Source organism: Xiphophorus hellerii, chromosome 23, assembly GCF_003331165.1.
Source record: "Xiphophorus hellerii strain 12219 chromosome 23, Xiphophorus_hellerii-4.1, whole genome shotgun sequence".
NCBI classification, from domain to species: domain Eukaryota; kingdom Metazoa; phylum Chordata; class Actinopteri; order Cyprinodontiformes; family Poeciliidae; genus Xiphophorus; species Xiphophorus hellerii.
In genome coordinates, this window is record NC_045694.1 from 1,892,420 (window position 1) to 1,964,508 (window position 72,089).

General features: G+C 37.9%; 4 protein-coding genes across 4 annotated transcripts; 1 reads left to right on the top strand and 3 right to left on the bottom strand.

Annotated features, from left to right (window-relative positions):
* Positions 1-5,059: 5,059 nt before the first annotated feature.
* Positions 5,060-10,485, bottom strand: eif4ea (eukaryotic translation initiation factor 4ea). Its single transcript, XM_032554814.1, has 7 exons — positions 10,403-10,485; positions 9,641-9,741; positions 9,263-9,358; positions 7,445-7,508; positions 7,166-7,279; positions 6,803-6,942; positions 5,060-6,085 (listed from the first exon to the last, which is right to left on the bottom strand). Exons 1-7 carry the CDS (start codon positions 10,418-10,420, stop codon positions 5,971-5,973), a joined length of 648 nt encoding a protein of 215 aa, XP_032410705.1. The 5' UTR covers positions 10,421-10,485; the 3' UTR covers positions 5,060-5,970.
* Positions 10,486-11,704: 1,219 nt separating this feature from the next.
* On the bottom strand, positions 11,705-16,244 carry LOC116714319 (alcohol dehydrogenase class-3). The gene is made up of 9 exons (XM_032554811.1): positions 16,118-16,244; positions 15,504-15,605; positions 14,415-14,556; positions 14,259-14,346; positions 13,951-14,170; positions 12,458-12,718; positions 12,254-12,389; positions 12,037-12,175; positions 11,705-11,911 (listed from the first exon to the last, which is right to left on the bottom strand). The coding sequence occupies exons 1-9, from the start codon at positions 16,133-16,135 to the stop codon at positions 11,887-11,889; spliced, it is 1,131 nt and encodes a 376-aa protein (XP_032410702.1). The 5' UTR covers positions 16,136-16,244; the 3' UTR covers positions 11,705-11,886.
* A 734-nt stretch (positions 16,245-16,978) lies between these two features.
* Positions 16,979-20,315, bottom strand: gar1 (GAR1 homolog, ribonucleoprotein). Its single transcript, XM_032554813.1, has 7 exons — positions 20,191-20,315; positions 19,805-19,981; positions 18,063-18,217; positions 17,905-17,964; positions 17,703-17,832; positions 17,468-17,590; positions 16,979-17,383 (listed from the first exon to the last, which is right to left on the bottom strand). The coding sequence occupies exons 1-7, from the start codon at positions 20,309-20,311 to the stop codon at positions 17,373-17,375; spliced, it is 777 nt and encodes a 258-aa protein (XP_032410704.1). The 5' UTR covers positions 20,312-20,315; the 3' UTR covers positions 16,979-17,372.
* Positions 20,316-20,323: 8 nt separating this feature from the next.
* LOC116714318 (alcohol dehydrogenase class-3-like) lies at positions 20,324-27,819 on the top strand. Its single transcript, XM_032554810.1, has 9 exons — positions 20,324-20,451; positions 22,084-22,185; positions 22,408-22,558; positions 22,666-22,753; positions 22,840-23,059; positions 26,517-26,780; positions 26,885-27,017; positions 27,120-27,258; positions 27,556-27,819. The coding sequence occupies exons 1-9, from the start codon at positions 20,434-20,436 to the stop codon at positions 27,587-27,589; spliced, it is 1,149 nt and encodes a 382-aa protein (XP_032410701.1). The 5' UTR covers positions 20,324-20,433; the 3' UTR covers positions 27,590-27,819.
* Positions 27,820-72,089: the final 44,270 nt, after the last annotated feature.

Genomic DNA, 72,089 nt, shown 5'->3' on the forward strand with positions numbered 1-72,089 from the left:
GTGCCTTCTCAGCCAGGCCACGAAAGCATTCTTTAAAAAAATAACCTAACAGCTGCTTGGTCAAGTTGTAAAAACATGTTTTTCATGCTGATTATGTACAGTTTCAGATATAAAGTATGTCTGGCCTCTCTGTATAAATACAAACTCAGAAACTGTTTTGAATTAAATTTTGCTGTTATTTTTGAAAACTTCAACATGAAGTTTCTGTTGTAAATAATGGCGTACCACAAGGTTCTGTCCTTGGCCATTTACTATTTTATTTCACAATTATTTGTATTTTTAACTGTATTTGTGAATCTTGCATTTTGACATCAAAAGGCTCATTTTCATCCTTAATATTTATTTTTGTCTACGAAGCTTAGTTGTAATTTTTCTACATCTATTTGCAAATTAAAATGAGTAATAAATGGCTACAACATTACAGAGTATTCTCAGGGCACAGTAACTATCCCTAAACTTTGAAGCTTTTCCCAGAAATTTAGGAAAAATAATTTTCATTAAAAATTGATTTTATTTTATTTTTTTAAGATTTTCTATATAATATTTGAATAAATAGGAATGTGGGAATTGAATTGAAACATTGAATATTTTGAATTGAAACATTGAATATTTTGAATTGAAACATTGAATATTTTGAATTGAAACATTGAATATTTGAGACTTGAATTATAATTTAAAATAATGTGATATGTTTGAAATGCTGCCCTGGTTATTTTTCTTCCTTTGTTGCATTAATGGCAGCATCAGATCTCAGTCCAATCACATCATGACTTTTCTTAAGTTAACAGAAGACTCTGACCTTTGACCCTTGTACATGAGAGAGGCTGTGTGTCTCTGTCTTGGCCCTGTGATCAAGTGGTGACCTGTTGTGACCTTCTTGTAAGTTTTAATGCCTTTCAGAAACCTGAACAGAATGAAGCAGGTATATGCCTGAAAAAATGTATTAATTAAAAACATAATTGTTTCCTTTACATAAAAAAAATAAAATGAAATGAAACCTTACAGTGAGCAGACATTAATATCAGCATGCAGATTTCATCACTTTGTTCAAGGGCAACCATTAAGGAGAAACTCTCACTTCTATTCAGTGAACTGCTAAATAAACTGGCTTACTGCGTTTTCACTTTATTGAACAACGTCAATGTGGAAGTTCAGACCCACAGAGTCCATTTTTCTGTGGAAGGACAGGAGGAGAGACAGTCTGCTATTCATAGAAAACGCTCAATATCTGGGAAATATGTTTTTGTTCAAAACATGTTTTTCTCTGGAATGCAATTCCTTAAATCAAATTTTCTCTTGAATAATGTAATGTTACCTGGAATTATTGTTGTTTGAACTATGCCAGGTGAGTATGCTGCTTTCTTTGAACCATATTTTCTAGAACCAGTTATGTTTTCCATTAAAATATGCACTGCTGTATGAATTTATTCAAAGCAGGAGTGCTAAACTCCAATCAATGAGTGCCTGCAACTTTCAAAGACACACCTGAATCCAACAGCTAAATTACCATTTTTCTTAGGTTTTTCTGATTATCTAAATATTGAATTCAGATGTGCTGGAGCACAGAAACTTCTAAAAGCAGGAGGACACTGACCATCTTTTCATTTGATTCAAAGTGATCAAAACTTAAGTTCTGATTAAGTTGATTAATTACTTATTGTGACAGGCTTGAGAATGGCCCAGTCAAAGTCCAGACCTAAATCTAAAGAGAAACAGTGTTAAGATGTTCATTCATATATAAGCTCTGACTGAGCTTGAGCTGTTTTGTAAAGATGAATGGCCAAACATATGTGCAGGCATGTCCTGAACAACAAAGTAGAGCCACTTTGAGTAGCAATATTTTTTTTTGTTTACTCATTTTTCCATAGCAAGACAAGAACAAGGAGGTGGATGTTCATGACCTGCTGGGTATACAAACCAACTACAGTATATTCTATCTGACAAATATTTATTTATACTCAGAATAACATGACAGCATGAATATTATGAATATTGAATGCAGGACTCTGCTAGCAGCTCCATAGATAATAATCTCCCTATTGAGCTTAGCTTAGAATCCTAAGCAGCAGCTGCTGGAGAGTTACAGTGAGCTAAGCGTTCAGTGACATGTCTGCCATAAAAAACACAGAGGGTATCAACACCTCCTGCAGATGCGAGGGACTTTGGAAAACCTTTCATGCTGCAGTCTCATCCGGAGTGGTGTCATGTCACCGAGTCTAGACCTCCAGCACCTGGCACTTGTGCATAAGAGGTGGGCTGGAGAGCAGGAGGTTGTCAGTTGCCTGGGGCAATGATGTGTGGGGGTTATGCAATGCAAATGTTTCCATTTTTTATTTCTTCAGGATGGGGTTGGCATTTAAAGAGGGGAAAAAAGATGCTCAGTTGCTATTTACAGTCATTGTCTTCGCAAACTGTGTGCAACAGACACACACTCACAGGAAACCCAGTTTTCTCTAAAAAAAAAAAAAAAAAGAACAATTATGAAGAAGTCAAATGTTTGATGTTGAAGTCACATGTGTGGCCACATTGCCTCCTGGTGGACGGGTTGGGAAAGGGTGAGTAGTGAAATACATCAGCCAGTCTGACTCAAGAGTGTACTCTGTTTCATCATTAAACATTTCCCATAGCAACAAAGGTGAGACAGAGTGTTATATTTTGACTGCGGCTGTAATTGGCTTGTACACATCTCTGTCCTGAATCCAAAATGCAGACAAGCCAGCTCATTCTTCACTCAACCCTTCCTGTTATTTCTTTATTTTGGAAATCGTAAAGACTGAATAGAAGCAAATCCCTGCAACCAATCAGATGATATAAATATCCTGCATATCAGAAAGCATGCAGCATGGTGGTTTGGTTTCATATAGGGGCTGTTTTCACATGAAATCATTTAAATACTATCAGTGGTTTAACATGCAGAGTCTGGAGGTGTGAGTCGGTTGGTCTCTATACATTCAGCAGCCATAGAAGCTTAAACAGAACAATGAGCAGACATGTTATCAGATGAGCAGTGAACCCAGACCTGCTCACTGAAGCACCTCTCAACAGAACAAGATCAAATCATGAAAATGAACCAAAGCCTAATGCTAAGGTATGTCAGAGTGGCTGTCATTTTTAAGGACATTTTATCAATGCATCATCCCAAAAAAAGCTTATACACAAGAACTTGTAATTACGGCAAGCTGTTTGTGCTTTTGTTTGAATCAGTCACTGATTGGATTAATATCATGAGCTTGAAGTGAGTCCCTGGTTCGGAACGACTAAAGGAAAACCCTCTAAGAGAATTGTCATTATTGTTGCTGATTATCTTTTAGATGGAGCACATGCCTCTGTCAATTACAGGTGTCGGCTCAGATCATCAATCCCATCAATCAGAACATCAGGAGCTTCAAATCCAGACACCTCAGATGTGTCAGCTGTTAGCACTGCAGGAGCACAAGATGTGCTAATCAGCTCCAGGGGGGATATCAAGGAGTTGCAAAATCTCATTCTGAAACTCTCTGCTGATGCTGGTGTGATCACAGCGTCATCACAAGTATCATTTAAGAAAAAGCTTTAAACAAGAGTTACAATTCAGCCAAATAAGTTGTAGATGTTTAATTATGGATTTCTGTATTTTGCTTAGCCATAAATAGAATCCAACCCTGACCTTGCCTTCAGAGGTCACCTGATTGGAAGTCACAGCCGCACTATGTGTCATTTAAAGATGGCTTACTATGCTTCATGAACAGGTGAAGTATAATAAGCCACATTCATTACATTTTTTGCACAAAGTCATTCTTAGATAATGAGATTTCAGTTTGCTCAGTTCTGCATTTTCAGCTCCTGTCAGAATGAGCTGCTTTAGGGCTCTGTCACTTTAAATCCATGAGCTGCTGTTGGCCACGCCCACTCACCCCTCTAACTCAACTTTACACTTGCCTGTGAAAATGGCTGCAAACAGATGTGCAATTATGCAACTGTACATCTTTGAAAAGCAGAAGTGGAGCCTCCTGCACAACTAACAAGAATGCAGGAAATGGTTTATGAATGGCAAGTCAACAACAACAAAACTCTTGTCTTTTCCAGAGCCATTGTTCTTTCTGGGGCTATTGTTTTTGTCTAAGAAAAACTTGGGCCACTATATTTAAAATTGGAAGGGTAACGAGGTCTGATTTTGAATAAATGTTGATTTTTGAACTTCTTTTTATTATAAAATTAGAATAAATGCAGAATTGTTTTAGTAGTATTTTGTGGTTTTTAGCCTTACTTTTTATTGCTTTAACAACCTGCCAATGGGAATAGAGATAGAAATTAGCCATGTGGCTATAATCTCATGTAAATGTTCATTTCTGCATCTTGTCCTATTTTTAAAAATGAACTTAAACCTGAATCCTGGTTAAAGATGAGGAAACATCTGTGGAGTAGAAAACGCCTTTTCATTTAAAGAACCTTTTATTTTGGAAAACTTTCTAAAACACCTTCAAACATAAGAAAAGCATCAACATTTCCTAATTGCAGGCCAGATTTGCTCCATTCTATAAATGTGGTCTGAACCTGAAAAACAAAATTTAGAGGGTCACAAATGGCCCCCAGACCACACTTTGGGCAACCTTACATGGCAGTCTACAGTACTGTCTTGGTCTTCCCTCAAGCAGGTCAACAGCGACACATAGTGGTCTAAACATGCAATAACAAAAAAGCTTTTATCTGATGACTTGTTTTATCCTCCAAGTTCTCAGGAATTCTCGCAGTAGATTTCCTTCAAACCGGTTCCTTTGCACACTTATACAAACTCAAATCCCAGAGGGTCAGCGTCTGGCCAACACCGACATCAAATGGCTAAATGTCCGAAAAGAGACTGAAAAGCTCCATATCAGCAGCGCTCAGTGACTGGAGATTGAAAGTCCTGCCATGGAGAGCCGAACGACTGCATCAAGATATCAAGGCAGACTAAAAGTCCATGAGAAAATGGACTTAAATCTGGTTAAAATTGCTGGATGGACTCTGTCCACAATGAATAATGTAGATAAATGAAAATATGGTCAATTCCACAAACATTTAAAGATTTCCCAGAAACATCTTACACCACTTAATATATTTATTTCCATTGCTTATGAGAGGACATATCACTGTACAATTTATTTACATCGGTTCTTTTTACATTTGTTGTAAAATAAAAATATGCAAACAGAGTTTAAACACTAAAGGCACCTTTTAGTTTCAAAAAATATTTACCTCAAACAAATGTTATATTTTTCACTGCAGATTAAATCTGTCAGAGAATCATTGAAAGCATCTCTTTTCCATTTACACAGTGAGGCTTCAAGATAAATCGCAGCTCTGTGCTCTACAACTGAAGATGTTTCGTCTGAACTGAAGAATATTATAAAAACCTAAGTATGAGTGGCTTGATGATGAAGAGAAAAGATTCATTTTCTGGTTTCTTTTTGTGGTTCTGGTTAGAATTTCTATTTTCTGCAGTTGACATATGCAAAGTTTGACTTCAAGCTCCATTGAAACTGTATTTTGCTTCTGAAGGAGGAGCTTAAAATGAACACTTATGTAACATAGATGAGTTCTAATAAAAAGAGTTCAGTTACCCAATATGCACCAGTGATGACAAAGTCACATTTTATCACTAACTTTACAAAACTGAACATTTTCCTATTGTAAAATAAATGATTTTTATTGGACCCGAGCAAAACTTAAACTCAAATTTAGCAAAGTTTCCAATCATTAGATAGTTGTAATTCATAACCAAACTATTTTTTATATTCCCCTTTAAAATTTCATTCAAATTGTACAACAGAAACTGCCACAAAATAAAGTGTCCAAAGAAGTGGTACTTTTTGAATTGCACTCTCTCCACAAACTAAAGCTTTGGTCAGGTGTCAAACAAAAGCAAAACATTCACCCTGTAGATTAATTTCTCAGTTACATTCATGGAACAAAACGACAGAAAACAACATGTGGTGGATGAATCCAGAGTCCTCAGGCAACAAACTTGTTTTTGGTGGTGGAACCGCTCTTGGTGGCCGTATCGGCATGCGACTGGTAGCCAATGATCACTTTTGGTGGGACGCCTAGCCTCTCCTTATAAACTCGCCTAGAAGCACAAACAAGTAGCCAAATATGAGCTGGTGCTAAAAAAATCTCTGGATATTATTCTGAAATGGCTGAATATCAGGAGTATTGCTGCAATGCAACGAAAAGCATCAGGACATGAATTGAAGCATGAAAAAAAAAACAGAACAAATTTTAAACTGTTTACTGCACATCTACAGGATGTAGTCTACAGCAATGCATTCTGGGTAGAGAATACATGTCATTTGCTGCATGGCATCACTGTGGAGAACATGAGGCTCTCAACAATTTCTGTGAATTTTTGCATTTGTTAAACATCCTGTTTGTTTCTTCACTCAAGTATTGTGATATTCTGTATTCATCATTTTTTGTTGCATACTCACAACTTGCTCAAAGTTTTTTGAAAGAAAACAAAACAAACATGAATAAAGGAAATTGGTCCGTAATTAAAATAAGAGCATAAATATAAACGTCCATTTGTAGGATTCTTATCAATCAATTAAATCTTTACAAATGTCAAAATTTATTCAACTGAAAGTTTACAAGTAAAGTAACTCTTTGGAATTTGAACAAATTTATTAAAGGGCAAGCTAAGACTGCTAAACGTTTTAGAACTTAGCAAAAATGCTAAACAAAAAATTTGTTGCACTATTAGAACATTAGCAGAAGTATTTCTACCACTGGAAATATTGAAAACCTGAAAGCCAAGTGAAACAAGATGGTGGTTTGTGCAGCTCACCCTATGTGTGTGATGGCGTCTTTGTTTTCAAAGTCTGTCGTCCAGATAGCGATTTTATCCCCTTTGGCTCTTACGTTAATGACGGCGCCACAAACATCATCGCTATGGTCGTCAAACGCTTCACCCACCAGACACAAGAGCTGCAGGAGGACAAAACGGATTTAAACTGTTTCTACCGGAGACCAGTATCTGACGTTTTCACAGTGCGGAACACACAACAAAGGTTTTGTCAAGTTAAATCATTATAATTTCACCTTCAAACATTAGTGATGTGATGTTTCTGATTATACTTCTTCATATTCAACATGACTCAAATCCAACATAAAAGAAAACTAAATATGGTTTTAGTAGAGCTCAGCATACCGTTTCTAACCAGAACCGGTCCAGATCGCTTTTCCGTTGCTGTTTGGACAAAGTTATCAGCCAGCGGCCGCCTCGTCGGTTCCGCTCGTCCTCCCACATGGGTTCGATCCCGTCCTGTGGTCAAATACAAACCCAGAACAGATCAGACAGGGAACCAGCTCTGTAAAATACTTTAAGGTCATTTATTATTCTTCATACTTTAATTTAATCCATAGTCAAAAACAAATCACAGCGCAGAGAATCAGATGCTTGTGTTAAGGTGTAAGAGGTGAGCCTTACCTTAAACAGAGAATAGTCACAGCCAGACATCAGGTTACTGGACAGCTGGATGTGATTATACAACCTGCCAACAGGAGGCGATATTCTCATCAAGTGGACACCTAAACTAAAGATGCATCAAAAATTTTACTTGATTCAACTTAATTGAAACAAATATTTCGGTCATTACAGAGTGGTGAACTCTAAACCTGTTTATTTTGATCACTCTGGCTAAAAGCTTTCATTCAAAAAAAGTGTTACTTTTTCAGAGTTTGAATATGCAGTTGTTCTTTTTACACTGTAGAATTCATTAGTAATTAGAAACACTTCCCGTGTTGGGACAGCATCACCTATTGGTGTCAGTTATTTTTGCAGTGTTGGTGAAGAGTTTTATAGTAAACTCACCAACTCTCACGGTGTGTATTTGTGACTGAGTCCTCACGGTTCGTATTTTACGTAGGGTGTGTAAGCACGGAGAGGAGTGTCTGTTGCGGCGTACTCTGAATGCGCATGCTTCAGACAAGCAGACAACGGTTATTTTTCGGTGGGACTAACCAGTTTGTGGACAGAGTGATGCAAGACATGTCTTTTTGGACAACAATAAACACAGATAAGTACACTGGCAGTTTTGTTTGTACGTATAACTTTGGCCAAAGTTATACGTATACAAACGTTATACGTATAGTGGCACTTTAATAAATGTGCCACTAGAAATGCTAAATGTCCACTTGAGGAAGATATACAAATTTATCGGTTCTAGTGGATTTTTTTAAACTAAGGCAGTTAGACACTGTCAATATCACCACTATTTTTCCTCAAAGCTGCACTTTCAGTTCCCTCCATGTTGTGTCCGCTCTGTTTGCCCTTCTCTCCCGCTCTCTCTCCGGTTGCTGTTGAAATCTCTCACCAGCTGCTAGCAGTTCCACGGTTACTTATTGTTCTTATTGTAGCGCAACTTACAATGCCTTAAGAGTCCCAGTCATAGTCAATATAATGCAATGAAAGTCTTTATCCATTCCAATGTAGAAATTTTAAATGCAGAAAGAAAATATTAATGGGGGTTGCCTTTCAACTGCCGTTAGGGGTGGGCAAACATGGCATAGCTGCTCCCCCACCATCTCTCTCATTGACCGTTAAAACCCTTAACAATTTTTCCTTGCTTTTTGGAGATGACAATGCTGTAAGCATGACCAGCTCAATGTTTAAGTAATGTTTAATTTTTTTTCCAGATATTTGTGATAGTGCTCTCTAGATTGGTGTAAACTTTACTCTTAAAGTGTAATATATACACTTCACAACTTACTGTGTAGAAAATCTGAATACTTTCTGAACCTCTGGTAAATAAAGGATTTTATTTCATGAATGTGGTAACATCCCTGTTAACTTGAGATGAACTGCATTGAGTGATGCCATGGTGACTGAAGCAGGTATTTGTATTATTAGCAGTGTGGACCAGATCAAGGTGCTGCTATAAAATTGAGTCAGCATTTCCATAAAGCTGGTCAAAAAGAAACATGAAATATTGGGTTTTCCTTCAGACCTTTGCTCCATGTAGACTTTTTCCTTCCACTCAACTATCCATCAATATGTCTTAGATAAAGAATACTGCACAGCCAGTTTCTTTAGCAGTGACCTCTTTTGATGTACTGTTCTTGTGATTACAATCTGAGGTATTAAAATTCCCTTAGTTCAATTTCTAAAGATACACCAGCAGATAACAATCAGATTACATAGAGAATGTACATCTGATGCAGAACCTTCTTAATATTCATCTTCAACAGAGTTTTGAATTGACTTGAGAATGAGCCTGGTCTTCTATGAAGCGATAAGTCTACTCACGCCCAGAAGTCTTCAACGGTGTCGAACTTGGAGATGAGCCGGAGGTTGGCCTGCCACGTTTTGCTTTTGTCATTTTTGAAGAACCAGAGAGCCCACCTGGAAAAACAAGAAGACCCTCAGAGAAGCACGGCTGCATGCAGCGTTTGGAGACTGCATAAATCTTTATCTGTGCAGCTTTCATGTTGGATACTGGGCTGAAACCAGTCATGTTCAAACGATCTGTCATAAATCACAGCAATAGGCAAACAGACCTTTATACCCCGGTGATAAACCTCACAAAGTTGAGGATTAAAATGAACACCTTGACAACTTAATAAAAAACTTTTTTAAAATGTGTTTAAACTTATTTGGAAGTAGAGACATGAAAGAAGAACTTGCCTATTTTGTAAAGGATGTTTGATGTAACCTTCAGGACTCACAACCTTCTGAAGAGTTTTCTCACAGTTCTCCTTTTCTGAATTAACAGGAACTGAACTCGTCTGTTTGGAGGAAAAGAAACGCTTTTAAAGAAAAAGAAGGAATGGATGGCTAAACTGATGGAAAAATAGATAAGATACCAGGACAGGAAACTAGCTTTCAGACTGGGTTCATCTCATGTCAGCCTCCGTTTCAAATATTAATAAACTCAATATTTAAAAACCCCACACATTTCTGGTTGAAAAAAACTTTTGCTTGCCAGAAGTAACGGAACCGAGCTTTAACCCAACATCACCAGGAGCAGAACCAGCTGACGTAAACGTTAACGTCCTACTCCAGTCCGGGTTCTCGTTCATTCCAACAGCAACAGTTTGATTCACTGACTCAACTGTTCTAAACGGTCCGAATAAATCTATGATGTGTGGTACCGAATCAAACGTAACTTCGGTGTAAGTTCTGGTAAAAGCAAGTTCAGCAAGCAGTGACTTAACCGAACAACTCCATTGAAATTATCTTGTTGGATCCGCGACGCTAACTTCATGTGAAGCTAACGAGCTAGCTGGCAGAGTTTGGACCTTTATCCGCTTCTCTGGTTCCCGTTCGGAACCGCCGCTAACTTTCCCTTCACTGAATGTGTGTTGAGTGGTGGATAAATTCTCTTTTCAGGCCTGTCACGGCCCACATGGCCCGCTTCGGCAAACAACAGGGATGTATGGGACTCACCATTACAGCGGTCGCCATCTTCCCGAGTCAATTTTCTGCTTTTTGGCGTGTTAAAATAGTTTCAGGCTGCGCATGCGCACTCAGATTTGCAGATCACCTCAAAGGCTCAATCAGAAAAACGTTATGCATTGAGAAATTATTCTGCATGGTTTATTTGAAAAAATATTAAATAAATTGAATTAGATTTAAAAAGATACTGTAAATTGTAGAATTTTGTAAATATATGCACATACTTATTCACTTCAGTTAAAAAAAATATTTAGAGGTAAATTAAATGTGTAACTCAATCTTCAAAGAGTTGCAGATGCTCCTGTAGTGGTCAGTAGCACTGCGGTTCTGAAGAAGCCTCTGACTGAAGACACTTTGTTGCTGTGCTAATTAACAGTAATCCATTCATAAAGAGAAGGGGTTGTTTCCTTTCAGAAAATTATAATTGAATTAATTTCTAACCTCAATTGTTAATATTAGAGAACCAGGAAATGTAACTCAAATCACATTTCCTGCAGGGATTAAATTAACAGAACAGGTGGTAAAGATGGGTTAACAAGTTTGACACACTTTATCAATAATTAATGATTTCATTTCTCCATAACCTTCTGGAGTTTTTCAGTTGAATCTTTCAGAACCCACAGGCATTTGTGATGCCTTCATGAACCCACAGGAAAGCCCAGAACCCATCTACTCCAGAAGTATATCTGTTGAATCAAAGGCTGCCAGAAAGGGAGGGCCCATCTGGCAGAACCTGGAGCAAAAGCTGCTTTGGAGAAAGTCACTTGCCTCCAGACTAAATGGTCTGCACTATTCTGTCTGTTCAGTGATACATGGAGTTTTCTGGCATCAGAGCAAAGTCCAAATGAGTTTAGTTTTTAGAGAAAGACATGATGAAGATCTTCAATCATTCTAAACTTTCAATTTCCTGTTTCACTTTAACAATGAAGTGGATAAATGAGTCTAGTAATGACTAGAACCTAGTTAATATCAGTGTCAATGTCATCTCAAACTAAATGTTATACATCTCATTCCTTTCTATGAAGTAAATGTGTGGGTTGTCTGAGGATCTAACCTGAAAGCTGCAGCTTCAGTTCCTCCATTTTTGATGCATAACGATAAGGCGCAATTTCTACATTTAATAATGTAAGTTTTCAGTTTCTACGTATAGGTGCTCCCAACGCATGGTGTGTGAGCTTCAGGAAGACTTATCTTTGAATATTAAATACATTTCATTTTAAGAATAGGCACCAAACTTGTTTTTATCAAGTGAGAAAATGACCATGCATCATTAAAAGACAAATCAGTCAAAAGTAGCAAGTTAAATGTTTTAATAAGGTTTTCTAAAAACAGTTCATGATTTAACAGTTCTGCTCTTAAAGAGCTTCTTCTAAACACTGGAATTTATATCCAAGTAAGTGTGGAGAGGCAAGTGCTGGAACTTATAATGGGATGGAGATTCTTTAAGGCCGGATGTGACAAATGTTTTAAGCAGATCACAAAGTCAGCACGCTCCGGATGCTGCAAACAAAAACAAACAGAAAAGGCATCAGGATGTAGACAAAGCACAATGCAAGAAAACTAAAGATATTAAAACAAAAACCATAGCAAAATGGTCTGACTGATTTGCATGATTGGTTTTCTACCTCTTTCCGGCATGCATCAGGTCAAATGCTTCATTGATCTTCTCAAACGGCAGAGTGTGAGTAACAAACTCGTCCACCTTCAGCTTTTTATTCATGTATTCTTCCACCAGTTTAGGAACGCTCTCCACACTCTTCCAGCCTGGAGGAACAACAGCTTCGTTGAGGGATAGAGTTACAGACTGAAGCTTCATCAGAAAGGTTCAGAAGTGTTCCCCACCTCCGAACGCCGTGCCCCTCCACACTCTGCCCGTCACCAGCTGGAACGGCCTGGTGGAGATCTCCTGTCCCGCTCCTGCCACGCCGATGATGACGCTCTCCCCCCAGCCTTTGTGACACGCCTCCAGAGCAGCTCTCTGAGGAGAGACGGTCATGTTTCTGCGATCCATTTATCATCTCACCTCTACCAGTAACAACGTCTCACCATGATTTGCACATTTCCAATGCATTCAAACGAGTAATCCACGCCGCCGTCGGTCATCTCCACCAGAACCTCCTGGATGGGCCTGCTGAGATCCTTTGGGTTCACAAACTCTGTGGCTCCAAACTCTTTGGCCTTGTCAAACTTGTCGGGGTTGATGTCCACACCAATGATTCTGGTTGCTCCAGCAACCTTGCAGCCCATGATGGCAGCCAAGCCAACGGCACCGAGTCCAAACACAGCGCACGTGGAACCGGGTTCGACCTGTGAGACAGAGCCAACATTTCTGAGAATTAATAGCTGAAATCATAGGATAATGATCTGACTAGTCTATTTGTAGACAGGAAATTCACTTGTTTTGGTTGGTGAAATCTTGCATTACACCACAGATATAAATTTTAATGTTTCTGGGCATTTTGCAACCTGTTGGCTACATCAGACCTGCATGAAAACTGGGAATCAAATATGCATAAAGCATTTGTTTTATGAATAATTCTGCAACAAAATATCAGGGCCACAGTAGTTGAAAGAGAACTTGAAAATTTGCAAGAAATTGTTTTTAAAATTTTCACTTGGGTACTTCAGCTTGAATCAGAATAAATACAATATTCTGAAAATTGATTTGGCTCCCATGAGATTTTCTACATTTTAGTTTCTCAAGTAATTTCCTTTTAATTTTTCCGTATCGCACCATTCCAAAGTCATTCCTACTTTTTCAACATTTCCTTATGGTGAAATCCCTTCAAATGTTTTACTTTTGTTGTTTTTCTCTAAATGTCAATGTTTTTGCTCTACCAATTTCCATTTATGGCACAAGAAAAAAAAGCAGGTTATATTTTAAAATTATCTAACACCATTTCCTAAAACCGAATCTGCCTGTAATGGCAGCAGAAGGAAAACTTTCCCTTTAACTGGAAGAAACGTCCAGCAGAGCCAGGCAGAGTGGAAATGCCCATCTGGGGGTTTCAGAATACAGAAGCACTGATCCAGTACTTTCTATATTTTATTTTACTGTTCAGTTGGTATTTAAATCAAAGCTGTATATCCAGTTCGTCATGAAATAAAAACCCGGATAAATAGAGTTCAGCCAGAAGCCCAGCACTTGGCACCCACTTACATGATCCTTTGGTAAAGTAGCAGCTTACTGTTGGTCCACATTATAAAACTAATCAGCTGAAGAACCTTAAATTTTAACTCTTTTAACCTTATAAAGATATTTTCTTGTGGTTTGTTTAAATTATATTCTGCAATGCATTATTCTATAAACTGCAATAATAATACTGCATCTATTTTCAACTGTTTGACAATTATCTATTAGCAAGAAAACATCTAAGCAAGGAAAATGTGGAAGCTTTCACATTTCAAAATTTGTTTGTTTCTTTTAAGTTTTTTTTATTCCTTTCTGTGTTTATATGCAAAACATCCTTGAGCATCCTAGTAGTAGTAGTAATATTAATAATCGTTTTATTTCCTGATAAGCCACCTCTGAGACTCACCTTGGCAGTGTTCAGAGCAGCACCATAACCCGTGGAAATCCCACATCCCAGAAGGCAGACTTTATCCAGAGGAGCTTTCTCATTAACCTTAGCCAGCGAGATGTCGGCCACCACCGTGTACTCAGAGAAGGTGCTGGTTCCCATGAAGTGGAACACCTGCTGCCCTTTGCAGGTGAAGCGTGACGTCTTGTCGGGGAGCAGACCCTGACCCTGGGTGACTCTGCAGGGTGGAGGAACATGGTGGATGCATGAAGAGACATTCTTTGTAATGACTGAGTTTCCATTCGGTTTGTGGTTTTAAATGTCACCTAATTTTCTGGCACAGGTTGGTCTTCGGATTTTTGCAGAATTTGCATTCACCACACTGAGGCACATATAAAGGGATGACAGTATCACCTGGGAGAGAATAACTGAATTAGAAACACAAATAACACTGATATGTATATTTATGCACCGCTCCTTACCTGGTTTGAACTTAGTGACGCCCTCGCCAACGCTCTCCACAGTTCCAGCACCTTCATGTCCGAGGATGACAGGGAAAAGTCCCTCAGGGTCACTGCCACTCAGGGTGTAAGCGTCGGTGTGACAAACTCCGGTAGCAAGAATCTAGGAAGTTTAGCAGCACATTATGAGCCTTTTATATTTCAAATATTAACCAACTTAAAGGACAGAACAAATGATTACATTACAGTAGGAAAGAAATTATTTAGGAGAACTTTATGACTCTTTTACAGCTTCAGTGTGTGTGTGTTGTGACAACATTAGAGTAGCAACCAATGTTAAGACCATAAAAAATAATACTGTACTTTAATAATTCAAAGAGCAACAAAAAGTGAAATAAGAAATATTCTGCTTAAAAAGTCTTGAAATGCAAACTGCGGTCTTTAATATAAAAATACTTGATAAATGTCAGAAATGATGCAGCCTGAAGCATCAGCATATTTTAGACGGGTTTCCATGCTGGGTTGTGAGCTTATGAGTAAAAAGCAGGTGATATTCTGGATCCTGTTTGAGGCGTTCGAAGTGAGTCTGGATCTGGAAGGTGTGGTTCTGATGGAGGAAGAGGCTGGACCTTCCACTTACACCTTGGAAAATATCCAGAAGCCCAACTTAGAAATTAAACACTTTATTCTTAGAGAACTTCTGGCATTTTTGTCAGTAATTTTAGACTTTATAGTGTCAGAAATTATAAAGTCAGTAATTAATGATAGCAAATCATAAAGTAAATTTATGATAGTTTTAATATCATGAATGTATGCATTGAATCATAGAAAAAAAAATCTTATTTTACAACTTCTGGATATCAGACAATAACCAAAATTTTTCTTGTAAATATTTAAAATTAGCTAAAACATTTCTGAGTTTTTTGGCAGAAATTTACTCCGCGTGAACAACATTTTCCATATTTATCCTGACATCAAAATCCACACACTGGACAGGTTTGAATGAAAGCAAAGGGCCTAAAAATGGCATGAGAATGCTCATTCAAGAGGGATTGCTACTTTAATATGCACCACTTTAGAAAATGAGGCTAAAATCAGATTAAAATTCACCTTAATGCGAACTTCGTGAACCTTGGGTGGAGCAACCTCCACCTCCTCAATGGAGAGAGGCTTCCCTGCTTCCCAGGCAACAGCTGCCTTGCACTTGATCACCTGCAGGAAAAAAAAAGAGAATTAAACAATAACTGGGTGTTGCAACAAGAACAAGTACCTCCTCCTATGCTGTGCATGCCAAAGGTCCCACAGTGCAGAGATCCTGTATTTTCCTGCTGAAGCCTCTCGCTGCTGCTTAGTTTAGTTGAATCTCTGCAGTTTACAGCGCTGCTCATTTTACCGCCAACAGAGAAATACTTTAAATTTTGTTTTCATTGCATTACTTTTGTTTAAATCAGAGGAAAGACGGAGTCCACGTTCAAGTAGCAGAAGCGGGGGAATCCTGAAAGTACCAGCTGGAACCGACCTGCCAAAGGTCCCTGCTGTTCAGTTTGGAGACCCAAATTCTTTGTTGCGATTCATTCAACACGTTTCTGTAAAAACCTCCATCTTGGCTCTCAGAACTTCAAGCTCTAAATAAACATGAACACTTTTAAAGTGTTCACTCTTCTTTCTTCACGCGGAGTAAAAATGCATACGAAATATTTCTGGTTTAGTTTGTGGAAACTTACTTTCCCAGCTGTCTCCATGTCCGTTCCTTCTGCAGCGAGGAGGCGGAGGATGCCGAGCAGCCGTAAAGGAGTCAACCTTTCCGCCAATCAGAAGCGAGAACGCTCAGCGTGGGTATGACGTCAGCTTGGTCAAAGGAGCGAAAACTGGGTCGAAGAATTTATAAATCATCGCTGCCTGTTAATTTATATTTGACGCAACGAATCTACATAAATTTGGACCTGAGCCAAAAGGTAGCCAGAATATGTTTTATGACCATTTAAATTAAAAGCCACCTTTATTTTTTACTGTTACTAAAAAAGAAATCTCTGGGTTTTACAATAGAAAACAAATGGATGAAAATAAAATCTAACTTTTTTGCTTTACTTCCTTGTGGTTTTGATTGTGCTCCTTTTTGTTCTATATTGTTCGTTTTGAATTTACTTCCGTTGCCTCCGTTAGTTTCAACATTTCCCATTAAAAACAATCCAACTGTACTTGATGCACACTGAAGAGGTTCCAGGAAGTGAATATCCAGAGTTACATAAAACTGTTTTTAAATGTTCTGCTCTGAGTCTGTTCACCTCTTTATATTCACCTGTTCTGCTTCCAGCAGAAGATTTGATTTCCTCCCAAATCATTCTGTCCATGGCAGGTGTTTTAATTACCAATTCATGTGCATAATCAATTGTCACACATTATGCAGATAATTACACTAATATTCAAATCATGCAACTAAATTGTATATTATCTGTCAACTGTTTTGCACTCTCTTCTATTTATATCTTGTTACTAAATATTACTGGTAAGGAAAAATCCCTGCACTTATGTTTTAAAACCTTCAAAATGTAAAAAAAAAAAAAAAAAAAAACAGAACACCCCCAGACAGAAAACCTTTTAATCAAGGCCTTTAACAAAAACTCAGTTTATGAAATATTTCTATTAAAATGTTTCCAGCCAATGCTGAATGAACTTAGATTTCTCTACATTAGAAAAATCACCACATCGAAGTTTTATGAAAGCATTTCCTAGAATTATTTTTCCCCCATCAACACAGAATATTAGAAGAAAAGGGTCAACTCTGTGTCAGAAACAAACACATGAACCTTTTAAATAATGGTAAAAAATATATATATAATCCATCAGTCATCCAGACAACAGATGAAGAAAACATCATCAGTTAAAGTCCTAATGAGTCTGTGAGGCCAGAATCCAGCAGACTGAAAGCTTCTAGTCGGAGGTTCGATGTGATGTTGACTCCAGGCCAGCAGAGTGCGCTCATCTTCCACCTGAACATCAGAACAAACCATGAGGACACCCAGCGACATTCTGACACAGGATGACAAATATTCTGTACAGAGAGAAGTTCTGACCTCTGAATCCCCGTCCTCCTCCTCCTCCTCTCCCCCTGAAGCCTCCTCCACCTCCTCGGCCTCCTCCAAATCCTCCTCGGCCGCCTCCTCCAAATCCTCCTCCCCTCCCGCCTCTAAAACCGCCTGATAGAAACAAAAACAGGAACTAATCATACATGATGGACCTGATTATGTACAAACCCAAATAGCAGCACCAGTATTCTACAGATGATTGAATGTGACAGACTAGACCAACCTCCACGCCCACCGCCTCTTCCTCCACCTCTACCTCCTCCTCTCCCACCCCCCCTCGGTGGCCCCTTTTCTCCTGGAGGTCTTGGCAGGAACCTCTGCAGCGGCAGCAGCTTCATCGGATCGATATAAAACTAAAACCGAAGGGATTTAGAATCAGTTCAGTCTGGAAAAGAATCAATCACAGTCTGGAAATGAGTTTTTACCTTCTGCATTTTCTTGAACGAAGATGCTTTCATGTTTTCAGAAAGCTTTACTGAAAAATACTGCAGGAATCGGTTAAAGAAAGAAACCAATCCTGGATGCATCACCTGAAAATCCTCAGAGGGTTCAGAGCCTAAAATCATGACAACAGAAAGGATACAAAGTCTCGGAGCTGGCCGAATATCTCGTCCACTTTCCCAATCTGCTCCTTGTTTTCCAAGTAGACCGGAGCGTTGAAGTAAGGAACTTTGTTTTCCTCCGTCGTACACTTGCACACGATGTCATCTTCACAGGGGTGCATGAATTCCCCCAGAGCTGCAGAGACAAAGTCATTGTTACATCAAATTATTAATATCTAAAAACTAGAGACATCTGCACCACAGATTCAGCTACTTGCAGCAGCATTTATGTCCTGGGAAATTATTCACATATTTTTTTATTGTTATTTTACATGACAGACCAGAAGATAATGGTGGACAATTGATTAATGAAAAGAAAAATTCATGGTTTGCAATATTTAACAAATAAAATCTAAATTGTATGATGTGCAGTTATATTCTTTTCCATAAATACAGTTTCTGTGCATCAACAGCTTAGGGTAAATAATAAAGGCTAATGATGAAAATCTATGCAGCAGTGAACAAAACATAACGGCTGAAATAAAAAAACTTCTGAAATGTTTAGAGTTCTGCAGGTTTTACTAAATCTCTTCAGATGTTTTCTAACCTCAAAAACAGTCGAGGTTATTATGCTGCAAGAGAAACTATTTTTTTATTTAATTCAATCTTCTCCAGAACTTGTTGTTGCTCAGATCAGACCTGGTGAAGTTATTGTGACAGTAATCACAACTCTTGTTACAGTTATGGTTACCGTCACAACAACAGTTATGACAACATTGTACTATTGTGATGTAGTGACAAACTTTGGTATGGCCACTCCAGGTATTTAGAGATCTGCAGAGACACCAGCACAGTCAGCACACACGTACAACATGTTTCCAGCAGGTTCAAATTGACATGACAGCACCTACACCTGCATCCTCCACCCACTTCCATTTCAGCACCAAGTCAAAGCCAGTCACCTGTTTGTTAGCCTCTACCTGCAGGTTGCCATTTTATCCACTTTTAGTTCCATTTCAAAACCATTTTATATTTTATGGTCATGAAACAGATTAAATCTCAGAGATATTTTATAGGACATTCCTATGCAAAAGCATTGGAATATAAATGCTAATAAACTACATTAGCATTTATTTTGAATCAGAATCAGCTTTATTGGCCAATTTATGCACAAAAACTGGGAATCTGACTTCAGCTCCACTTTAGGGCATTCAGGTTTACACAGAAATCATCACCTTTCAAAATTTCAAATCTACAGATGATTAACAATCAAAAGCTCAAATAATAGCTGAATTCTGACCCCAAAACCCAGTGGGGTTAAAAAGGAGGCTTAATGGATGCATGGAGCAGCAAAAGCAAATGAGGTGAATTAATAGCGCTTAACATCTGATAGTGTTATATTCGTGAATAACGGCTCTGCTGCCCGAATATTCAGCTGTTACCATGACATCACAAACATCAGACTTTCACACAGCAAGTCTTCAGTTGGTGAAGGCTGTTGTTTCAGGTCTTGCAACGAACCTGAAGAGGTTCATTGCAAGACTGACTGCTACCAGAAAATCTTCCTGCTCACAACCTCACCATTCACAAGTAACTGGAAATACGTGGATGACATAAGTTAATTTAATTTCCCTTGGTATAAATAAAATATTTTTGAATTCAATATAAAACCAACCAGAATTAGCCCATAACTTCAGGTTTTAAAACCGTCCTAATGTGCCACCTAATCTCCTGATGAATCAACTGAAAGTTCTGCTGCCTCCGCTGGTTGAACTCATCTTACCCACAACTCGCTCCGGAGGACCGTAGTCCTGCTGTCTGTTGAAGCCGCCTCTTCCACCACCTCGGCCGAATCCTCCACCGCCTCTGAAGCCCCCACCTCGGTTAAAACCTCCACCTCCTCTGTTAAAACCCCCACCACGTCCACCTCCGCCTCTGAACGACATTTTCCTTTGAAGGTCTGAAATAGAAAGAAATGAGAAGCAAAGTAAAACACTGGAAGTTGAACTCAGTAGCATCAACACATGAGCTAACAGTATTAGCTCCTGATAACTAATTAGCTTCCTCGCGCACACTCACTATACAACATTATTAAACTAAAAAACATGTTATAGTATCACTTAAAATATAAAAACGAAACATCTAAAGCATATTTATTAGAACACATACTTGGATTACTAGCTGAGCGCTCTACCGACTCTAATCTCCATGCGACAACACGTGTGACCAGAGGCTGCCGTAAACATAACAAAAGTGTGTCGGAAAGTGTCGTAAACCTCCTGGGCGTCATCTTTAAAGGGGCAAGCACAATATTTTCCTCTCTTTTGACAGCTGCTGCTGGTTAAGTGCTAGTTTTTCTAACAGGTTCTTTTCTAATATTTGTTCACTTCCAGGATTACCTTTCACTTAATAATGGCAACAGCAGGACAGGTAAGAAAGCACAATTTTGTCTTTCTTTTCTTTCAGCAATAAATAAATTACCGACACTGATGCAGAAGTTTACATCCGATTCGCGACTTCCTATTTATTTCACATGATCGACGTGCCCTTATAGACGAGTCCACCATGGAGATATAAATCAAAGAGTCTAGGAATTTTCAAGAATTTTCAAAAATAATAAAAAATCTTTGATTATTTCACTTTCATATTTAGCATTAGTCATGGTGAGATGAAGCTTCATGAAACACTAAAGCTTTTCATCCATATGATGTAAAAACATTGGTCCAGATGAGGGGAAACTTTAAGATGCTTCATTCGCTTTACTATTCATTATTCAATAAATAAAGTAGATACTTTATTGAATAATGAATTGTAATTATAAACCATTATCAAGGTTTATAATGATGAAGGAAGGATGCCCTGTAGACGTCATACAAATCTGTATGAGATTCTGTACAGCAACAGTCTTCAGATCTGAGTTACGACAATTAATTTTCCTTTAGGAGAAAGAAAGTATTTTTAAATTAAATAACAGTTTTTACAGGAAATTAATATTTTTCTTCCATCTATAGGTCAAACTTATTCAAGCCATGTTTGATCTCCTTTATATATATATATATATATATATATATATATATATATATATATATATATATATATATATATATATATATATATATATTATATACTGTATATATATTATTTTTATATATTTATATATTATTTTTATATATATATATATATATATATATTTTTATTGCACCTGTTCTGTGTTGGTCCAAAAGATCAAGCAACCTTTAAAAGCGTCCTGTAATTAATAGAGCTTCTACTGTAAAACATAGACTGCATTTAGCAATAATGCAGTCTATGTTTGACTTCTTCTTTTGTAGTTGGGCTGGACCTATAAATCTGTGGGTGATCCAATCTTTTCAGATTTTAAACTAGAGGTTTAAAAACTGTGAAACATCCCTGTACTGAGGGTTGGTGTAAGTCTGATATGAACTTCATCAACTGCTGGTGTTAAGTTGCACAAAATTCGATACCAAACTTCAGCTATAAAAGAGAACAAACACAGCTTTAATTAACATTTGCAAATGGAAAAAAAAAACATACAAAGCTCACATCTCAGTGAGAATCAGATGAGTTCTGACTTGGGGCTGAACATCCCCTCATTTACATAGGATACATCACACATTACTTAGTCACACCCCCTGGCTCAAGTGTCAGGTAAAAATCTATAAGTTACTTATTTGTAAGTTTCAGTTGAGCAGGGTTGCATACACATTCACAGCTCAACTTTAGGCGTTTCTCCAAAAAGCCTCTCGGCTAAACAGATATTAGTAACTGAACTTCTACAAACTAGGCTTATCACCTTAGCCATGTCTAACATCTCTAACTGCTGAACACCCTGTTCTTCACTTATTTGAGGAGGGTCAGAAGAGCATATGTCCTGTTGAGCTGCAACTGAGTGCAAACCTTTAATAGAAACATCATAAAGTGTACATTCAAATTTATTTAAACATTGTTACTAAATTTTTCCTTCACACCGGTTGTTCCCCATTCAGTCGCTATAGCTTCAGGGTGTGGCAAGGAAATTCAGTTAGCATATTTAATTTTTTCCAGGTAATCAGATGCATGGCAGCTATTGCTTGGGAGCCCAGGAAGCCTCTTTCTATTGAAAAAGTGGATGTTGCCCCTCCTAAGGCTCATGAAGTCCGGATCAAGGTACACACACTGCACACACACATTTGAATTAGTTTCTGATGCAGTTTTAGAGGTTTTCATTCTAACTTTGATGTATGTCATTAAAATATAATCTCAAAGTTATGCAAAAACATATCTGAAAGATAAAACTTGTTACTGCCTCGGTTTCATAATCATGCTGGGGAAAACATCAGCTTCCTCTTTGTGAAACTGATCAGTTATTTCAGTGTTTTGTTTCTGCAGGTTGTTGCCTCAGGCGTGTGCCACACAGACTGGGAATACCTGAATGAGGCCGGAAGAGGAATGAAACTCCGACCTTTCCCTGTGGTTCTTGGCCATGAAGCGGCAGGTGTAGTGGAGAGTGTTGGCCCAGACGTAACCAAGTTTGCACCGGGTAATTTGCAGTAAAACGCACAAATATCTGAGTCAGATTTTGGTTTTACGCAATCTTTTTGCCCATTATATCCTCTTTTAATGTTTTTGCTTTCATTTTGTCATCAGGGGATAAAGTCATTCCTCTTTTTCTTCCGTTTTGTGAAGAGTGTGACCAGTGTAAATGTGAGAAAACAAACCTCTGCAAGAAGAACTGGTGATTTCTCAGTCACACACACGGTCGCATGCATGGTGTTTCCCCCACAGACTTTAATTACACTCTGATCTTTATGTCACTTACAGGGAAAACACACAAGCGGGTGTTTTGGCTGACGGGACGAGCAGAATATCTTGCAGAGGTCAGCAGGTCTATCAGTTCCTGGGTGTCAGCTCCTTCTGTCAGTACACGGTGGTCCCTGACACGTCTCTGGCGAAGATAGACCCCAAGGCGCCGCTGGAAAAAGTCTGCCTGCTGGGCTGCGGCGTCTCCACCGGTTACGGTGCAGCTGTTAAAACCGGGAAGGTGAGGACTGACACTACCTGGTTTAGGTCAAGTTAAAGCTGATTGGTCACCAACTCAAATCAGGGATCCTTACAGTCTTTAAAAGTAAATTAATTGTTTTCCAGCTTTGGAAAAGTATGGTAAAAGAAAATAGACAATAGAAAATTCCTTTCCTCTCTTTCTTGTGTCCTTCCTTCTTCCCTTATGCCCGTCCCTCTGTCTTTTCTTCATTGCTTAGCTTCTTATATTTTTCCATCTCTCCTATTTTGTTGTACTTTCCCTACTTTTTGTGTTGTCCCTTTTTTCTTTTTGCCTATTCATTTCTTCCCAAGTTTTCTTCTTTCTTTAGTTCTACTGCTCTGTCCTTGCACTTTGTCCTTTTCTTTCTTTCTTTCTTTCTTTTTTCTTCATTCTTTCCTGGATTTATGTTAGAAAAAAACGACTAAGAACTCATTTAAAAGTCAGAATTTTTACATAATAAAAATATAAAAACCATAATTTGGTTTCAACCATTCTTATTGAATGGTTGCTATTATGAAAATTCTCCACAAGATGGTAGTAGACCATCCGAGCTTCCTTCGAATATTCTTGTTTAAAGGAGTTCAAAGCGGTATTACCACTGAGCATTACTGTTCATATTATTATTTTATTTTTTTATTTATGTTTAAAGGGACAGTCCAACTGGCTTCTAGCCAGAGACTGATTCACCGCCCCATCTTCGGTTCGGCTTTTTGATCCAAGAATACAAAAAATTATAACACAAATAAAGAAGTAATAGAAAATGACAAGTTAGATTGCACAAGTAAAATACATAAAACACCCTTATCGAGATCAAATTTTCCATGAACCACAGTGGTGTTCTTTTCAGCTAGCGATTCAGAGAAAAACCTCATGTCTGACAACATATCTTATAAAATCTTTCATAACTGAAATCCTGTGAGTGAGTTCCTGATGGGCCACTTAAATATTGTTTTTAGAAAGTCATTAAAATTCAGTAAATTATATTTTGGAAGAATTTACAGGTGATACCACTTCACTGGCTTCTGATCAAATACTTTTATTGTTTGCTTGTATAACATTAATCATGACTGATTTTGAAGCCCGTCCCCAAGCAGTAAAGCAATGTGAGCTATGTGATAATATCATTGTGTACATGTGTTTTTGAGCTGCTTTGGTAGATCTACATGTCTTATCAAATGGAAAGAGTTAGCCTTGATAGTCTGAGACATTTTCTTCACATGAGCATCAAACTTGAGCTGTGAGTCTCAGATAACCCCAAATATTTCAACATAGATACTTCTTCAATTTCCTCTTGATTCATCTTCATTTTAAACTCTTTCAGTGTTTTTCCATCTTAAGAAAAACATATTGAAACAGTTTTTGACATTAAGCAGCCAACTGCTGAGTTAATAATTCTGCAGCCTGATAAGGAGTAGCTGTAGTTACATAAATGACTGCATCATCTGCATACAGTGAGCAGAATAGCAGAGCCCACAGCATCGACACTTCTGGTACACTTACATCACTTTCCAAATTGTATCAATGCAAAAATTTAGTTTATTTGAACACGGGCGGATCTAGAAAAATATCTATGGGGTGGCAAGAGGCGGGCAAGGATTTTTCAGGGGTGGCAGGATATACCAGTGTGTGTGTATAAAACACACACTGTATATATATATATATAAACCTCTCATTCTCACATTTAGTTTACACAGACCTATCACTGGACTTAATTTACTTGTTGCAAAATATTGTTTTTAACAATATTTTGCATTGTTTCAAAATGCGCTTCATGTAGCACTGAGGATTACATATAATTTCTTAATGTAGTATAGTTAATTATTTTTATGTCTTTCATACTCCTGCTAATTGATATGTATTATTGGATTGGACAGTACCTATTTGTGATGCATTGTGTCCAGAAAACCATTTTTATCCAATGCAGAACGAGCAGAAATCTGTCAAGAAAATATTAGTAGCACCATCATTTATTATCAGAGATATATCTATTAAATATGATTTAAAATAAAACTGAGAAAACTGATGTTTGATACATAAATTCTCCATGATACAAATCTATAAACAGTTTGGTTTCCGTTAATTATGTCAAGAAAGGGCGATTTTCCCTTATATTGGTCTATCGTTTTATTTTAAATACTGTAGGAGCTGTAGTTTGATGACTGTCAGAAATATCGTCACGTTTTACGAACAGAGGGAATTAGTTCAGTTTTTGTCGCTTGTTTAACTTTTAATAATTGCAGCGCCGCAATAAAGGTACAATGCAGCTGATAAACAGGTGGAGAACAAAACTGGACAGAACCTTTTATATTCTGCTTTTTCTCGCTCTGTGTCGGCATTACGCTACACCGTTGCCGTGGCAACCGACAGACAACAGCTCAATGAGCAGATAAAGCAGAGATTACGTTCAATCCCATCAGGGGAATCAATACCAAAAACAAACATTTCCCACACAAAAAAGTAGGGTAGGGTAGGGAAACACCAAAACAGAACATCCAGTCTGTTACATTATGTTGTCAGGCGTGATGTCTATATTGTCATTATTAATATATTTTTATTTTCACCTGAACACAGCAGCGGTTGATTAGCTGATTTAAACAGCTGCTCTGCTGATGACTTGCTGAGCAGGTTGTCCTCTTTTAGTGCCAACGGAACCAAAACACACCAAACTGCGCAGCATGTTAAGGTTATCAACGTCAATAACAGGCTAGCAACAGTTAGGCTAGCATAACTAACTCACTGCTCACTTTTTCAATATTTTCTCTAAATTAAAACTTTTTCCTCACCTGAAACCCTTGAACCTTGTTATCTATGGCTGCATTGGGTTGAATTAACCACTAAATATTGCGTCCTTTTGTCAGATTCTTTGCGTGATTGTGGTATTTTCCTGACCACCGATATTTCTGACTCAATGGACAGCAGTGGCGCAGGATGAGTCACGTAACGTCCAGTCCAGTAATATCCATCCACCCATATATATCATATACATATACATATATCATGTATATCTGCTGCCTCTCTCTGTCCTTCTCTCGCACATGCCGCTACTTAGCAGTAGGTGTCAGGTTACATGGTGTTGCATTCAATGTTGCCGGAAGAAAGAAATTCATGCGCTTAATGTCCGATTTGCCATAATAACTATTTATTGAATTCATTGTCGCCAGCGGGGGTGGCAAGGCTGTCAGTTGGGGTGGCAACCCCATGCCACCCCAGTAGATCCGCCCCTGTTTGAACCCATTTCTGTCTAGAAACACGATACGATTCGAACCAGTTTTGATGCTTGTTGAGAAATGTAGTTGTTGAACAACTTTACCTCAATCCAGATGATTTTTAATGGCTACTGTAAAGTTACATATGGTAATTTCTGTTGAGTATTTTGGTCCAAATTTTTGTCCAATATCTTATTGTTTTTTTATGGAAGTTAAATTTCTTTTTCATCCATCTTTGTGTTTCCATCCAGGTTGAGAAAGGCTCTTGCTGTGCCGTGTTTGGGCTCGGAGCTGTGGGTCTGGCTGCCGTTATGGGCTGCCAGGCGGCCAAGGCCAGAAGGATCATTGCAGTCGACATCAACCCTGACAAGTTCCAGAAAGCCAGAGAGTTTGGAGCGACAGAGTGTATCAACCCCAGAGATTATGGAAACAAGCCCATCCAGGACATTCTGGTGGAGAAGACCAACGGGGGCGTGGACTATGCTCTAGAGTGTGTTGGCAGCCCTGTTACCATGGTGGATGTCATTTCTTCTTTTTTTTTTTAATGAGAAAACTAAGATTTGAGGTTGAAGTTTTCCATGTAGTTTATGAAAGACTGGGCTTGTTTTGCTGTTTCTAGAGTGCTGCACTGGAGTCCACAAGAGACGGCTGGGGGACATGCGTCATTGCTGGGTGGACAGAGACGGAGTCGATGAGCGTCCAGGTTATAAAGATCCTGATGGGGCGCACCCTGAAGGGGACTTACTTTGGAGGTCAGTTCAAAACATTCCAGCCGTATTTTAGGTTTGTAGTTTTACTTCTATGGGTGTGAACACTTTTGGAAACTGACCTAATTAAACTTTTTTGTTGTGAAGGTTGGAAAAGTGTGAAGGATGTTCCTCAACTGGTGGAGGATTACATGCAGAAGAAGCTGAAGCTGGATGAATTTATCAGCCATAATCTCCCGCTGGCTCAGATCAACGACGCCTTCAACCTGCTGAGGAATGGTCAAAGGTGAGAAGCTGTTCAGTTTTCACTCAGTTTGTGGTTGTTTCCTCTGTTTAGGTAGCTACAGAGCAGAGCTAGACTTAAATCATTGAGCAAATCTCACAACATCTTTACTTCCTGTTCAGTTCATTTCTGAAATACACTCAGTTTAAAAAGCTGAATGAGTTTAAAACTCAATAAAATCTTTTTTTTTCTTTTAATGCAACATGTAGTTTATTTTTTAGTAACTCCAGTCATGTATTTTCTTCTATAGAAGGAAACCTTGAGTTATCCTCATCGTTCTTCCTGTTTTTATTTGTTTAGTATCCGAACCGTCATCAGTCTGGAAAACTTCTGACAGAAGGACACACCAGAACTGAGTCCATCATGAAGAATTCACTTTACCCTATCTATGGTTTATCCAAGTTTTAGCAACAAGTTACCATAAATCCCACTAGGTGGCAGTATTGTATCATAGAAAAAACTTGAACATTTGTCCCTATAATCATCCTATCTCATTTCCATTTATGAAGTTTCTTTTATTTTATGTTTTTCCTGCAGTTTATTAAAGTCTTGATGCAAACACCATGCTCTAATGTCTCTCATTTAAAGAAACAAAGCAAGTAATTTCTAATTCTGCAGCATCTGCAGCAGCGTCGGGGTATATTCTCTATACATCTGTCACAGTTGGCAGCTACAATGACTCTGAAGTTGCTTTGCACCAACTTGGACAGGAATCTGGGATAAAAGCTGTGGGAACCAAAAGCTGAGGCCGAATTTGTCCTCAGCTGTGAGGAACGGCGGCTTCATGTGGTCAGGCTGACCAGATTTCGTCCTTGGTAATATTATATATATTGAGCGGTTAGGAAAACAGTTGTGGGCTGTCAGGACAGAAGACAAAAGGTTGTTTGGGGAATGCTTTACAGGGAAGAACCAAAATGGCTGTCGAAAGAATTTGTTTTATTGAAGGTCTGTTCGGATCAAATTAATGCACTTGGCAGCTAAAATGATTTTCCAAACCTTCTTTTTATAAAATTGAAAATAAATTTGTTCTCTTCATCTTTGTTCCTCTACTGGTGCCATTAATCACAGACTGCAGTTTAGATGACCTGGTTTTACCTTAAAATGCAAAACTAAGGCAAACTTGTAGGAAGTGGAGAGCAAAAGCATAGAGATACCGAATCAGCGGAAGGAAGAGCGAGACGAGTCCAGGCAGGTGTTGGAGCGATGGGGACCGTCGTGTCGGACATGCTCACGGATTTCTGCTGCTTTTTCCCATCCATGTGACTGAACCACTGACTCTTTTATGGGAAAAAATATCCAAAAGGAAAATCCATGAGTCCAGTTTGGTTTTTTTAATCCATGTATCTGAATTGTCACAAAAGTTCTTCTGATTCAGAGAGGACACACAACGTTTCTGCAACTTTATCCACATATTGCCAATGAAACAGAAAAAGGAAAAGCTTGACATTTAAATTTCATGTTTGTGTATTTCTACACTTTCTTTTTATTAAGAAATGAAAATGTTTATCAATAACAGCGTTAGATTGAGTAAATACACACTTAAATAAAAGTGCGTTTGGTTGAAAAAGGTCATAAGTGTTGCCTTGTATTTCACAACATCTAGATTTCAATAAAGTTGTTTTATTAATCAGTATGAGGTATGAAATCTTAAATCTTAAAAAAAAAGCATTAATTTAGCTGAAATTTTCAACTATTGAGGGCAATACCACAGAAATAATATTCAAAACTGCTCATCATTCTTAAATATTTTTTTTCATTACAACCACAAACTCTGATATTTATACAAGTAATTTATCTACACTAGAACATGTATTTTATTGGGATTTTGTGGAATGGAGCAACACAAAGTATTGCAAAATTATGAAGTGATTGGAAAAAAATTAAAGCATTTTTACAAATAAAAAATGCAAACATGGATTCATCGTCTTGAGTTGAGACTTTTTAGGATCAGCTTTGACTTCAGGTTCAGCTGCAGCTCTGGTTGTCTTTGTTCCTATCAACTGTAATCATTTACAGACTGAAACATTTCACTTTCTTCTTCCCAAAACAGCTCAAGCTCCATCAGATGGAGATTATCTGAGACAAGTCTTGCCACAGCTCCCCAATAAATTTAGGTGTGGACTTTGACTAGGCCATATGTACCCAGGACTTTGCTTTAATCTAAACCATCCCATAATAATATATCTCACTATATGTTCACAGTGTTTTTCATGCTGGAAGCTGAACCTCCACTTCAGTCTCAGGTCTTCTGAAGCCTCTAGCTGGTTTTCTTCCAGGATTCATCCCCACAGCATAATGCTGCCATCACTATGTTCCGCTATGGGAATGGTGTATTCACTGCACTGTGAAGTGAGGGGGTTGTAAGTTGTCCTCCACAAACACATTGAGATTTAGGCCAAAAAGTTAAATGTTGGTCTCGTGAGATTTGAGTGACTTGCCAAAAACTTAAAACTTGATTTTTTTCAAAAGGCTTCAGGTTTTTGTTAGGAATAAATATCTATCATTTTCTTCTTCCTTATCTGGTGTTGTCTTATCACATAAAATTTTAATTGAATTCATTAAATTTGTGGTTGAAACGTGGCACATTGTAAAACAAAAACATTCAAGAGGTTTAGATTTATTTTTATTCTACCAAAGAGTTTGTTTCTAGTAAGGAATGAAATTATATAAAAGGAGAAACAATTTGGAAATAGCATTTTATTAATTTGAACATGATTTTTGCCTCAGTATTGAATGGAAAATCTGCGTAGGGAATACAGTAATCAAACCCTTTGCTTTTCCGCTTTTTGTATGTTTCCACTGGTATTTTAAGCTTTATGTCCTTGGGGTTGAAAGGCCTCAATTCCATCACCCTAATCTTTAGCTCCCTGCTCAGATTCTCTATCAGATTCAAGTCTGGACTCGGATTCAGCTGCTACTTCCAGCCAGAAGAAAGACGCAGGTTAAATTAAGAGATTACTTCAAACTTAAACCTCCCAGGGGTGTGAATCATTTGGGCTTAACTGTGTGAATATTTTCTCAATGTACAGTAAACCTGCTTTTTAATCTGGAATTAGTGTCATCCTGATTCAATTTAGTTCTACATAAAATTTCATTTAAAAGTGGTTTCTCTGCAGCAGAAACCCAAGAAGGAAGTATCGTGAGTTTTAAATGAACAACAAATTTATATTTGAGAAGCTTTATGGGATGTTAGCTCAGCTTCAATGTTCTGGCTCTTCCTCAGTAACACCAACCACCAAACAAGCATGGAGAGGGACAGGTGTATTTGCTGGAGAGTAATATTAACATTGGATTTTTCTCTGTAATGGTTTCAACCAGGAACTATTTTAAAGATTTTTTATGAGTATGTGACATGAATGTTTTCAGTCTTCTCTTCTGCAGATCAACATTGCAACAAGAAAATTTGTCTGACCTGTATTATCTGTCAACTGATTAAACAGAGCTGTAACTGCAATGAAAATGTTTTTTCCCCTGTTAAATGTTATTATAGAGGTCATGTTTGGTTGCACTATATTTTTACAATCTTCCAAGGTGGCAGAATTTCTTGAAAAAATATGCTTAATTCTTCATAAGTAGAAAGCAAAGGTTTCAGCTGCAGGTCAAACCTTTGTAATAGTTTTTTTTAGGGCCAGCCCAAAGCACAAGCAAACTAAGTGGCTGCCTGGGACTCCACAAGTGTTTAGTTGGTCACACAGAATATGGATTTTAAAAATTTAAATGTGTATTTCTATTGATCAAGAGTCAACATTTAAATTTGCACTGAATGATTCTGGATGTTAAATTAAAAAGAGATTAAAAATGTTATTTAAATTATAATTCTAAATAGTTTCTGGGATTTAAAAGAACTTAAAAATGTTCTGGTTGCATTCATACAGAAGAGCATCTACAGCACATGGTTACTACTAGTAAGGTTAAAAGTTATAATTCAGCATCATGAGTTTAATAATTTATGCTGCATTTATCTGGGTGGAATCAACTTTTCATGCCAATAATGTCTGTAAATATAGTAATTCATAATTTTGTGTGGGTTAAATGACCTTTGGGTCTTTAAATCTTAAATTTAAATCTTAGATTTCAAGTGTCCCATATATGTTTGCACTAAAGCCGGCAGTAATTATTGCCAGTAGAACAAAAGTTAGATTCACTAACCACTAATTCACTAAACAAAAGTCTTTGCTCCACTAACACTAAACAATAGATAAAATTAGTGCAAGCTAACACCAAGCACATCAGAAAACAGTTGAAGTTAATACTAAACATTAAGACAGCCGTCTCTCAGTTGCTATCACACAACTTCATTTCCTTCAGTTGACGACTGGAGTGAGACTCACAAAAAGCAAAATCCTCTATCTCATTTTTGGCAGCTGATTTTACTACATATTCTTACTTTAAAATTGTATGAATTGGATGATCACAGTCAAAAACATTTGACCAAAAGTTTATCCAAGGCATGAAAATGAAAGAAAAAAATTATGGAAAAAAATGGTTCAAATACCCATAATCTTGAAAACTGGCTGTCATCCTGAAGGTCGAGTGGCTAAAAGAAAATATGAAAAACAAACGACCCGAGGGTGAGCATAGAAATGCTTCTGCTTGTATCCACACTTAATTTTTATTTATTTTTGTTTTTTACAGTAATATGCTGCACTAGGGATTTCTACAATCTCAGGCCAATCCTGAAGTTTTCTGTTCAGAACAGTTTGAAGCTGAGAATGTGAGCCTGTTTGGGAAATACTGCTTAGCATCAAATATTTAAGGTGTTTGAAATACACAGCCAGAGTAGCACTGATCTGTTGGCAACACTGCAAAATAACATATTCAGTGATCATTAATTTGTTAAATAAATGATTACATTTAGATTTGTGTGAAATAAACTGAGGAAGAAGTTCATTGCATTGATGCAGTTTGTAGCTCCACAGCTATGGTGTGCAGCCCACTACCAGAAGCTCCCATGTGAAGCCGCCGTTTTAGCAGCAAATCCAGGCCATTAAATGCCTAATGCCAGGCAATGGCTGTGACATCCCTGGTCTTTCATTGACACAGATTTAGCTTACTTGTCAGAGGAATATACTTAACTTGATTTGAAAAAGGCACAACAGTGAACTAACTCAGCGTTTGGGAAGAACAGCTGTTTTAGCTGAAGCTTTAGCTCACTGCAGGGGCTTTCATAAAGAAGAAAGATTAGAAAACGGCCCACTGACTCGATAAACATTCATCACAGTTTCTCTTTCAACTGGAAGATGAATATTCTTCTTTAGATCCCTCCAAACTCTTCCTCTTTTTTGCTAATTCATAACCTTCATCCCATATAAAGACTATATCATGCTTTTCTCAATGAGCCGTGCCAGATCACGTTTTATGTTTTGCAAGCTGTTAGTCATGACTGCGCTTTCTAGATGAATTGCAACAGAAATAGACAACAAAGAGCAGGATTACGTAGACCACACATAGCTATTACAGCAGAGACAGACAAACACACGCTCACATGGAGGGATTCATGCGTGACAGCTCTAAGCTTTTGTTGTCTTTTGTCTGACAGTAGCAGTAAGGTAGTAATTGAGAGATTAGCTGGAAGGTGCTATCATGACACTCCCTTGTTTTGTCTCTCCCACATTGGTCAAACAGCTCATCAGCAGCAGGCATGGGAAGAAACCATGTGACTTATTTTAGTTCTTTTGAGTCGTCCTTGAATGACTTGGTACAAAAATGTTCTCTGTATAGAAAAGTATAACTAAAACCTTTTCAAAGCAAACGTCCCGTCTGAGTTTCTACACGACAGGAATGCACAATCAGATCATCACGTTATGCCCACGCTCACTTGCAGTAAACGAACCTAGTTTGTCTTAAATAATTACCGCCTGTGGGACCTGCATGGGGCTTTTCAGTGACAGGCGTGGATATAAATGTCACATCAAAATCCCTTTTGCAAGTTTTTGCATTTCTTTTACCTTTGTGTGTTAACTTTGAGTCAACAAAACATCTCCAGTTGGTTTGTGGTGGAGGTAGAGAGAGAGGCTTTTCTCATACACTCGGTGGCTTTTCCCAAATCCCTGAAAACGGCACAAGCGTGAGGAAAATTCTGGGAGATTTAGTTTCCCTCGAGGTCTGCACAGTTTACCCGCAAAGGTCTGAGCGCATTCCTGGGAATATGTACAGCTTTGTTCTTTCTTTAATGATTTTCTTTACAAATACAAAAATATTAAAACCTCTTTAGCTTTTTGTGCGTTTTGTCAGGTTAGTTCAACAAACTACAGACCATAAAGTGATTTTGTCTCCACCATTTTTGTCCACATAGACACTGAAATTTTGACCCATTTCTTTTAAAAATAGTTCAAATTCAGTCAAACTGGATGGAAACTTTGGTTTTCATACAAATGCAGCCGAGACTTTTCAGATCTGTATCTGAAAATAATGATTCCTTTCATCTTGTTATAATAATTGAAATGTATATATGAATTAAAGTGAGTGTTTGGAATCAGTCTCAGCTGAATGGCTCTTTATGCCCTACTGAAGACCTCTCTTTAGTTTTCTCTTACATTTCTATCTTCCCGATGCGTCCCGGATCATTTAAGTGTTGCTTCGAAAGGCTTTCAAGGTTGCGGTAAGACAAGGAACATCAAAATGAGTGTGTGGCGAGTCGCAGTTACCTTGTTAGACAACCGCCATAAAATAAATCATTCTGTTTTTCTCCCTCTGCTCACAATAACTCACTGTTTTCCAAAGATGAGACTTCCAAATCAATGTTCCTTGGCTCGCTGCCTGGCCACAAAGGGATTGGGTCGATCCCAAAAAACACACTCTGAACTGAACACAGCTGACTGAACACTTTTCTTTGGGTAGTAATTGTGGTGAACAGTAAAGAAAACCTGAAATGATCCATTATAGGTGCGTCGGTCCATTACTCATTCTAAAGCATTGCAGTTTTAATAATAAATGTGCAGAGAGACTCAAGTTTGTAAAACTGAATTGATGTTGCAGTAGTTCCAGAACTAAAAGCTAAAAAAATGATTCTATGAATCATTTTTAATCTCTTTTTGAAGGTTGCATAACTTGCCATCATCACACTCAAACCTCAAGATCATTTTTGAGCAGATTGTCAGTTTTTCTTGCAGTTTTTAGTAATGATATTGATTAATAACAATTCCACTGAAAAGTTCATACTCGTCATGGACATGAACACAATTTTCTTTTTAGGCCTTTGATGACACATTTAGATGGTTTTTTTTCAGAGTGGAATAATTGTACAACAAACATTTTCAATAATTTATACAATAAAATTTGAAATTTTTCCACATGAGGTCAAATACATCAGATATTTACATAAACTCAACAGAAAAACGTTTTTCTTCCTTTTTGATGAAACAGATTAAATACGTAACAGAAGAGGCAGCTGGAATCAAACTTGCAACTTTCTTCAATTCAGTTCAATTCAAATCAAAAATACTTTATTTGTCCCAGATGAAAATTAAATGTTTGTCATGATTCATTTCATCCAAGCATCTTCAAAGAGTGGACACTGTGAACAGGAAGGATCTCCAGTAGCAGTCAGTCTTGCAGACCATCTGAAGACCTCTGACCAAAGACTATATGACAGTCTCTGTCATGACATGCTAACAGCTCAGTTTCTGGACAGCAGAGACAATATTTTACAGTACCATGTTCTGGATGACATCATTAGCTGTTGGTAAGCTGCTAATCCACCTTGTTTGCTTTTGCTGCACCCCTTTAAATCTCTGTCTGTACAGATAGAAAGCCGACAGAGAGACGTTGGAGAGTCTGCAGACATCTGGGAACAAAAGTGATTAAGTCACTTAAGAGTTGTTGTGATATTTAGATAGCACAGTGAACCAGATGGACTTGAATGCACCATGTTGTTTTGGACTGGTTGAACGCTGCAGGTAGCTGGATTTGGACAGAAGCTGTTTTTTCTTCAGAACTGGTGACATTTACTTTTCCAGTCAGTCTGATGTTGTTTCAGAGCAGCAATGTGCATTATTGCTGCTGAAAGATATTCACCTAAAGTTCTGGCTTGGTTCACCTTTCCTTCTCCACTGTAGAAATCTTAATGCTCCCAAAAGCTGAGATTAGTGAAAGCTTTGAGTCATCAAGCTTTGCTTTGGTGTTACCTTTTAAAGTTGTCTTATGGAACCCCTCCCTGCAGCATTTAGTTCCTCCCATTAATATTCTACGTGTTCAGGGATGAAACAACACTGTAATGGACCAGCATTCACAGCGGTTAGGGATCAGTCGGCTGCCGTTACATGAAATCTGTAAATACTCCGGGCCGCATCTGAAAATACTATTTTAATGACATAAACAAGAAACCATGTTTTCACAACTACAAGAAGCTAATATCTATTGTCTTCTTTATTTATGCTCTTGGGAGTACAGCCAATCAGCACCAAGGAAAATAAATTGTGCTCCTGGATTGGCTGCTGTAGAAACAACAACCAATTGTGGGTCAAGTAGTCAGGGCTGGCCCAAGGCATAAGCAAACTAAGCAGCCACTTAGGGCCCCACAGCCACCAAGGGGCCCCCTCAGTGGAGCAATTTTTTTGCAATGTAATGTTTCTAAAAAAATTTTGTGAAACTGCTAATAGAAAATTAGCTTTATAGCTACCTTGAACGGTTCAGTTCAACAGCCAAACATTTATGCTAGCGTCTTTGTGTGAAGCTAAGTTTTAATGTAGCTAAAACAAACAATATTTTTACAACACCTTATAAGTTATGTGAAACTTCTGTTAAAATTATTTGAAGGCTCAGAATCAACCCGGTACCGGTACCGGTCTACATTCTCAGGGGAGAAAAACTCACCTGATGGAAATAAAATTTTTAGCTAGTGGAGTTATGCTTAAGAGAAATTAATTTAATCATAGAATGTCATGAATATGTGTGTAGGGCTGCACCGATTGCAGTTTTCTGGCTAAACCCAGTTACCGATCTTTAAAAAGCCTGACTTATCGATTTTGATTTTGGCAGATACCAATTTTTTTGTCTGAAATGTCGCTAAATATAGCCAGAAAGTCACTGAGTTGGCAAAAGTGGGGTGAATATTGTTAACTGTAAACGTTCAGACCTGACCTGGTGGGCTGGTCTGTCAGTCAAACCTCTCACTGCAGAACAGCAGAGGACAGAGGCTGATTTATAAACCTTTGCTGACAAAAATAAGATCAGTGGATAAGATTGGCTGCACATGTAAGTATCGGCCAATCACGATCCCCCAAAATTAAGGAAATGGGCACCCAGAAATCCACTGGCTGATAAATGTATCCTATATTATATATGCATAGGATATAATGTAAACAGCACTATAGGGATGCAATAAGTTTATAGCAGGTGTGCGAATGATCTAATATTCTAACTGTTGATTCCATTGTTAGCAGAAATAGAGGGCCCCAAAACCAAATTTCGCTTAGGGCCCCATGGAGGCTTGGGCCGGCCCTGCAAGTAGTTTTGTGCAAAATGATTTCAGCTTCCCAAGATATATTGTCTTTCAATATTTTAGATATGCACTATGAAAATTCAGAAATAGGTGAATCCACAAATTCTGAACCGCGAGCAGACAGTGGTCCACTGTACTGGATATTTTATTTATGAATGATTTATTTGATTTTATTTACATTCTGATTAACTACCATCTTTGCTTGATTTAGTAACCAAGCCTTTTTTTATTTCAAGTGATTACTTTTGAATATTACAAGCAAAAAATCAACCAGCTTCATTCCAGGTTTTTCATTAAAATTCCACTGAGATTTACCACTTGTTACTTGTTTACACTTTTAAAATGATTGCCTTTTTAGGTTTAGATAAATCATTATAAGTGTATTATTTTATCCATATTTTGTCTAAATACTTGCTCCATAAGACCAGTATCTGACAGATCTTAGTGCATGTTAGGAATGTCTTTGGGAAGTTAGTTTTCCAGAGGTTTTGTATCGTAAGGTCAACTTTACTGCTAGCAAAACACACATACTTAAACTTTAGCAACGGATTACACGTCAAATATGTAATCCTAACCAATGACAGTTGGTCATCACTTGATGCTGTGATTGTTGGTTCACAGCATCACGCTGAGAGAACCAACAATCCTCCCCCACCAGCCTGCTTTCACCTAAAACTCTCCCCGTCGCCCCTCAACTTAGCTGCACTCTCTAAATGTTTGCCTTTATTTTCTGAATCCCGTAGAGCAAACAGGAACATGGGCAGATTATCTCAAAATTATCCTCAGTTCTAGATACACAAAAATAAATGTCATCAGATTCCCAGAGTGAGGGGAAAACATCTATCTATCTATCTATCTATCTATAGACTATTCTAATGAGTGGAACTGAGAGCTATCGCTAATAAGCAGACCATTCTTAGTCTTTTAAATAAACCTTCTCTCTCCCCATGTGGCCCCTCTTTTTTGCATTATAAATAATGTATATTTTCCCAGCAACACACACACCTACATGCGCAACCTCACACACACATGACAGCCCTCTCACAATGTCTCTTTTGACTTCTGAGCTGCCGGTAGAGTTCAATCTGGTCTTCAAACACGTCTTATTTTCTGCCCTCCCCCAGTCTTATTGGTTTACTTTAATTAGTGATATTGAAAGCAGGGGTAAATGAGAAGGGGGTGTGGGGGTGGGTGGGTTGCCTGTGGTGGTGGTGTAAATACTGAAAACAAACAAGAGAGCTGAATGGGAGGATGGTGGCGGGCGCAGTCCTGACGCTGCTGCGCAGACGGAAGAGGACACATGGTGTAAGCAAACACTCGTAATTGCATTAGATTCCCCTGGCACACGGGTAATCTAGCCTTCCCGTGTCCCAAAACACAACAGGACACCTCTCCTTCTCCTCTCCGTCTTTGTCACATTAGAAATTATTCATGCAAAACCCACAGTAGAGTCACTGATTATTCAACAAGCAGGAGAGAGGACTAATTATGTTTTAGGGCAGCGAGGTGTGGAGTGTCAGGGAGTGTGTCACTGTCATGTGTTTGAGAAATGCAGCAAATCTGAATGCATGCATAATCATCCGTTATGTGTGTGTAGGGGTGTGTGTGGGCGTGGGCGTGTGTGTGTGTGTGTGTGCATTCTCACCTAGCTGTGTGAACACTTGTGCATCCCATTAACCGTTGTCCTGTTTGATATTTCATTCCTCAGCCCACATGTCTTGAGAGTATGAGCAAACACATTTGGTTGAATGTGATGTTCTCTGAGCAAACAGCGAAACCTGGCCTTGGTGTGACGCTCTGACTGTCAGGTGTGACTGTGATGGGATGTTAAGAACCTCACCGACACGTCCACACACCTTCTGCTAAAAATGTGGAAGCCATTATATTTCAGGTGAACTCTTCCTGGATCATTTTCCACCTTTTTATTTCTGCTGTCTGAATTCTTTTTATTATTTGAGTACGAGTCAATCTCAGGTGCTAAAACCACAACCTCCACTAGGGGGAGCTATAATTTTTCACAAGAACAAGATCCACAGACATTACACACTCTAATGTAAATCATAATTTTTATATTTATTTGCCACTGCAAATAATGCGAGCTTTATGAAGAGTTAGCACAACAAATGACATCAGATTTCCAAGTTTGAATATTTAATAAAGTATTTTATGCAACATCAGAGTTGGGTAGAGTAGCCAAAAGTTATACTCTAGGAGTAGCACTACTTTAATATAATAAGTGATAAGTAAATATAATCAGCTACTATTCACCAACATTCCTTTTTTAAGGCAGAACTCTGAGTTTATTTTGGTATTTTTAGAAATCCTGTTGTGTTTCTCACAGATGAAACCTCTCTTAAACTGTTTAAATCTGCAGCAAAACAAGCTGCAAATCTTAAAATGCAAAGCAGCACATGCTCTGGAGAGCAAAGCCCTGAGGAGGTAATGTTCTATAGTGAAAGCACATATAATGCATCATTAGCAAATGAAGACTTTAAGTTGGGTCACCACCAGCAGTAATGAGAGAAACGGTTGAGGAAAAGTCTCAGATCTCTGATGGTATTTAGCGGATATGCGAGGCTTTGAGGCAAAGCCACTGTGCTGGAGGGTTTATATTTGTGTGGCCCAAGGGCCAGTGTAACAGAGAATAAACAATACGTCCCGGTTATTAGGGCTTTATTAAGGCCCACAAAGTCCCCAGTGTTGAGAGGGTTTATGCCAGACAAATGGGTCCAGTAACGATTCCATTTATGGGCTCTGATCACTCAGATTGTTAAACTGTATTTGCATATCACAGGATTATTACATTTCACCCACAGAAATGTCTTTCTTGGAGACAACAAAGGAAGCACTGCTGCACAACAAGAGATTGCCTCATAATTTAAAGCTGACTAATTATGTTTGTGGTAATAACTTTGCAGTCCACACAATTAGCTTCTATTGACCGCCCACATAATCACTAGCACTTGGATTAGCAGCAGCTACCCACACATGATGCTTCATCTCTAATGACTGACAAACAAACAACCAAGGAAAGACAAGGAAGGAGCAGCGGGAACACCCACCAAGTCGCTTTTAGCTTAATATCCTCTAAGCTCCGGACACCCCAACGAAGTCGGTCTTGTCTAACCTGGCTCTCACCTGTTTGGAAACAGCTAAATTGCCCAGGGTAATCCCTTGTCCCCAGGGTGCAGGAGGAAGATTTCCCCACCCCAGAGCTCCGTCCTGCCCTGACAAGTTGGTGCACTCTGCAGACCGATGGAACACCCACAGTCACCACCTCATGCTAACCGTAAGGCCTTTAGCTCAGTCAAAATGTTTACGAAAGATCTGAAATGGGAAAGTATTTTTATGTTATAAAGAAAGAAATAAAGACTAATATTAAAGATTAGGAAGGAAAAGTTTAAATGAAGACTATTACCTTTTACATTTGATCTAAAAATATTACTTTCTGTTTAAAGAAAACTACAAATATAACTATGGGAAACTTTTGAAAACTGTCACCCTTTTTCCCCACACACAACGTCTCACCACTCAGTTAAGAAAACAAATTCATTTAATTCTTGTGGTGAAGAACCAGCACTCTATCCACTAATTGGCCTGCTACAGTAAGTCTGACCTAGAAAATTATCCTTAAAGTACCTTGGAAAAGTTTTCAGAACCATTGAACTTTTTCACATTTTACATCGAATGTTCAGGCTGGTTTCCTGCTGGGAGGTGAACCTCCACCTGACTCAGCGTCTCTGCAGCTTCTAGCAGGTTTTCCTCCAGTTTTATCCTGATTCAGATCCATCCATCTTCTCATCAGCTTCTCTGTTCATGCTGAAGAAAAGCAACTCCACAGGATGACACTGCCACCTCCATGCAGATAGTGTGGCCCATTTTCTGTCACTACAAAGTTTAACTTCAAAGATTGTGTCAAAATGGAAATGATACTTTTTTTCCCACAATTTCTGCTGTTTGCCACTTTCATAAAGGCCAGATTTGTAAAGCGCATCAGTAATTTCATCTGAAGATCTCTGCAGCTCCTCCAGAGTCACAATGAGTCTGAAAACCAGCAACATATGAAGTAAAACTTTGACCTGCTCCTTTATATCTTTCTTTCCTTATAGCTGCAGTACAGCTATTCTTTCTTTAGGTGGAGCAATTTTGCACAAATGGTCAGAAGTTCTAGGGAGAAACGGACTGAATGACCTGGAGGACATCAGCATTTCTGTTTCAGCTAAACCTGTGATGTAGAACAATATTTGGCGTAATTTAGTTGCAGTAAATCGATCTTAAATTGTTACATTTTTTTCTCACATTGATACCAAATAATGTATATTCAGATTTCTCTAATATAATTTTTAATTAAAGAAAGACTATAGAAAATTTATCTTTTAAGTAGACAGTAATAGCTTAATTTTTATTTCAACAAATGCATTCATGCAAAAATGTCGTATGACATCACACCACATAAAGTAACAATAATATGGAATGACTGATAGAAAACCAAACGTTTTGCTCCTGATTGGATGTTTCAGTAAAATCAGGAGTAGCAGAGTTTCCATCTGCAGTCAAGGTGTTTAAACCTGGCGGCCTCTGAGCTCAGCATCATTAATCTCTCTCCTATCTGCCAACCGTACAACATTCATCATGTGACTGCATTCAGGTTTTTACATTTCATCCAAATGTTTCTGTTCATAAATGCTTTTAATGGCTCGCCGCCATTCAGATAAGAAATTAAAACAGCAGTAAATGGAGCCTCTTTGGTTTGCTACAGTTGAAGCCATTCATCTTGATTAGCTTTGAGATATTGTTGGCTCCTTCAAAATTCATTATCATTGATAGAGCGTGCGTGCGTGTGTGTGTGTGTGTAGGGGTATGGCGTGGTGAGGGTGTGTGTGTGTGTGTGTGTGTGGGTGTGCATGTGTGTGTGCAAGCACAGCTGAGGCTAAATGCTAGGCTGTCTGCATCTGGATCCTGTTTTAATCTGTGTAAAACTGATTTTCATTCAAAGATTATTCACTTTCTTTTACGATCATTTGGACATTCTGTTTGTTTTGATTTGAATCTCTAAAATCCAATTTTTTTTCTCTGCTAAGAGTTAAAGAATTTATTAAATTAAAAACAATAATTTCCCCTAAGGAAATCTTGGTGCTGTTTTTTGCCAAGACATTTTCTCTCTTCCACAAAATTTCTTTGAGCTTTAACTAACAGAATGAGGATTTAGTGTCCTCCAACAGCTTCACTCAGAGGACAAGTTTGGACCTTTCCGACTTCCCCAAATGAAAATGATGGAGTTTAAACTGGAAAACTGAAAAGAAAGGCTGTGCTTACTCATAGGCGCTTTGCTGCCAAAACTGTCCACGATGAAACATTTTCAAACAGACAATTTTATGCATTTATGTGTTTGGATCATTATTTTATGTGGTCTTTCTGTATCATTTAAAAACAATAAATTCTAAGTGTAAGCTACAAATTCAATGATAAAAATCATAATCTTGGGCATTTTTTAACAATAAATTTATGTCTGCTTGACACTGCTGCAAGCCTGGTGTCTTTTAATCTATTTATATCTATTTATATAGTGTTTTTTGTTATTGTGCAACTACCTCATATTAGTTTATCTTTAAACTTTAACAAGACTTTACAGCCGGTTACTTCATTTAGACGTGGTGAACTGCAGGATGGGAGTCCTTACATCACTTGGCCTTTCCTAATGATGTCGATGAACCACCAGCCCACATCCCAGAGAGGCTCATTAAAGTTTCAAACCTTTGTACTGCATGAAAGAGCCGGAATCTTTTGGGATGGCAGAACTTTTCAGATTAGTCCACCTCTCCCTCACTTAAATATTCACAATATAGAAATTTGTACAAACTTTTAAAGTTTTCTTCCAGGTCAACCTACAGGGGAATTTAAATTAGCTCAAGACCACAACACTGACAATCAGTTTCCATCTAGCTGAGATAAGTTACGACTGTATCATGACCACCGTTGAGTTATGTCTCCGTTGTCTGCTAAAGATGTGCTTAAGAAATACCGTGGAAAAGACATCATAAAATTTTATGACACACAGGCATGAGAGCAAGAAGACGGCCATAAATCTTTGAACTCCAACCCAGGAGCCAGATGACCAGATGACTCCTCCGTCAGGTGGAGGGGGTGTCTGTGCAGCTGTCTGACCTCACAGCAGGTGTATTCATACACACACCATTTTTATGAAGAACACTTGAACACCACGTCTCTGGTCAAGAGGGCACAGAAACGCTTGTATTTCCTGCGGAGGATGAGAAGAGCACACCTGCCCCCGCCCATCCTCAAGACGTTCTACAGAAGCACCATAGAGAGCATTCTGACCAGCTGCCTCTCTGTGTGGTGTGGAGGCTGCAGCGCCTCCGACTGGAAGAACGTGAGAAGAGTGGTGCGGACAGCAGAGAGGATCATTGGGGCCCCCCTTCTTTCAGGACATTTCATCCCAGCGCTGCGTGTCCCGAGGCCGAAACATCGTCAGTGACCCCTCACACCCCCACCATGGACTGTTCTCCCTGCTGCCCTCTGGAAAGAGGTTCTGCAGCATCCGGTGCAGGTCCACCAGGTTCCGAAACAGCTTTTTCCCACTTGCCATCAGACTGCTGAACTCTTAACTGGACTGCACTCAAAAACTGGTCTCCACTTCATACCTTGCACATGTACATAACTAAATAACTTCTATTTTACTGTCATTCCTGCACTTTATATTTTATACTTATATTTATATTTTATATTGTATTTTATTTTATTCTGGAGTAACCCCATAACATTGGAACCTCAAAACATTGTCCTGAGCTGTATGCAATGAAATTTCGTTCTGTATACACCCTGTGCATGCAAAATGACAATAAAGTCAGTCTAAGTCTAAGTCTAAGTCTGAATGGTAAGTCAGCAAGTTATAATATGTTAGTTCATCTCTTCAGCGAGATATAAAATAATTTAACTTTCAATTTTGCACAAACTTTTCCACATCTTACCATTCTAAAATCACAAATTTAAGAGTTCAAGATTTTCTGTGAAGAGTTTCGAGGAGCTTGAAAACTCCTGCAAAAATGTTAAAATGCCAACAAGATGGAAAACATCTTGGATGAACTAAAGTTTAAATCAGCTTCCAACATAAAGCATCTGTTGGACTTAGTTTTCATCGTTCCATCAAGCATTTCCTCATTGTTTAGTGGAACAGCAGATCCTGAACATGTTCACACTACTCAGGGGGTTTCCAGTGATTTTTCAACAGTACCTGTTGTTAAACAGAGGCATAACCGAGGTTTAACTTTAAAAGGACTGAGTCTGTCATTGTGTGTAATTAAAATAATCCCAGTAGCTCCAGATAAAATGAGCTTCTTCAAAGTTCTCGTCATGTAGAGTTAACGGCTGAGTAAACAGACAACAAGGAATTCAGACAATAGAGTTTCTCATTAATCTTCTTAAAAAAACAAATGTTTCAAAAGATTTTTTTCCACAGACTCTTTAAATGTTTCCTCACAGCCATTTAATCATCAGTTGTCTATTGTTTAGGTAATTTATTGTAAACATTGCAAAGAACAGAAAAGTATTATATTATGCACCATAAAGAATTCAAAGCTGCTAATGTCTCCAAAATCTAAACAGATAATCTCCTCTAAAACTTGAGAGTCTAAGGGAACTTCCTGAGATCCACCAAGAGCATTTGGCTGCTCCTAGAGAAGCTACAACCATCTACTTTACTTTATTTCAGTGTTTTTAATATCATCCGAACATAAACACAGTTCAATGCTTCATTACCTGAACAACAGCAGCAGATACTCTCAACATACTTGAACAATACATCTGGCTTCTGAGACTAAGTCCACATTAAGTCCACAACTTGAACAGAATCAAATGTGCATAAAGGAAAACAGAGATTGGCATAAACAGATGGATGTTGTGTGTCTTGAGTTCAGTAGATAAAATGTTTAAAAATGCTTCATAAAATGTTTCTATAGGGTTCTAGAGTTGGGGAAGAAGAAAGGTTTCGAGACTAAAGTGGTGTCCATTATTCCAAGAATCAACTTCATGGATCTGTCGGCCAAACTTCCAGAATAAACAGGCTAATTCAGATAATCAAGGCCTGTCAGGTTTTCAAGGAAGGATCTTCTTTGAGTTCATCCACCTGTCAACGCTGATTTTTAATCTTCCAAAACATGTTTTATGTGGATCAAAACGTGAAGAAATAAGAAAAACAAAAACAGCTGCTTCCTTTAAGTGTGTTATAGTGATATTGTGTTTATTTGTCTGGGATTTTAGTATTGTAAATAATTACTGCTGAGATATTGCTTCGTAATCAGTCAAACTCTAATTACACATAGTTCACTTCATTATATTGGTATTTGACAAAATGTAATGTTTGCTACTTGTTTTCAGTTTTCAACATAATTGGTTATTGTGACATGTTTTTATCATATAAAGCAAATTTATACAAAAACTTGACTTGACTAGTAGAAAACAAAAAGACAAGTTTTAATTTTTACCTTTGTAACAGAGATATATATTTAACTGTTTGAACTGAGAGCAAACCAACTTTTGCATTCTATGGAAGTTGTTAAAGTGTTGCTAATTAAGGTTAAAGTGAACTAAATATGACTGTTCTCCAATCAAGTTACTTTGGTCTTTATATGAGAGCTGCATATGTTTATGGACATCTTGGCAACAAAAAGCAGTACATGATAACCAGCGCGAACTAAAATGACCACGTTGGACCTTTGAGAACCAATTATGTGTCCTGTCTAAACCTGCAAAACCGCTGCAACATCAGCCACACCTACCAACAATCATCACCAGACGGATAGACTCATGCTTCGTCCAGTTGCACCAGTTTACCACACCTCACCTCCAGTTACAACAGCCAGCCATCATCATGATGTCAGTCAACACCAGTGAGTAACAAGGGAAAGAGTCAGAATAGAGCTCCTAATTCTCTTGCACACAAGTCTCTTTGTATTTTATATGATTTGTACATCATTTGTAGGTTTGCTATGCTGCAGTTTCATATAACAGACAGTTGTGTTGGTTTCATAAACCAACACAATTAGTTGGACTGGATCCAAAAAAAGTCGGATTCAATCCAACATTCCCTGATTTTTACCAGTGTAAGTTCTGGAGGTGATCAGTGTTTTATTATGTATGTAGAAAATAATGTTTCAGTAGTGTAAATTAATGTTTTCTGCTTGTGTCCACTGAACATTTGGACATATTGTGAAGTTTCATTACATGGTGAACCTGAATGCTTTTATGCTTCTTTTTTAAGTATACAATAGTTACTTTCCTGGTAAATGGTGCAATATTGAAACTACCTAACTAACTTGTTTATTTTTTTGAAATGTAACTAGTAACAACAACCAATTACCTTTTTAAAGTAACTTATCCAACACTGGTTATCTTTGTGCATCGTTGAAATAAAAGGCCTGTTACACGTTACTAGAATACATAAAAAAAAACAACTAAGAAATGTCACATGATCAATAAAGCCTTACCCTTTTCACATGACGTCACACAACTTCCGTTTTGGCTCGAAGCTGTGTATCCTTAGTTCCGGTGTACATAGTAAGTAATGATAAAGTTGTCTATTTCATATATATATATATGTCATATATATATATATATATATATATATATATATATATATATATATATATATATATATATATATATAGAGAGAGAGATGTATAAATCTGACAGCATATGTTGATCAGACAGATCACCGGAGCATGGAGTTTACACAGTCTCTAAAACATTTGCCTAAAATAAGATTTGAAGATATATCACGATTTGCAAACCAGTTCTCTCTGACAAAAAAATCTAAATTAGACAAAGGCTACAAATTCTTCACCGAACAATACCTGTTTGACTATGAAGGTAGGTATTTTTGTTTTGCGTAACCGTTAGCTTAGCATTAGTGAATTTTGTTAGCTAGCTAACTACGTGACATAACTGTTCCTTAACCAGAACTTTTTACTGTTTTTGAACTCTAACGTTTTAGGCTCTAATCTTGATCAGATTATTAAATTATAGACTGGAGTTGCCACTCATCCCATAAAATAGGGATTTGTTTGTTATAAGCAGAGATGTCCGGTGCCGCCGCTGCTTTGTAATGCCTTTAATCGGACCACTTTTTCGGTAACGAATAATCTAACGAGTTCGTATTTCAAATCCAGTAATCAGATTAAAGTTATTTATCCAAATCATTGCACATTAATATTTTCTTGTGTATTTATTTTTATTCCTTCTTTGCGTCTTTGGGAGAGACTCTGTGACAGTTAGCAGTGACAGAAACATGAACAGTGCATGGAGATGCGCATTTTGTTGCTGGAAAAACAGAAATATCGTCAAGCCCAACTGTTATTTGTGGCTTTTGTCTTGTTTTTTCTAAACTTATAAAAAATAATGATTCACCGGTTGCGTTTTTTGGGGGACTTGTGTTTGAACGTGAAGTTGCTCATTTGAGCTTGGAAATGAGCAGAGATACATAATGACAGGCGGCGGTGTATATGTTTCCTAACTGTGGCTAAAGCTGCTGCTAGCTGGTTTACTCATGATCGGAAGCTGGTTCCTTTGAATACAGTTGGAGAATGGTAAATTGACAATGACTGATAACGGTTATCTAACACGTAAACACCGTTTTATAAAATACAGAGAGTGAACCTCCAACGTTACAGCGCTGACAGAGAGTATATTTTTCCTAAATGTGGCTAAAGCTGCTGCTAGGTGGTTTACTCTCCGATCGGAGGCTGTTTATTTTATACACAGATAGAGAATGGTGAATTTACAATGATTAGTAACAGCTATCTAACACTTAAATGCTGTTATTATTAAACTTACCTTTTATTATATCCTTAAGATTATGAGAATGCGGGAAGTTTTCAGCTTGGTTCCCAAGGCAAAATCACACCGGAAGTAAAGATACCCAGTTTTGAGTTATGGCGGCCATTGTCTGACGTCACTGTGAAAAGGGCGGAAGTCAGTTGACAAGGGAGCGTTGGCGTTTTTTTCGCGTCTGTTTTGCTACCAGATGAAGACTTGGCATTCTGCTCTGTGGCTCTTCAGAATCCATCACACAACATGTGGCTACACTTGACTGACCTGTAAGATTTTTATTTTTTCTCCTGTTTGTAGCGGTATTTGATTTTGGCTAGTTGTTTAAAATCCTTTGTTGTGGCGCTGCCACCGCGGAACTTCATTGAGAAAACATTTTTCAAATTTTAAGTTTAATTTAAACATTTAGAATTAATTTTCACGTAGGTAATGTGCAAATTAATGTAATGTCTTATTCGGCTATGATTTCGAATTGATTTTGTCTTTTATTTTAGTACTCTTGACATATTTTTTGATGAGCATGCTAACCGGAAGTAGCATCTTTGGATATAACTGCGCAGTAATATTAGTGAGTTTTCCTAAGGAATACTGCTTTGGAAGCCTCTGAACTGCTTGCTTAGTTATGTAATGTGTGTAATTTATGTGTTTACTGATAAAGTGATTTGAATTAATGATTGAATTGCTGATTATTGTTCTGGCCTTTCACAGGTCAGGTTTTTTTCCCTGAACAGAACCGAACCGAACCGATGGCTAGCTGGTAGGAGCTTTTTTTCCCTCCTCCCTTTTAATTAATTATTTTATTTTTTTAGATTGGTTTAAAGTCCTGAGAGGACACAACTGAACTTTCAAAATAATAAAGAAAATTGCAAAAAACTCTTCAACTCATTGTTTTTTTTTCTTGTTTGCTGTATCTTTGTTGTTTTCATAGTATGAAAAATGCTCTGATAAAAATAACCAGTTCATTGGGTTTACACACATTGACAAATGTTAGCTTGTTTGAAATATTCAAGTAAATTTTAGATTGTAGATAAAACAAAAAGCCATGGAGAAAACAAACTGCCAGACAAAAGGTGAATCACAACACCTGTGTGGGGCAAAGATAACACAATTATTTTATTTAAGTCAACCATGAAGAGGGCAGTCAGTCAGGATTTATTTTGTTGATTTTGCTGAAAGTTTGATGTTGCTTGAAGTGACTGTAAATTAAGCCTGAAATGGTCTTTGGTTTATTTAAATGACAAATTTAACTCTTGTTTAACATCACTTAATGCATCCACTTCAAAGTCCATTATGGTGTCATTCATGCCTGCTTGAAGACTTGATCCTTGTGCTATTACTCTACTGTTTGCAATGTGTATTTTTTAAGTGTTACTCCAGAGTTAACATGGTGAACAAATTCAACACTCACTCTTTCACTCACTAGTGCTCTTTCTGTTATTTCAGCCTGTAAGAATATACAACTGTGACATCGACAGCCAGACCGTGGCGACTCAGCTGATGACTGAGGACTCACCGGTGAACCTGAATGTTTCCAGTTCCAAAGAGATGAATGGCTCTGGGACCGCTCACCAGTAAGGAGACCCGTTAGCGAGGAGCTTTCCAATGGAGAAATAGAAACCACCTCACAGATAGATGGGGAGGGATAGCAGGTGCTTCCTGATAAAAACCCAGCTGTCAGCAAACGCACCGCGATCACTGTAGCTGCAGAATGAAGTTTGGCATACTCAGCCTGTCTATTAGCATGAACAACAGACGGAAGGCATAAAGAGCAAAATCTCTGAAATGTTAAAAGGCCGAACATATGTGGCTCTAATGAATTCAACCCAGAAAACCCGTCAGTCCAGAACTACAGGGCACTCCGTCAGCTGGTTACAAAGAACAGTTCAGGAATTTCATGCTTTATCTATGAAAAACAGAAAATTATGACACTAATAATTAATGCAATAAGATTTCTGACAACATCCTGATATCTAATTGAATCACATAAACAACTTGTATTTTTACGTTATCAGCTGCATCTTTAGTTCTTAGCTTGCAGATGGGACCTCTACAGGGGTTCTGTGTATTTTTACAGTAAACCTGTTGGCATTAATAATTTTCAAATTGCAGAAAGAACGAGCCACAGTGTGAGTAGTAATGTCTGACGCCGGACCAACCATTGTTGTCCTGGACCTTTTAGTATTTGGCAATCGATCCGTTCTCTCAGCAGGATTCTAAATCAACTAGATCCCTGTGTGGATCGAGGCTCATGGAGCCCGGAGGGACTGAGGCTGAATTTAGTTTTAGAACAGAATGATCCCAGCAGCACTTTATCAAAAAACATATGAACTCATATAAAGCATAATGTTCATATGTAGCGTTCTCAAACTTACAGTGAAGTCAGAAGTGACACTGAAGCTGTAGGGCAGCTGTTTATTACACGAAAGGATGACATTCTTCTAATTGTGAAAATACAAAAGCTTCACAAAACATAAAGCAATTATTTGTAAAATGCTTTGTCATTCAAAATAAATTAATATATGATTGATTATATCTAATTAACAAGTAGTCTTTGCTAATGATTTAGTTTCCACATACATTTCATTTTTTTATTATTTCATTGCCTTATATTGCAGTAATGATGCATTATTTTACAGAAACTACATTTCTGCATCTAAATAAATATCAATTTTAATCAATTCCTCATTTATATTGCATTTTAGATTAAGTTGTTTTAAATATCATTCTATTTATAACTCAAATGATTTGGTAAATGCTCTTTGTTGGATTGTGGCACATAAGGGCTTCCATAGTTATAACATGTTACAGTAGTGTGTTGACTATACGTCAATAATGGTTTTATGTTTTCTATCAATATTCAGCAAAAAACAAACAATGGAACTATACTACTACTACTGCAAAAAGTAAAATGTATCACATAACTTTATTACGATGCAAATAACTAAAACGCCCTGTTTATTGTAGAGATTAGATTTAAATCAGTTTTTTATTTAAATTATAATTTTTCCCTTTTTGCTGAATCATCAGATTGAGACAGTTTTATTTAAGAAGAGAAGCAGCAAAACTTTGTTGACTACAAACTATAATTGTCTAATTAAAAATGTCCCACCTGTGGTTTTGTGCACATCTGAAGCATTCAGGTGTCTCTCACATTAATGGCATGATAACAAAATTAGAAAGAGAAATGAATAATCAGATTGATCTTGATAAATCAATTGTTGAAATAGTCATCAACTAATTTAGTAATTGATTAACTGGAGTATAAAGAATGTAAAAAGGCTAATTGCTAAAACAACAAACTCAGAGTAGAAATTAAACCAAAACTGTACAAACATGCATGTTACATTTAAAATAAAAAGATCCAAAGCTCCTCAAAAGACGTTGTTCATCATGTTCAAATTCTGTAAAAAGAAGCATCTTTAATTATCCAATTAATTTATTAATTCAAAAACAAATCAACATTTTAGCCTTACACACTTTAAATTTCTGTAATATGCCAATATTTTTTAGCAGATTAATCAATTAATTCTCAGAGTAATCGATAGAAAAGTCAAAAACTAAAACAGTTGCTAGTTGCAGCCATAATTATAATCTTTCACATATAGTGACAGTCTTCTTTTTGCTACTTTTTGTTTTGAGTTAGAAAATATATCTTTTCCTCTTTTTCTTTTTTTTCTTAGTAACTGAAAAATAAATCTGAATAAAATATATATTTTTTCAGTTACTAAAATTTTCGGGGGGGGGGGGGGGCAACTAGAACTTTGAATTGTTTTATTTTGTTTTGCAACATTTAAATTTTTCTAGTCAAAATTACTTCAGAATATTTTGTCTCGCTATCTAAAATTCAACTAAAATAACATTAAAATCAAACATTTTAAAGAAAAATATATACACTTCCCTTTCTACATAACACTATGCTTAAATTTACCTTATAATAGCCTGTTTTTATTGCATAAATTTTAAGAATTTTTTAATTTATCTTCCAAAATAAAATGTGCTGAAATATACAAAAAAATGTACATGAAAGATGGTTTAAAACCCACATTTAGACTTAGACTGACTTTATTATCATTTCTAATTGCATTCTAAGACATATGTGTGTGGATGTCAGATCACAAGTCAGTGATGTAAGAAATATGTAAAAACAGGGAAAAAGGTAATTATTATTAGATTTACTCGAGCTCAGCAGTAACAGCCTGTAACGTTTGGTGAGCGGAGTCCTCGACTGATGCATGAGCTCTCTAAAATTACAGAAGGGATTTGACAGTTTGTTCTTTTCTAATCTGTGTTAAGGATAAAACAGTATCGTGTGTGCAACAGTAATAAGCAGAGAAGTTTGTGTTTGCCAGTTTAAATGAATAAATTACATTTTTGAGCCAGATGCACAACTAAGGAAATATTTGGCTCCTGCTTTGTTAGACAAAATGGCTTCTCCTACTTCTCGCAGTAAATACAGAAAAGAAACCTCAAAACAAAACAGTCGAGAGGATAACCAATGATCCCCATCTAAGCCACGCTCAATCGCACTTAAACGGGGCGGCTCTTCCTACCAGAGGAACCAGAACAAACCTTTAAGTCGACAGCTAATGCCCGGTTTAGTTTTCTCTCTCTTTTTCTCTAGTTTGTTTCCTCCTAAAAACTGCCCTGCTAATACCAGACTTGGTATCACATTAGGTGGCTGGGAGGTGCTATCGAGGCCCATCGCTGCACACTCAGCCTTTCCTTTTCTTTCTCTTGTTGCTCGCGCCCCCTCCGATTTCTCTTTTGTAGATTGCACAACCCTCAAAAGTGCGTCTGTCCCGGCGTCTTATTCTCAGAGACCACCACGCTGCAGCTAATGGTGGAAGATGACATTTCCTCACCCCTGAGACCTTTTCTCCCCCTTCCCCTCCCTCATCTCCCCTAATCCAATCAGTGAGGCCTGAGTTTTTCTAATATACTGGCAGTCTCATACTCTGACTTTATCCCTGCAGCTGTGCCGGACCGCTCATTGGCAAGATTAGGGCCTCTGCAGTTCCTCTGATCATGTATTTCAATATGAATGGGACCAATAAGGGGGTGGATTATGGCTTAGTTACTTTAGAAATCCAAGGCCCCCTTTTGATGCCCCCGGGTTTGAACGGCAGTGGCTGAACCCCGCCTGGTCTGCGTGGCGTGGCTGCAACGCCACCTGGCAGTCAAATGTTTGCTCATATGCGCTCATTAAACAACACCACACTGGCACATTGGGTACCGACTGCGGGCCGGATGGCGAGCCTTGGTCGCAACCAGATGGCACCGCCACTAGTTTGCCAGGTGGGGTCCGTTGTTGTCACTCGTGAGTTGCCTCATGGACAGAGGACGGACGAGTTTGTGTTGCAGCGAGAGGAAAATGAGAGAGTCTTTCCTGTCACCTTCAGAGCTTTTTTCTGTTTGGATCAATATTGTCCTGATATCCAGCACAGAATAAGTGCAGATTATTACCTCCTTTTGTCACAGTATTGCCTTAAAACTCGATGTATTTTTACTGTATGCGACAGGCTGGCACAAAGTAGTCCAGAATTGTGGCATAAAATGAACATGGTTTAAAAAACCCTAATACTACATATATTCATGGAGATTAAACAATTAAATATCCCACGGCAAGCTACTCGACATACCAAAGTTACAAAATGTGAAAAAGTTCACAGGATTATAAATACTTTGTGCACAGTGATGGACATTAATTCAACAAAGAATGAATATTCAACAGCATATTAATGAAGAACAACTAAATTTGCCTTCAAACACTGAAAACACATTTCCACAGTGAGGTGTCCTGAGATCATGGGCCCACCACAGAAAAGCCCATAAGAGGTCTTTTCATTAGTTGTCGAGGCAAGTGTCGTCTCCTCAACTGGCTCTCCTGCCCTTGTGTCTTGGGGCCCTTTGTGTGAAGTGCTAGAGGTGATTAATATTTGTTTTCTCTCCTCTGTGGGAGAGGAAGACATAGCTGATCCACTGTGACCCGTCCTTAATCCCCAGCAGGTCGACCCGGTCTCTCAGTTTCCTTCATCTTCTCTTGCGTCTCTGTCTCAGAGGGCGAATACCCCATGCTGACACTCGAGTTGGACACAGGAAAATCACTCAAGACTCGTGCTATTTAATGCTCACAAGCTCAGAGCTGAGCCACGATGACAACTTTCTTTACAAGCTTACTCATATTTCATTTCTCCATCTTTGGTCACCTGACACTTTTAAATTCTGTCTTTAAGTCTGACCTAAAGACAGAATTTGAACCAGTCACGATCCAAACGTATGTTCAACTGCTCTTATTTTTAAGATGTTTTAAAATCCTGAATCCGTTTTTGAGCTGCTGGAACACCGTTTCCTATTTTGCTGTGTAGACTGATGTATAAAAGTGTAAGCATTGGGAAAAACTGGAACAGTAAGTCCTGTGACATCTTTAGATTACTTTTTAAATAGTTTCTCTCTTGTGGTACCAACATTGTGGGTAGGTTGTTATTGCTATTGTTTTATGAACGGGTCAACTGATTGCTTAGGAAATAATTTTCAGCTCTCAGTGAAAGCCCCCTAGTGGTCATAACTATTAATCAAAGACTGTTAGCTTTGCAGGATTTCTGTATGTAATGTGAGCTAAGTAATGTTATTATTGGGTAATTTTTTTTAGATATTTCAATTGCAGTCATATTAGTTTTGTAACAGTGATGTGTCTTCTGTCTCATTAGCAGTGGCGCTTGTGGGGCAGAATGTTTGGCAGCGTTGCTTGTCTGGTGATTAAACGCTGCTGAATGTGTCAGAAGAAAATGCTGTAGTGTTTATTTCCTAACTCTGTCTTCTTTAAATGGAGCTAAAGAATGGTGTGGCTTAAAACGACTGGTGGATGAAATGGATTCATTTAAATGTATGGCTTCCAACTGGAATTAAAATGGAATGGCAAAGAGTTCAACCTTATTAGTTTGATCCAGAGCTGGACTGTTAAAAACATTATCGATGTAAGCTTGGATGGTTTCACTGAAGCAAACAGTTACAGTACCAAAGATAAACTTCACTGCTTTATTTGGTGTGATTTTATTCATAATCCTGTTTAAATTATTTAATTCATGTCACTATCTGGTCTGGTTTTCCAACTTGGTGACAGTTTATGTAGCCTGTACTTGTAGTAGTTTAACTGACCAAAACACATTATCTGAAAACAAGATTAAACAAGCATTTTAATTAATAAAAAAATAGAAAAACAATTGGATATTGTCAGAAAATCTCTGCTCAGTTGTGTAATGCCTCGTGATGTCACCAGAGGTATGGAAGTTTGTTTTTAGGAGAATTTTATGTTGATTAAATATTAATTTACTGCACATAAAAAAAGTGGAGATGAATAAATTATACCTGAAATGACGCTGATAGTACTGACAATTCAGCAAGTAGCGTAAAGTTGAAAACCTCTGCTGTGGTAACGCTGTGCTCCTCAGGTATGCTCAGACAGAGGACAGGAAGTAAAATGAGTTGGGCTGAAATGGCCAGGTTGAGGGGTTTGGAGGCTTTGTTGGGGCCACAGGAGGGGGTGTCTTGGAGGATTGAGTGGCTTGCGGGGTCTATTGAGGACTTGATCCTGTTGACAGATATACTGCTCCCTTTGTGACCACATGGCTGTGATGGAAATGGCAGGTGCAGTATGGGTAGCCAATGGGAAAAAAATCCTTTGGAGCGTTGTGTTTCAGTGGTTGTAAAAACACAGCTGTTTTTAGCTTTCTGAAGCGACTGCGTGCTCCGTCTCCAATTCTTTCCAGCTCCTTGTTGCCTTGTTGGCATAGTCTCTAGACTCGCAAACACAGTCTTATGGTCTTAGCTCTTTATAAGAGCTTTAGTTGGGAAAATGTACAGATCAGTATTAACGATCAACACTGTTGGATGAAAGCTCTTAGCAACTGGCTCAAAAGCTGCCTCAGGGTAACTGATAGTAATGGGAAACTGCTTGGCAATTTAGCACATACGCATATTAACACAGAGTGAGAGACAACAATTCACTTACAGGAGAGCAAGAAGACAACAGCTTTCCCATTAAAAACAGACCTGAAAATAAAAAGGTTTGTTTGTAAACTTTGTAATTACATGAATATAGTAAAACTAAACTTTATATTTCATCTAGTTATGTCCACAACTAAACGATGATTATTGTTTTGGTTTCTTCTAACAGTGGATGGGAAAGTCAAAACATTAATTCACAAATCATCGACTTTCTGAAATCTGTCAAAATCTCAGCTGTAAATCTCAGATTTGAGTGAAGGATGAAGAAGCAATACTTTGTTTTTGAAGTTATAATGAAAATCATAATTCATGTTCTTTATTTTGTAAACATCACATCATAAAACTCTCTTTTGTTGTTTTTATGTAAATTAATTCAGACATTCCACATATTAAAAAAACTAAAGCAAACGGACTGTAAGAACTATTTATAAAATATTTATGGGGGGGAGATAATTTTTTTCAGTATGTAACCCAGCAACAGATGCAACTAGATCATGTTCTGCGTGTCTGCAGCTCTATAAAGACAGAGTTTTGTTTCATCTGCAGAATTGGTCAAAAACATTTCAAATTAAAATTTATCCGAGTAAAAAAAAATAGATATATTGTTAAAGAATTTTTATTTTATTTTATATTTTTTGTAAATTCTTCACTGTTTTTCTTTACATGTCTGACAAATCAATCCAGTGAAACCAAACCTGGACTGAAAGCAAAAAGGAGAAAACTCAGAAAAATGAACTCGTTAGAACTATGCAGTTTAGCAGATTTGTAGCTATTTTTCAAAAAATCTAACACTGAAACAAAAACATGCAAAAACATATTACTTTATGCAGTAACAATAAGCTGTTACTAGGTTTATAGTTATGAAAAGTTATAAATATATTAACCATCTTAAAAATAGATAACATAATCAAAAGAACCAACCAGCCCTAAATCTGCATCAACCAACAATTGGTAAAAAATTAATAAAATAAAAATAAATTAATCTGAATAAAAGAATAACATGAAGACATGTCAACAAATAATGTGTTGGAGCCCTGATGTACTCCTCCATCACAGCGTTTTCACTTTTCCAGTATGATGCAAGCGTACCCGCACGTCACCCTGCGGTTTACCTGATGGATGGCACTGTAATGTGCTGCAGGGCCATTTGTGTGGAGATAAGAGAGACTTCCTGGATTAAGGAGGCAGTTGAGGTACCTCTCCAGAGTGCCTGTTTGTTTGGGTAAGACAGCTCCTTCATTACAGCAAAACTGTGGGAGGCTGGGAAGCCAACCTGTCTCCGAGACGGTGCAAGACTGCTGCCAGAATGTACTTAACCAGACTAAAACTGCAAGCCACTTAGCTCTGATGCCTCTAATATATTGTCATCAATTCTTTTTTTTTTTGGGACATTTTGTGTCAATGAGATTCAAAAGATGGAAAAGAATAATCATTTCAGAGCTTTTTCAATTAACTTTCTGCAGCTGGTGTGAAATTACACACCCTTGATCTAAATACATTTTAAATTTTTTTTATTTCGTCTGTATGGGTGGCCGATCACGGCCTGAAAGAAAATAAGTCGTCAACAAAATGAATGAAATTTTAATGCCAACAAATTTTATTGTAAGCCAGCAGTGAGTTATCTTTGTTTTTATAACTTGTTTTATCTTACTGGAAGATTAAAATGACACATGCAGGCGTAGCAATGTGAATTTATTATTTTACACATTTTATCATGCTAGAACCACAAAGTTGAATGTATTTCATTTAGCTTTACGTCAGAGACAAACACAATGTAGTGCACCACAATGAAACTTAAAAACAAAATTTGTGCAAATGAAAATCTGAAAAGTGTGGCATGTATTTAATCCACAAATTAAGTTATAAACTTGCAAAATTACCTTCCTGCAACTTTAGATGCATTTCTTCTCCAACTCACCTGCAGAAGATTAATGTCGTGTTACCAGCTGATGCAGCTAAGGCTACGTTCGTACAGCAGGTCATGATACTCGATTCCATTTTTTTTTATTTTTATATTTTTGCGTGTACATTCATACTATTTAAGCATTTATTGTATGATACAGTAAATAAGTAAAAGGTTCCTGTTCAAAACAGGAACCTGTTCACAGGTTCCTGTGAACAGGAAATCACAGGAAAGTGATTTCAGAAATCTGAAATCACTTTCAGATGAGAAGTTTATGACCCCAAAGCAGAACAACATGGACGTCACATAGCAGCGCTCTGTTTACAGAGGTAGTAAAGGATGCTGCTGTCTATGGTTTATTTTAAAGATGTTGAGCAATAGGAGACAACAATATTGTCACAAGATCATATCAAGATGAAGGAGGCTAAGGAAAGAGAAAGTTAAATGCTTCAGTTGTTTATGTCAGGATTTACTGTGTCTCGCTTCTTCTGGTGCAGAATTGTGACGCATCTCTTGCATCAATGACATAAAAGTGAAATAAAATGCGACATGACCTTTCAGATGGCAGATGCTTTGAAAACTATCAGATACAAATCAGATTTAGTACCACATAAAAAGTGGCACAAGTCTGACTTTTTGAGTGGTGAAAAGTTTGGCATTGGGCCGTTTAGACCGCCATAAAAAAGTCAGATACGAGTCTGATTTGGGCAAAAATATCAGATTTGGGTCACATTTGCCTGCTTTGTGTGAACGTAGAAAGGAATGCCTCTCCTCAGGATGAACATGATGGTTCCAGGCGCATTCCTGTTGATGCAGTCATGGCTCACAGCTCCATGGATACATGGCTTCACCTTCAGGCCTTAATACTGAGATCTCCAAATCCAGCATGTTTCCTGACAAAGTTAAAAGTCCAAAAGGACAACAAACATAACTTTGCATTGCTTTGTTCAGCCTTTCTGTTATCTGCTGAGACTCTTCCTCTCTTGCTTCCTCAGTGAACTACATAAGTCTTGATATGTCAGAAAAAGAAGTTAGATTTAAATGTCTTTCTCTGTTTCCTCTAACTTCATTTAAACTCCTGGGACTTACTAAGCATAACTAACTTTGAGTCATCTTTGCTCACTAGCACCTTGCACACTAAAGCGTGTCGTTGTCAGAGCAACCTGGTAGTTCCTTTAACTCACTGGTGTCGAACTCCAGTCCTCAAGGGTCGCTGTCCTGCAGTTTTTAGATGTGCCACAGGTACAAAATACTGGAATGAAATGGCTTAAATACGTCCTCCTTGTGTAGATCAGTTCTCCAGAGCCTTAATGACCTAATTATTCTATTCAGGTGTGGTGCAGCAGAGGCACATCTAAAAGTTGCAAGACAGCGGCCCTTGAGGACTGGAGTTTGACACCCCTGCTTTAACTAATCAGAAAAAGATTGGGCTCTTGATTTTCTGACCTGCAGGTCAGGGCTTGATTGAGCTAAAAATCAAAGTATTCCTTAATGACTAGTCAACAGTTTAGTGTTGCACTTTGACATAATATTAACAGCCATTTTTTTGCATCAAAACAAGGTTTGTATTGAGTGGATTGTTCTTTTATTGAACAGGAGAAAGAAAGCAATGGGAAAAAATTAAAAATAAAACAAATCCCATATAAGACTTGCACAGGGCCAACATGATTTATATTGTTGCAGATGCAATCTCATACTGCAATCATGCAGAACATATTTGACATATAGAAATAGCTCCACACATGTCTTGTATGTGTGAGAGTGCTGTTGTGTGAGCCCTCTTGTTACCGCGGCGGCGATGAAGGAGGAATTAGATGTAGTGTTGTCTGAGTCGCTGTTAATCCTCAGATGATTAGTGGAATTCTCATCAAGGCTCCTTGAGACAGAATGAGAAAGTGTGTGGAAAGGAGACAGCAGGAGAAAGAGTGAGAGAAATAAGACGGCCTCAGCGTTAGGGGGAACCCTCCCCATCCCCTCCGCTCGCCTGCGTCCCGCGGGCCGTCCTCTCCTGTGGCCTGTAACGTATCGGGCCAGGGTCACCTGGCTCACCACACTAATCCTGATTCTGCTGTGTAGATTAGCACTTTCCCTCTCACAGCCACTCTAGCCCAAGCCCCGGCAAATCCCGAAGTAAATGTCGGAGCTTCCGGTAAGTGGGCGAGCGTGGCGTTGTGCGCTGGATTACAGAAAACAGGATAATATTTACAAGCCCATTGCCAGGGGTGAGAAGACTGAGGATAAACAGCAAGGTTTTGTCTTAGTCAGCACAAATAATTAAATCTCTATTAATAGGGCTCTGGCACCGATGTGCAAAGTTAGTCAGGAATGAAGAGGTTTGTGGCGTTTAACAAGATTAAACTGGGGAGCATATCTTTATAAATATATTAACCAGTCATGATGAGATAAGTTCCTGGATTTTTTTTAATTTACTGAGAACATTTGTTTGTATTGGAGGAAAATAATAAAAAGCTTGCATTGGTGAATAAAAATAGCATTTTAAAATCAAGGGTTTGTATTTGATCTGTGTATTTTTTATTCACCATAAGCTGAATAATTTCATCAGGTCAGATCAAATATGTCAAAACCAAGTTCCTATTTTTTTCTTTCCTTGGATAAATCGCTACATAAAAAAACGATATTAAGTATTTTTTCCACAACTTCTCTAGGTTTCACAGATTTGTATTTTATTTATTTGACCTTTATTTATACATTTTGATCCAAGATCTCATTCATAATTATCTGTTTGATAAAACAAAAACAAAATTGCAAACGCACTAACATTAATTAAAATCTCATGAATGTTAATGCGAGTATGTCATTCTAGAATAAGTTGAAGCATCTGTGTATGAAATTCATCAATAGTTTTAAAAACATATCAGGAAGTGTAAAATATGGATTTTAGTTAATTTTGCAAAGAAGTTGTCCTAATAAATATCCAGAACATGTGTAATTATAAAGTGATTAGTTTGAGCTTGAAACTAAAAACATTTAGTAAAATTATTTTAAATATAACAATTATAAGAAATATCTCGGAAACATTTTAATTAAATGTGTATAGATCCAGAACCTGTAGTTGCAAAGATTGTTCTACAAGAAACCGGACTTTGTTTAGTTTATGCTGAAAATCCCATAATGTCCCCAGAATGCTTCATATCTGCGACAGTCTGCTGGTCTGATGTCCTCCTGAGACATGATGGACTGCTTTTGTCTCTACTGTAGATGGCACTGTTAACCCTGACTTGAACCGGGTTTGGACCTTGGCGCTGATCGTTTTTTGGTCCAGTAGAACCATTCGCTGTCTGGTTTTCATTGCTGTTCTGAGCCCTCGGGAAAAATTAATTAAAACGGGGGAATGATGATGATAATAATGATAACAAAGATTATCTTTGTCATCACAGTTATACTAACAACAATAGAGGAGTTCTGAGGGCAACCAGGGGCTGGAAGAAACTCCCCCTCTCAGATTTTATCTTCTTACTGTAGGTACGCACTCCTTTCTTCTTTTTGAATTTTTCAGCCATGTGGATCTTGGTGCTGACTGTGTTTAGGACAGGAAAGTGTGTTATTGTAGTAAAGCTTATAGGGGAGTCAAGAGGAGGGCAGTGTGCCGATTGCACGCTATGCAGCGTGATTCACAGAAGATGCCTGAACCCTCTGCAGCCCCTCCCCCACTTATTTCCTCTAGGCTGCTTGTGAATTCCCCAACATTGACGAGCATTGAGAGCTTAATATGACTGAGGGTGAATCACCTCCCATGTGGGACGTTTCTTCCATCTAGTGATTAAATGACTCCTAACTTTGTCGTTTTACACAACTTATAGACAAACATCACTGATTTCTGAAGCGTAAAGCTTCCATCTGCCTTCCACTTGTTTGCTGTGTCCTACTGTGGACGCTTACAGAGGAGATTACTTACAGGTTTCCTTCAATAATTCAAAAGTGTTGCAGAGAGTCCCATCCTTGCTGTGGGCAGGAAGAATCTCCTGTAGCAGTCTATACTACCACGGCTCTGAAGATGCCTCTGACTGAGAAAACTGTGTGTTGTTGTAAAGCAGTCACATGAAGATGCTTGTGATTTTCCATAATGCTGAAAAATCAATTTATAACTAAATTAAATGTTTTATTTTGAAAGCTGAGGAAATTCAACAAAACTTTATTTGTATTTCCAGATTTTGCAACAAAATGAGACGTCTAACTTTTACAAAGGAACAAAAACACCTTAATTTTCTAGAATAAACTTTGTCCATAAATATGGAAAGTGATAAGATTTGAAGTTACAAAACATTGTTACTTTTGAAAGACTTGTGCCATTGGTTACATTCTGTTGTACATGTTCCATGCAAAAATTACACAAATTAATTTTTCTTATTACAAGAGCCATTCTGGAAGGCCAAAAGCCACATTTGGCCCTCTAATCTATTACTTGAGGTGCCAATAAAATAAAATGAATTTTAGGGATAAATGTGACAAAATGAGAAGAAATTCAGGAGGTATAAACACCTTTAAGGTACTCAAGCTGCATTTTATCCCTTTTTCCAGTATTGCAAACAGTTTTTATGGGTCAGGCGTGTCTCTAAGAGTCAATAAATTGATGCAGGATTATTTAATTAGATTAGAAATGGCCTGAAGCAGCAGCTTGACTCACGTTATGCTCTCTGAACTGATGAACCCCTGTTGAATCACAAAGACCCAGCCCTGTCTCGTGACCGCCGCTCGAACCTTTTTCATGTTGACTGTAAAAGGGGTCTGAGTGACCTCATGTACTGCTGGGATATTACTTTACATCTTCATCAGGCCTCTTCCCCAGTGGCGGCCCGAGACTGGTTCTAGACGGTCCGGCACGTCGCCGCGGCGCTTCCTGTGCACCGAGTCAAAGGTTGCTCATAGCGCTCTAATAGGAGACAGGTGTTGAGGGCGACTGAGACAAACTGGGAAATTACAGAAAGGACCAGGGATTTTTCCAGCATCTATCCTCTGACTGTATAGGAGCAGAAAAATGAAATGACAAACATTTCTCTCTCATCAATAATTAATTTCATCAAATGGTAACGCAAGCTGGCAAATTTGTCTAAGATATGAATTCCTGATGACTGAACGGTAAATGTTCCTGGTCTCTTTATGTCTCCACAATCCAATTAGAGTTCAACGCCCAGAAAATCTGATGACTGTATGCTCTGGACCGAGATTGAGTTAGCTGAGCCGCTCATTAGCTGTTTCATTGAGCTCTCTTGTAATATTGTCTTATCAAAGACAGCTTTGGTCTGAATTACTAATCAAACGCACACATCCGCTGTTTGATGACATTTTTACCTTTTCTTAAAGCATTTCCTCTCTGAGCAGAAATTCATTAATTTCAGAAGGAAAATGTGGGAGTTGTCTGCATTTCCATCTCATTCTTTCAAACTTATGAACATCCTCTGTTGTGTTTTTTCAATAAAGTTTCCTGTCTTGAGCTCTTTGTCATCTCCTAATTCTACATGTTTCTGCTTCTTCTCTCTGAAACACTGAGTCTGTGCTGGTGTCTGCTTGGTTAGAGGACATCTTTGTTTTGACTGGAACTGGAGCCCCATGTGGGAATAAAGAGGTTGGAACATAATGCATAAGCCTGGACACCACTGTAAAAAATACTTCTTTTAAAATACTAATTCAACAAATCAGGGTCAAAATTTGATTGGTCTAAGTTTTTCAAAAGTGACTAAAATTTTACTTAGTAAATGTTTTTTTTTATTTCTAAGTTGGCCCTGTGGATAAATCCTTATTCATCAGTAGCATTAACTTTGTGATCAATCCACATCAAACTGTTAGTGTTCAAAACTAATCTGAAAAATTAAACTCAATCTGAAGGATTAACTCTGGTCCTTCACTTTGAAAGATCTTGTTAAAAATACAGTGGTTGTTGTGGTTGTTGGTGCAGTGCCACCACAGGCCAGGAGGGGAACAGGTGTTTCAACTGGTTTGGATTATTTGACACAATTCAGTGTGAAAGCAAACAGAAACAGCTGAAAATGTTATAATTTTGTTCCCCAATTGAACGACGTCCACAGGACTATCAGGTGTGAAAATGAGCCCTACCTTTGGACTTGGATGTTTTGATACAAAGATGATTTTTTTTTAGTTTTTTTTTTTTTTTTTTAAAGTTGTGTTGTGATTTACTGCTTCACATGCTTCACATCTTGAATGTTTTTTTTTGGATGCATGTTACATATTGTACCTCGGAGAGGAGACATCATGACACATTAGAATGTAAATCTACTATCTTCTACCTGATCTTCATTTTTCACAAATTTGTGCACTTCAGACCAAAAGTAGAACGGACTAAACTCAATGCAATAGTCAATGGTGATCTTGTGGTGTTGGAGAAATATTTACTGTACTTATTTTCAAATAAGTAGATAATGGTCATGTTTTGTGTGGATAGCATGATGATGCATTTGTCTAAACTAAATAGCTAGTGAGACAGAGCGGAAGAAAAAACGAGGCAGAGAAAGGTGAGAGAGTGAGGCTCCTTCTCTACATTTTCTGCCCAGTTTGAGCAGTTAGATATCTTCTGTCTGCTTCACAGTGCACCAGGGTCAAAGTTCAAGCTGGGAGGGGTAGAAAGAGAGGGGCAAGCTAATTTTTCCCCTTCCCTTATAACTTTAACTGTTCCACAAGTGTGTGCCACTCAGGGTTTATAACGTTTACAGTAAAACATGAAAGAATGAAGGATTTATACAGAAATCCTTCTTGTTTTCTGTACTTATGCCAGGAGGATTTATTTAACCGTTCAGTTTTTGCAGTGCAGAAATTGGAGAAAAGGCTGATATGTACACAGCAATTACATCTCAGTGCCCCGTGCAGATTACATGACTGAAGCAGTCAGAAAGGCCAGCGCCCAGGGGACGGAGGTTTGCCCATTAAAACATCATCAGACAATGCGGTTTATTTAAAGAGACATGGGACTCTCCACTGCTACTGTTTGACCTCCCAGCAGATGAAAGCTAAGATAATACTGTTGGAAAATGGAAAATGTAATGTTCTCCACAGGCCAACTCTAGTACAGCTGGAACTTATCTGTTTATTTTCAAAATGGCTGCTGGGAAGATGACACATTTAGAAACTTACAGCCTTAGTGTCAGCCATAGCCAAGATTAACCATTTCTACCACTGCTTAAGTTAAAATGAATAAAATAAAAAACAACTCAGCAACTAAAATAAGGAAACTCATTTAGTTTAGATCCACAAACACGCGTGCCGTTCTGAGGCAGGGTCACTGCAGAGTCTGCCACCCTGCTGTATGCACACACACTATCTCCATGTTTGAGCCCAGATAGCAGATCACTTTTCATAGCTGCATATTTTTTCATGTTTGGGCTTACTGTACAGTCTCTGTATGCTTCAAGTTGTCTGTCAATTTACTGATGCAAAGTCAAAGCACCAGCAAAAGTATTTATATTTGTATTTTAAAACTAGTGAAATTGAATCTATTCAGAAGTAGAAACACTTTGACAAAACGGTCCACAGCTGGGATCCAGGATCCATGTTCTGTCTCTTTTAATTGTAACATGTGACACACCTGATGCTCTGTTACTATTTGCTCCTGCTGTTTTTAATCCGGTTCAGTTTTCTGAAGTGCCAGACCTACATTAGCATGTTTAGTTGAGTCTGGTTACACACAGGATCCTTTTTATTCCCATTCTGGCTAAATAAAACTCATTTAGAGCCACAACCATTACTGATCTTTTGAATTTTAAAAAAAATATCTACAGTAGGAAATTTGTCACTTTTAATAAACCCACAGTTTATTTATAATTTTTGAGTTTAAAATAAATTTTTAAAAGAATCATGAAACTTATGATGATGAATACATTTTCTTCTTTGGAGTGTTTATTTGTGGAATAAACACAAATATTTTCTAACTTAATAGCAAGAAAAATGTTACTGATACATTTATTATTACTCTGTGGAAATTATTCAATGAAAACACAGGAAAACTGCTGAAACTTAGACTAGTTATAATGTTCATATTTAAAACATTAGTTGCAGTGCAGAAACTTTTTTTTAAATAAACTTTTTTTTAAATAAAAAAAAGTGGCTCTTTTTTTTTTATTTATTAAGAGCCACTGTGCATGGTCCAGAGAACCACTTGTGGCTCTGGAGCCACAGGTTGAAGGCCTGTAATCCATTTGATTCTGAGTGGAAAACTCAGATTTAAACATCAAATTAATGTGCAAGAACTACAACAGTTTTAAAGGTCTAAAAAAATAAAACGGGCAGTGATTAGTCGGGCCTGGGCGTGTTGCTGACCCCCCTGCTCTGCCATTTCTGCACCATGTGTGGTGAATGAAAGGTCTTATCTGAGCTAAAGCTGTAGTATAAACTAACATCAGTAGTTAATGACGGACAGCTGCATCAATAAATCTTTGCTTCCAGTTTCAGTAAATTTCAAATATTATAAGTCACTCACATGAAATTAGACATGAACTTAAAGGATGGCGTCATTAGAGTTTTTCCTTATTTCGTTTTCAGTTTATCTGGACCCATCCTCCACATGAACCCCCTCCCTGCGCATCATTCAGGAGTGCGAGGCATCATGGTAATTTGTTAGCCGTTATCTGGTGATCTGCGCTGACCTCTGACTCACCCCCAGCCTGACGGCGTGGCTCTGAGCGCCAACACCGTCAGATCTGTTTGGTGGAACACCCACGAACCAAATGTGTCTGTTTAATGTATTTGCTCACAATCATAAAAATGCAATTAACATACAGAAAGCCTAATTCATTCAGCTTGTTTGCCAATCAATTGTAAGATTCTGTGATCACAAATTGATCTATTAAAAACAATAAAAATTAATGTAGTCATGCAAGAGAAAATTTACTTTTTATCCAATAAGCAAACAGAACCACAATGTAAGCACAATGTCACATTAATAGGTTTTTATCAGCTTTTATTACATGCTTGAGGGTAAAGAAATGCAGTTCATTTCATTTCCCAGGCAGATTATCATTCAACTCACTGCTAACTCAGAGAGCAAATGCTCTATGCTGATGCATATTCATGTGTTTAACATACAGGCATGCATTCCTAATGATGAAGGGGAGAGTAGAATAGAATAAAGCTCATTAATGCGTCTCACCAAGCCAGTCAGCCTTAGAAATGAAAACGCTGCCATACGGCTTCAAATTCAGCTCAATTTATTCAGGGAGAAAAAAACTGCAGGCAGAAATAAAATGAGATTAATTCTCCACAAATTTTTATGAGTTGTATATCATTAAATCCTTCTCCCAGAAATTCACTTATTTCACCTAGAAATCTGATTTACATTTAGTTTATTTCTGTAAAAGGTTAAAATTTATTTAAGTGTAGAATTTGCAGTTTTTCAAGAAAACATAACATTTTAGTTAAGTGGTATAAATCTGTATTCATTCTATGTATCAATATTTATAATTCACTTTTGAAAGACAAGTTGTAGTCAGTTTGTATATATTTAATAACTGGCAGTATAAAAAATCAGATTTTATATATAGATTAGAAAACATTTCACAGACATTGAATAGAATAGAAATCTCCTTTATTGCCCCTCAGTGGGAAATTCAGGTGCAACAACAGCTGCAAAATGACAGACAATCGAGGCATGTTAGATACAAGTATACATTTATATGTACACAACTAAATTAAGAGTAATATACTGCACAGTAAGAATAAAATTATAATATAAAGTTAAAAATAGTGTGCTGGGATCCAAGGAATGTTTAACTGGATCATTAATTGTTTACTGGTCCCTCATCAGAAGCTGTTGCAGATACATATTTTTAATCTTCAAGCCTAAATTCCAGTTATCAGAAATATTCATAACTGTAGTTAGAAATAAGAGTTGGCTGTTCAGAAGAGGTGAACTTCCTTTTTGCATTGTAATGAGAACCAGAGTGATGGTGTAGCTGGGTCTTCTTAGAACCTCTCCAAGTGTGACCTTCTCCTATCAGCGTGCCTTCGCTGTCACTTCTGTTTTTAAGCTTTAACATGAACCAGCTCCTGGTCTCAGGGGTTAGACAACCAGACGTCTTGTCCGGCCAGAGTGGCCAGACGTCATTAACAGCCGTGGTCCTTGTTTATAAATTATTAATGTCCCCCGCCCCTCCTTCGTCCAGCCTGTCAGTTTGCAACAAGCTGATGCCTCAGCCGTTTGCGTGGCAGCGTGCTCCTCAAACAGATTGCAATTTATTCCTCTGCAGTTTGTCCGTCAGGGCTAACTCTGACAACATAATCCTGAGCTAATCCGCCGTGTTCAGTTTTTCATGTTGGCTCTCATGCAAAGTGCTCTGCCAAATCCCGCTACCTGTCAGCCTGGCCTGGCGGTGTGGAGCCCAGACGAGCTGCCAGCCCTGCTGCAGCAGCTCCCGTGAGGGCGGGGGATGGCGCATTGTGCCTGGGTAGACTTAACCCCTGCCTCCCTCCCTGTAATCCACTGTAAACAGCCAGAGCCTTAGAAGGGCTAACTGCACTAATCAAGCCCCAAGCTTGCCCAGTCACTATCATACACAGCGCCCTAAGAACTAGAGATTTGAGGAGCTGTACTGTGGTGTGTGTGCAGCGCCTGGGGGTGCAGGTGGTGCAGAGGGGCCCATCGATGGCTTCCATTCCACAAAGATGGAGAAAAGTACCAGCATGAGGGGGTTGTGTCACCAAATGAAGGTTTGCTATTGATTGAAAACATAAAAATACTTTATTTATTCCACAGGGAAATCAGGTGTTGTCGTGGCGCAGGACAATGGTGATGCTGAGGGCAGGAAGTTGGTCTTGCAACAAATCTGAGGAGGCTTCTGACTGAAGACTTTTGCTTTATGACCGTAGCCGTGTTTTTTATGCACATTTTGAAATATCGCTCTAGAAAAGGTTTATGGAAATGGCAAACGTGGAGATACCTTCCTCAGTTTCGCAAAAAAAAGAAAAAATGCTTGGGTGATTTTTGGTTTTTCCAAAAATGAGCTAACAGGAAGATGGAAAGACATTTGCACAACAAGTTCTGACATAGTGAACATTTTCATCCATTGGTGGGATCCAAACCTCCAGCCCGGTGGGGAGGAATGTCGGCCTGGAGTGACCGGCCAGAGTGGAACGCTCTCCTCTTGAAACGGGAAACTGACAAATGTCAAACCTCCAGCTCAGAGGGGAGGACTCTCTATTTTTTCTGAGGTGTGTGGTCCATGCTGGTTTGTAACCTCTACATCTTGCTTATTAGATCTAAAGAAAGTTTTGCCTAGCCTGGAAACATGCCTAATTCATATTTTTGTATTTTTATTTTTTGTTTTTTGCGACATTTTAAAAGTTCACTCAAAATTTGAATGACAATTAGATGGAAACAGCTAATCTCTTGATATTCTAACGGCTTGATGTCTGGGCAGCAGAGCAGCTGTTCCACAGTAATATGTCCTGGATGACACAATTCGTTAACGAACACTGCTAATCCACCTCCTTTGCCTTTGCCACTCCTTTTTAAATCTCCTTTTTAAATTTTTAAAATAAGAGCAACATTCCTTCCAGGTGCACAGCATGTAATGCCTCATAAAAAATAAATGAACAGAAGGAACAGAGCTGCTCCAACATGCTGATACCTGGAGCGGCGCTATTTTTGAACAATAACTAAATACATTAATAATTTTACATTTCTTTATTTCCCATCAAATTATGTCACCCAGAAACATAAAGTGTCTCTCATACAAGGATGCTTGATTACAGTTTAATGGGCAAAAGTAAAAAATAAGTAATTCTTCTGTTGGGATGAACATGTTTTCCTAAACTGCATCAAAGAGTCGTTTTTCCAAAACTCCTCTTTTCTTTCCATCTTTTTTCTCCTAAAGACTTCATCCCAGTTTTCTCTGTTTCTGAACCCAAACCTTCACAAGATGAAAGGAGTCACAGGCGAAGGAAGCCTAACAAAGCAAAGTCCTCCAGTCAACTTAAAAGGAAAGCCAGATAACACAAGCGCTGAAACATTTATTTTCTTACATGTCTCTGGCCTGTTCTGTGATTATTGACTGAAGTTCCTGCGGTAGGTGGGCGTCTCGGGTCACGAATCTCAGCAGGAAAAAAAAACGAAAGTCCACTTTGTCAGTGTCTGTCAAACATTATCATCAGTTAATTAAACTGGTGAATTATCTATTTAAACAGTTATTTATGTTTAAATTACATCATCAGCCTGAAAACCTTTATTTCCTCTATTTTCACTACTAATACTGTTGATGGAAAATCTTTATTGTAGTTTTATCACTTATGTTTTTTCTAGATGGAATCAAAACAATCACTAAATAATTATTCACATTCAATTAGAACTATGAACATTGACATGTCTGAATAGCTCTAATGTTGTATTAGGATGAGTTGGATAAACAGCCAATGAGACTTCATGTTGTTGTGAGGTAGGAGATGAATGACGGTTTGCATCCAGCATGAGGTGAAAGGTCACAATGCAACTCAATCAGATTCAGATTAAAATCCCAACTGGTTATAAGTTTCTATCCATACAATCTAACTGCATTGGACTGTATGGGTAGAAACACATTCAGCATCTCTGAGTACTTTTTATACATTGTTTAAACTTCCTGTTTTTGATGAATGTTAGAGGGTTTTACTTATGTGTTCAGTTGAAATTCCTGATGGTACGAAACTTTATCATTCAACATGTTTGGATATAGTTTTTAAAATGATTTAGTAGCACCATGATACTGGGGAAAAAGCAGCTTTGCTAATGGAATAATTTTGAAGTCTGATTATATAATTTTTAAAAATGATTCTAAATCTGATTTTAAAATTTTATGTTTCATATTTTTAATTATGATTTATATTTAATACAATCCAAATAGTTACTTCAAATAGTGAAAGCACGTCTGCGTCTTCACTGTAAACCAGTTTCATTCAGTTCGATTCTAAAATGGATATTTCACAAATAAATGTTTTTCTTTTAATATGTAACAGACTCTTCTGAGAGTCTTAACTGACTGATTTTACAGCAAAACCTAAATGACTACAGATGAATAAATTACATTTAAGTTAAAATGTCAGAATTGCTATTGTCTGAAAACCAGTAAAACTCCTGCACTCTTGTTTTACTACAGTGAATACTGTACAATGCTGAATCAAAAGTGTCTCAAACATATCGGTAGATACTAACCGCACCAAGGAGTCTATAGAAACTCTGACTGTCTTCCACTCCTGTTGCTATTTGCACTTTTCCAGCTTCCAGGACTGTGGGAAAGCTCGGCACAAATATGTTTCCCACTTAAACTCCAGATAAAAGTGGCCTTTCGGGGCGGTGCTCTGGAGAGTGCCGAGATGGCTGTGAGGTGGTTGGTGGAGCTGCAGGGGAAATGCGAACATGACATGTCGCTGATAAGAGTCCTCCAACAGGTTAACACCACAGCTTGCAACTGGGATTGCCCCGAGAAGCCCTCTTAGGAAGGCCTGGCATCTGCAGTGATAGCAGAAACCCGGAGGCTCCGACAACTGTCGCAAGCAACGGGTCCGGATGAAAGTTTGGACAAACATCACACCTCTGAAGATTATGAGGGATAAAAAGACTAGATGTTGCATAAGTGCTTAACAAGGCAGAGCATTAACTTATTTATGGGTAGTAATATTTAATTAATCTTAATTTAAGCAAAAACATTGTGAAACCATCAGGCATACTTTTCTTTAAAATTCTTTAAATAAAAAAAGCAAACAAAAAGTAGTTCCAAAGACAGAAAAGTATAAATATTTAAGCTGCAATAGAAGTGACAGAAAAAGGTCAAATCTTTAAAAACAGCCAAAAATCGAAATGTTCTGTCTACTCATTCAAAAGTATTCAGTTCAGTTTTTACGGTAATACACAAAAAATGTTGTACTTGCACTTCCTAATGTAATAGTTCATTATTTTAGATATATCTTACATTTTGTAATTAGGTTTCTCAAGATAGTAAGTTTTCTTCCTCTTCTTTATAGACCCGAGATGTGATCTCACTCAAACATGCGACTCGTAGGATTTCAGTATAATTTCAGTTCTCTAAAGGATTTAGAGGTTCTTCAGAGAATATCAGTGTCATGGAAACCCAGGAACCCAGCAGCAGGTTCTAGAGAAGTTTAAAGCAGGTTAGGTTCTAAAACAACATCCCACCCTGGACATTCAGCACCATCACAGTATGAACAATAATATGAAAATCCTGGCATTCTGTTGCAGTTTGGTATTTTACTTTAGCTTGTAACTGTCAGAGTTCCTGTAAAAGGCTTCTGGTCGTCTGGAAACACAGAATTTAAAAGGGAGAGGAGTCACATCCACCCACTGATGTTCCACATCTCATATGTTGTCCTTCATACGCCACAGAGTAAATGCCAGAGGAAGCAAAAGGACAAGAAAAAAGCAATAAAAAGTGAGTGATGGCCATTGATATTTCAGCCTGATGAAATTCTGTCAGGAGACTTTGCTTGGCTTTACATAAACAGGGCAATAAATAGATCGATCACATATAGCAAAGGAGGTTCATGTCACACTAAGTGATGTGACGCTGAACACAGACGTGGCTGCCATGTCTCATTACTCACAGGGCCTTCCCAGAGGGAACCTGTGTCTCTGACTGTGTGTGTGTGTGAAGAAGGTGGAGGAGAGAGCAGCTTCCATGTGTAGAAACGCAG

Bases quoted from the DNA above. Each gene is read 5' to 3' on its own strand.
- LOC116714319 (XM_032554811.1), bottom strand. The intron at 14,171-14,258 runs GTGACATTTAAA...TCCACCCTGCAG, and splicing joins AACCTGTGCCAGAAAATTAG to AGTCACCCAGGGTCAGGGTC. The intron at 12,719-13,950 runs GTGAGTCTCAGA...TCTGTCTCACAG, and splicing joins CTGCTCTGAACACTGCCAAG to GTCGAACCCGGTTCCACGTG.
- gar1 (XM_032554813.1), bottom strand. From the start codon at position 20,311: ATGACGCCCAGGAGGTTTACGACACTTTCCGACACACTTTTGTTATGT. The intron at 19,982-20,190 runs GTATGTGTTCTA...TTTCTATTTCAG, and splicing joins GCGCTCAGCTAGTAATCCAA to ACCTTCAAAGGAAAATGTCG. The intron at 18,218-19,804 runs GTAAGATGAGTT...TTGTCTCTGCAG, and splicing joins TCCTCCGGAGCGAGTTGTGG to CTCTGGGGGAATTCATGCAC.
- LOC116714318 (XM_032554810.1), top strand. The intron at 22,754-22,839 runs GTGATTTCTCAG...TGTCACTTACAG, and splicing joins AACCTCTGCAAGAAGAACTG to GGAAAACACACAAGCGGGTG. The intron at 23,060-26,516 runs GTGAGGACTGAC...GTTTCCATCCAG, and splicing joins CAGCTGTTAAAACCGGGAAG to GTTGAGAAAGGCTCTTGCTG.
- eif4ea (XM_032554814.1), bottom strand. The intron at 9,359-9,640 runs GCAAGTTCTTCT...TTGTTTTTCCAG, and splicing joins AAACATCCTTTACAAAATAG to GTGGGCTCTCTGGTTCTTCA. The intron at 6,086-6,802 runs GTGAGCTGCACA...TTGTGCTTCTAG, and splicing joins GACGCCATCACACACATAGG to GCGAGTTTATAAGGAGAGGC.